General features: G+C 49.0%; 5 protein-coding genes and 1 long non-coding RNA gene across 10 annotated transcripts; 1 reads left to right on the top strand and 5 right to left on the bottom strand.

The window, feature by feature from the left end:
- Positions 1-3,321: 3,321 nt before the first annotated feature.
- Positions 3,322-4,345, bottom strand: LOC117651420. The gene is made up of 2 exons (XM_034395464.1): positions 4,264-4,345; positions 3,322-3,669 (listed from the first exon to the last, which is right to left on the bottom strand). The coding sequence occupies exons 1-2, from the start codon at positions 4,342-4,344 to the stop codon at positions 3,373-3,375; spliced, it is 378 nt and encodes a 125-aa protein (XP_034251355.1). The 5' UTR covers position 4,345; the 3' UTR covers positions 3,322-3,372.
- Positions 4,346-18,032: 13,687 nt separating this feature from the next.
- Positions 18,033-34,353, bottom strand: LOC117650768. Its single transcript, XM_034394369.1, has 12 exons — positions 34,258-34,353; positions 33,684-33,745; positions 32,910-33,201; positions 32,629-32,741; positions 30,847-30,862; positions 30,170-30,382; positions 29,013-29,168; positions 27,838-27,935; positions 21,901-22,000; positions 20,508-20,609; positions 19,794-19,952; positions 18,033-18,104 (listed from the first exon to the last, which is right to left on the bottom strand). The coding sequence occupies exons 1-12, from the start codon at positions 34,351-34,353 to the stop codon at positions 18,033-18,035; spliced, it is 1,479 nt and encodes a 492-aa protein (XP_034250260.1).
- A 16,759-nt stretch (positions 34,354-51,112) lies between these two features.
- On the bottom strand, positions 51,113-52,651 carry LOC117650537 (translin-associated protein X). Its single transcript, XM_034394041.1, has 5 exons — positions 52,492-52,651; positions 52,125-52,356; positions 51,903-52,036; positions 51,587-51,807; positions 51,113-51,503 (listed from the first exon to the last, which is right to left on the bottom strand). Exons 1-5 carry the CDS (start codon positions 52,499-52,501, stop codon positions 51,276-51,278), a joined length of 825 nt encoding a protein of 274 aa, XP_034249932.1. The 5' UTR covers positions 52,502-52,651; the 3' UTR covers positions 51,113-51,275.
- Positions 52,652-52,743: 92 nt separating this feature from the next.
- LOC117650536 (zinc finger protein-like 1 homolog) lies at positions 52,744-55,544 on the top strand. 2 transcript variants are annotated; one of them, XM_034394039.1, is made up of 7 exons: positions 52,744-52,945; positions 53,076-53,250; positions 53,362-53,473; positions 53,558-53,757; positions 53,840-54,056; positions 54,143-54,260; positions 54,347-55,544. In XM_034394039.1, exons 2-7 carry the CDS (start codon positions 53,149-53,151, stop codon positions 54,528-54,530), a joined length of 933 nt encoding a protein of 310 aa, XP_034249930.1. In that variant the 5' UTR covers positions 52,744-52,945; positions 53,076-53,148; the 3' UTR covers positions 54,531-55,544. The 2 variants fall into 2 exon arrangements, with proteins under 2 accessions (XP_034249930.1, XP_034249931.1); XM_034394040.1 differs by having other exon boundaries at positions 52,744-52,978.
- Positions 55,542-61,753, bottom strand: LOC117650767 (D-beta-hydroxybutyrate dehydrogenase, mitochondrial). The gene is made up of 6 exons (XM_034394367.1): positions 61,718-61,753; positions 60,711-60,830; positions 60,569-60,668; positions 58,682-58,839; positions 58,092-58,226; positions 55,542-56,519 (listed from the first exon to the last, which is right to left on the bottom strand). The coding sequence occupies exons 1-6, from the start codon at positions 61,751-61,753 to the stop codon at positions 56,148-56,150; spliced, it is 921 nt and encodes a 306-aa protein (XP_034250258.1). The 3' UTR covers positions 55,542-56,147.
- A 1,549-nt stretch (positions 61,754-63,302) lies between these two features.
- Positions 63,303-65,385, bottom strand: LOC117650541. 4 transcript variants are annotated; one of them, XR_004588043.1, is made up of 4 exons: positions 65,231-65,385; positions 64,365-64,618; positions 63,784-63,927; positions 63,303-63,375 (listed from the first exon to the last, which is right to left on the bottom strand). It is a non-coding gene; the product is annotated as an uncharacterized LOC117650541 (long non-coding RNA). The 4 variants fall into 4 exon arrangements; XR_004588042.1 differs by having other exon boundaries at positions 64,365-64,615; positions 65,231-65,384; XR_004588044.1 differs by having other exon boundaries at positions 64,365-64,533; positions 65,226-65,381.
- Between the last annotated feature and the right edge of the window lie 3,802 nt (positions 65,386-69,187).

Below are 69,187 nucleotides of genomic sequence, written 5' to 3'. Positions count from 1 at the left end.
GCGTGGTGGTGTGGCGTGGTGCGGCAAGGCGTGGTGGTGTGGCGTGGCGCGGCAAGGCGTGGTGGTGTGGCGTGGTGCGGCAAGGCGGGTGGTGTGCGTGGCGCGGCAAGCGTGAGTGGTGTGTTACGTGGCGCGGCAAGGCGTGGTGGTGTGGCGTGGCAAGGCATCGTGGCGTGGCGCGGCAAGGCGTGGTGGTGTGGCGTGGCAAGGCATCGTGGCGTGGCAAGGCGTCGTGGTGTGGCGTGGCAAGGCGTCGTGGCGTGGCGCGGCAAGGCGTGGTGGTGTGGCGTGGCGCGGCAAGGCGTGGTGGTGTGGCGTGGCAAGGCATCGTGGCGTGGCGCGGCAAGGCGTGGTGGTGTGGCGTGGCAAGGCATCGTGGCGTGGCACGGCAAGGCGTCGTGGTGTGGCGTGGCGCGGCAAGGCGTGGTGGTGTGGCGTGGCAAGGCATCGTGGCGTGGCGCGGCAAAGGCGTCGTGGTGTGGCGTGGCCGCAGTGACGAGGCTCCATCCGGGCTTTGAGGTTTGGCCGCGCGAGTGCACTCGGTCCATGAGAGAAGGCGCCACGCTCACGTTCCATATTACGGGGGCGGAGCGTGAAAACTTAAACGAAGTAAGTTTTTAGACATTTTTACTCTCGGTCGGAGGAACGCACACTGTAAATAGCTTACAATGAAATTCGAGCTGACCTATGTAACAGTGAATTCGGCACGATCACACCAAGCCAAATTTCTCCATCGATGAATATTTTCTTGGATTTCCATGAACCTGTGTAGTGTGAATAAAAATGACGCCCGTCATTTTTCATACGCCCGTTCCTCCATTTAATGAGGAGTTTCTTCGGAAGACATAATTAAGAGTGCATCGGCACGCTTCCAACTTCCGCCTTGTTGCGCGCCCCGTGAGGTGCACTGCGTGACGCAGACTGATTCCCCCGCCCACTTTCCCCTTTTCTCCCTTTTTCCCTGTCCCTCTCTCTCTCTCTCTCTCTCTCTCTCTCGCCCATGCGATGCCCCATGAGTGCAAGCGAGACAGTGCACCGTGCACTGTAAAAAATTCCGTACTTTTGTACGGAAATGGTACAGAAAAATATAGTACGGAGGTGCGGAGAAAAGTACGGAACGTTCCGTACTTGCTCCATACGAACCCATGTAAATGGGTACGGGAAAAAGGTACGGAACGTTCCGTAGTTGGCAAGTACGGACGTTCCAGGCAAATAATTTCCCAGACATGTTCCGTACTTTTTCCGTACTTTTTGGCCCGTCCCGTTTATTTTTTGTAAAAAAATGACGGAGGGACGGGCATATAGTATGATGCATGCTGTGCGTCCGTTCGTTCGTTCGTTCGTTCGTCCGTCCGTCCGAGGACTTCCCGTGGTCCGATCTTGACCAAATTTGGTATGCAGCCTCCTTGGGTGACCCTAAGAACCGCCCGGTGGCAGCAAATCCGATCCGAGCCCCGGGGGCGCTGCTGCAGGTGCATCATGGTCTACATGGGGTCGAGGAGGATCTCGGCAACGGATGCAGCTAGCAGGGCATGTAGGGGTATTTTTGGAATCGGTGTGACGAGAAAAAACCAATGGTGCCAGTTTCGAGCGAATCGGAGAAGTTCGGACCCGGGTTCAAATCCCTGCGGGGTATTTTTTGAACATTCTTTTTATTCGATTTTTGGCATTGTTTCTGATGTTTTTGAGGGTGCTGATGACGAAAACGACATTTATTATAACCCCAGACTCAGGTTTAATTCCCGTCAGGGTCAAACATAGGCGAAATTCGTACGTGTCTTAATGTACGGGACGGGCCAAAGTTGCCGATGTATATCGCTACTTTTCCTGTTATTTCTCACAGTGTGAACAGCTCTAAGTGGCGCGGCTCATCCATGTTTCAGGCATCCCGCCCCGCGGCCCCGCGGCCCGAGCGCCGACTCAGGCGTGCGTCCGACACGACCCGACACACCAGTGCATCCGCGCCGCGCCAGGCCGCTAAGCTGATTGCCGGGCGCAGCGCTCTCTGTCGCACTCGCGGTGCGTGGCGAAGGAGTGCGAGAGAGACAGACGCCCCCTCGCCCCGACGAGGCATGCCGGCCCGGCCGACTCGGCCCACGCTCGGCCCGGGCAGCGGTCGGGCAAGCGCACTCTCCTACTACTCCCCCGCGCTGACCGACCCTCCCCGCCCCCGACGCCACCCACCCGCGGGGAGGGGCGAGGCGGCAGGGGGCGGAGGAAGGGGGCGGGGAAGGGGCATTACACGGAATCAATACACAGACGAAGAGGCGTGGGAGGAGGGGCAAAGGATACAACGGCGAGAAAATGGAAACGACGGAGGAGGAGTAAACGGCGACACGGTCCCGCGGACGGGAGGAGGGGTGGGAGGCACCCTAAGGTTCATCACGAGGTGGTCAGGGCTGGACGGAGGGGGGACCATCCCCCATACACGCTCTCTCTCTCTCTCTCTCTCTCTCTCTCTCTCTCTCTCTCTCTCTCTTTCTCCCCTCTCTCGCTCCCGGCTGCATTTTTGTGACACAGATTACTCATTCCCTGCTGGCTTCTATTGAACAAAAATTCCCCTGATAAATCATTTTGAAAAACTAGAAAAGAAACTCTCTCTCTCTCTCACACACACACACACACACACAATCCGTGTCTCAAATGTGTCATTTTACTGTTTCCTAGACTCTTTCAATCTCGCCATTCGCTCTAACAACACAGAGGACCTCCAGAAGTGTAACGAAATATATTGATGGTTTTTGAAGACGAACACGTTTCCCCATGTGTTTTGGGGACGTTAGAGAAATTTATGACCAAAATTTGGCGATCACTTTGATTCTCACCCTAAGACAGAAAAAATGTTTCTTGCCAAAGTTGGGTCACAACTCTCACCGTTCAATTATCAGGATTTTTTTTTCAATATCCTTTGAATCACGTTTCAAAAGAGAGAAGCTCCAGGAAACGAAAACTATAGAAATAGACTTGGTCGGCGACTCGCTCAGAACTGAACTACACTCGGTTTGTGGGTCTCTTGCGAACAGCCCAAAACCCTCCGGAGCGACATCTGAAAAGAACCTGGGTTTGCTAGACGTGCAAAACCCTCCCAAATTTGGCGTTTGTGGGGGTTTGGGACTGGCGAACTCGTCCAGACCCAAAGTGGTGCCATCGGATCAGAAACTTGACCTTTCAAGTGGCCTTTCGACCGAAGGCACAAAGGAAACGCTCCATGTTACGCAGGGGCAGGGGATACGGCTCCATATCACGATTGCACAACACCATTGCACGACACTCTTTGTTGTAAAAAGAGAAACGGTGTTATTTTTCGTCTGAAGACTTATATTTATTTCGCATCGTAGCTCGGAGGACGGCCCCAAAGTCTACCCTACTAGCCTACTTGCCTCCCAAGCCCACGTACGCGTTGACCTTGTTGGCCACGCAGTGGACCATCTCTGCCCCGATCACGGCCACGCCGGGGATCGTGCTGATGAGGGTGCAAGTGATCAAGCTGCGCATGTAGGGGCCCAGGTTGACGCCGTAGGGCGCCGAGGTCGTCACGGACTGCGTGTGGCAGGTGCAGATGCCGGCCCAGGCGGAGGCGCCGAAGCCGGGGTACTTGTTGTAAGCCTCAAGGGTGCACGCCCCGACGTAGTGGCCGAACCGCCAGCCGTGCGTCGCGATAAACGTCTCCTGTAACCCGGAAACGACGCAACGATTTTTAAGTTATTGAGTCAGCTGCACCTCCACACGCTGCAATAACCTTTCATACAACTCCAGGCCTTACAAAGATAATAAGCTTTTCTTAAGCTGACGAAGAAAATTATTCTAATTAACTATTTCGTGGTATGAAAAACTCAAAATTTTTTCACGCTCAGCACGTTATTGACTTTTTGCTCATTTTCTCAGTACTTATGCAAGTAATTTGTGCGACTATAATATGTACTTTTTCTTTTTAAAAGAACTACTTACGAAATTTTAAATAATGTACTGACAATTTGGTTTTGTACATGATTTTACAAATGAAATTTTTCATGCTTACAATTATTAGTATATATATACGAACTTTTTCCTCATTAATAACGTATTCGTATTAGCAACAATAATATTATTGTTGCTAATACGAATACGTTATTAATGAGGAAAAAGTCAGTAACGTGCTGAGAGTGTATGCCTGGCAGATGCTCACAATGCATCGTAAGGTTTTAACCGTCCATAATGTGGAGAATATTCACCACGAGACTTGAATATTTTAGAGTGCTAGGAGATAGGAACTACTCGACGTACGTAAACGGTGTCGCCCATGGACTGCTGCGTGAGAAGCGCAAGGCCCACAAAGGCGGACAGGAGGAAGGTGGCGAACTTCATGGTGAGGTGATTCTTGTCCTGGTCCTCGACGGGCCGAGCTTCTTATAGCCGTCGAAATCGCACCGAGGCAGGGAAGATGCCACGAAATTCGTGACCGGTACCGCCGCTCTTCCCCGTCGTCGTAAAATTAAGGTATGGGGCTTCCCGAAATAATGATGCGAAATATCATCCCGCACGTGACTTATGTAGGCTCGTCACGTTCAGCACTGCACACTGAATTACTACGTAGTTTTTGCATTTTTCTGGGCATACCTTTGGCAAGAATTGAGCGTGCGATAGAAACGCACGAATTGGTACGCCACAACACACACTTTCGTACTTAGTCACGGACAAATTCATGCATTTTGAAATCCGTGCGCAATTTGTGGAAAGCTTGTGCACAAAAACACCAAATTAATTTAGTGTATATAGGTGCCACGCCTTCACTGTAATTCAAACTGCGATTTTGTGGAAAGCTTGTGCACAAAAAACACCAAATTAATTTAGTGTATATAGGTGAAAACGCTCTCCTATCGCAAAAATTAAGAGGTAGTTATTGCAGAAAAATTGCAATAACTAAATTATTGCACTCCAGAGTGTGATAAATCGTGGGAATCGCAAACTCGGTTTTATCGCAAAAAATTGTAGTAAAAGTATCGCAAAATGAATGACGAAACAGGTCGGGGGTAAGAATGAATTGTATGATGGACACTGCACTACGACACACTCTAAATGGTAGCGTTTACTCACGAGTACACTCTCTTTTGCCGTACGAGTGCAATCCCTTTAGCGTGTACTCACGAGTACAATCTCTTTGGCGTGTACTCACGGGTACACTCCCACGAGAGTGTACTCAGCTGCATTGGAAGGCGTTATAAGGCGTGAACTGATCTGAGCACACTCGTTAGAGCTTTTAAATCTGAGCGCACTTTCGTTGGGGTGTACTCATGAGTATACCAAACGCGCTGGAGTGTACTGAGCACTCGAGTTTGCATAATGAACCAGCAGGAGGAAATGCCGAGAGTTATGGCCTGCCATTTATTCCCCACTGGTCACTGGAGCATGGACATAACATCAAAATCTAAATCCCAAAAAATCCGGAGGAACGGTTACCAAACGACGAACCAAAGTCTTCTAGAGTGTTCATTGTGTTAAAAGAAAACATCGCTGGTAAAACAAAGGCATAAAATTTACGCCCTTTAGGGCATAAATACTCTATTACGCCCGGGGCATGAATCGTTTATGCCCTTGGGAAGGGCGTAAATGGTATTGGAATTTTAAGCAAAATTTTTATACCCTTCCAAAAGGCATTAACGATTTACGTCGCTCCAGGGGCGTAAATCATTTACGCTCTTAAAGGGCATAATTTTAATGCCTTTGTTTCGCCAGTGTTTTCACTAACCTCGCTTTCTTAATTTAACGAGTTGTTAACGTGCAAATGCAACACACTTCAAATCCGGCGACAAGTTCACTTGCCACGAAATTCGGGAGCCGTTTAAGCGTAACTTAAACGTTCGCGCCGTGCGGACCGGGTTGCCATCATTGGTGCCACGTCACTGTCAACTGTTGTCCTTCGTCTCCTGCTCGTGTGTAGTCTGGTTTATTTCCCCCTGCACTCGAAAAGAGTGCAGTGGTATCAGTATACCGAATAGTCGTTTTATACCTATTTTAACTTGAACCGAACTATGATGAGGACAAGCCTGGCCCTATAGAATGCTCCTGAGCTTGCGAAATATTGCATTGCAGCAGGCCAGAGCGCCAAATATTGGCAAGCAGATGAAAATTTCAGATCGGGGCTGGCCAAGTTTGAGGCTTTATCAAACTTTATTGCCATCGGATTCGCAGTGTAAAAGAAGCTTTCAAGCGAGTTGGCCAGTCGCCCAAAGGGTCATTGCAGAAAGGATACATCAAGCAGGAGATATTTGGGTTGGTTCGTCAAAATGTGGAAATTTTAAAATCAAAGATGTTTAGCTCAATTACCACTTGCACGGACTTCCTATCAGCAAATACCCCTTATATAACAACAAAACACCTTCAGAGAAAGGCATGTACATGTTTTCAGTCAAAATTTTTGACTTCTTGTACCACATAAAGCGCCGGAAAGGTACAAAAATGGCCGTTTTGTCGGTGTCCGAATCCCCGATTGAAACACAATGTGAAGTCTAATTCCTTATAACGCCGTTAAAACACCCAAAGTTTTGTGTGTTTTCGAGAGTGGACACTCTAATCTACATTTTAACTTAGGTCCCGAAACCTTGAGTCGATTGGTTCGTTCGTAAAGTGGAAGAAAATTTTTGTCCGCAAATTGCGTCACTTGCTACCGGCATTTGTATTTCGCGGCTCTAAGCGTGTTTTGTGCCTGAACCGAACCAAGCGCCAACCCTATTCGGCTTCGAAATTGATATTAAACAAAACTGCAACGGTGGAAATACTTCCACAGGAGTATGGTAGGTTCAAAACAAGGATAATAGGTCGCTTTGCCGTAACTCGCTATCATAAACCTGTAATCGCCAACGCGTAATTTCGACCTCCCCCGGATAAACATTTTCAAATACTGGGACAAGGTCATGTTTGCCGCTTCATTTGACCTATTTACACCATACAGCGTCTGTTACGTACAAGCAAATTTGGTATTTCCTTGCGAAATAGATGGTTTTTATAAAGTGTAATGATGTAATCGGATGTAATCAGCCAGGACCCCGGCGTCGACGCCTGTTACTGCACTTTTGAAGCTTAAATACTTGTTTATTTCGCATCCAAGCCTATTACATATGTTAGGATTTTTTGTTTGTCCTGATCAGACAAATCGATTTCTATAAATAGATGTCAGTTTTGTCCACTTTGAAATTCCACCCAAACCACTTGAATGTAACGAACGTCGACGCGCGTGTAACAAACGTCGACGCAAATGTAACAAACGTCGACACGCGTGTAACAAACATCGACCCAAAGTACGCTTTCAACATTTAAGCCATTTGAAACAAAACTGGAACGAATTAAGCTTTGATATTTCTTGGGGACCATTCTAGAGCCATCTTGAATGAGCCTGCAAAATTTCATCCGAAAAGCCGCACATTAAAATCTTGGAAATCCCGCGCCTCAAATTCCCACATCTCGGCGAACCAACCCATTTCCAAGGGACAGTGAAAAAGCGCTCGCGCCCGGAGCTTAGGTAGCGAAATCGAATCTCGTCGAATCCTCTCGGCAGCGAAACAAAAAAATTCGGTTTCTACTTTGTCTGGGTGGGAACAAAATGGGCCGATTTAATGTTGACCGCTTGGCGGTTAAGCCTGTACTTTTTGAGAGAGAACAATTTTAATTCAGTAATTACAAATGAGTCAGCACATATGATCCCTGAAACAAAAAACTTGTAGTTGTCAAACAAGCGCACTTGTTTTCTCTGAGCAAATGTGCACGAAAGTCGTGCTCAGCGTTATCGTAATATAGATCGCAACTTAAGAACCCATTTCTTCGGAAGTCTTCCGCGCATGACTCGCGGCACGACTTCACAGTCGTCGACGGTTTCTGGTATAAGAAGGCTCGCGTGTGTTGGAGTGCTCAGAGGATCCAACATGATGCTCAAAACATCCACCCTGCTCCTTGCTCTGGCTGTCCTCGTAAGTACTCCAGTTTTAAGGGATGTAACAAACACTGTAGTACCGTTCCACAGCTGTGATTGGAAGGCTCTCAAGACCGTCAAATCAAGCGTGGCAAACTGCACACCTCAAAAGCGGGGGTGTGAAATTTTTAGTCTTTGCACTTGAAAGTTCAGAGTTTGCAGTCTCCATGAGTTCTCCACGATTGCACCGTGCTAAGAGATAGGGTCTGTGAGCTTCTCCACACTTAAAGTGTTGAGGCTGCACGCACCACATGTGTGAGGAATGACCCCACTAAACTGACGTCTGTACTCAATATGCGTCTGTAGACGCATTTGCAAGTTAACACCTACAGATGCATACTTGGATGAGTTAGGTATGCATTTGTAGGTGTGTACCCAGCCGAAAATCCCGGTTACGGTTCCGGAGAAAATCTCCGCTTACGATCGTAAATCGCCCCAAATTTTCCGGTTGCGATCGGAAACCGGACCTAATATACGGTTACGACCGGACTCGTCCCGGTTACGACCGGACTCGTTCCGGTTACGACCGGACTCGTTCCGGTTACGACCGGACCCATTCCGGTTACAATCGGACCAGATCCAGGTCCGAGGCCGGACTCGAAGAAGCATGTCCCATGCGTTTAAGTCTCCAGCGAATTTTCAGAAACACTCCATAAATTGTGAACGGTAACTTACAATAAATTTCTGAAGTCAAAATTGGGCGTAACTTGCAAAGTTTACCCTGTGATCATGCATTCTTATCGCGGATCTCTGCTTGATGGAGCACCACAGAAGACAAACTTGATGTCTTGTGACGCTTTGTACTCAGACCGGAATGGTCAGTTACGGTCGTAAACCCTTCCTGGTTACGATCGTAGTCGTAACCGGAGATGTCCGAAATTACGGTCGTAATCGTATTCCGGCCGGAATCGTATCCCGGTCGGAATCCTTTCCCGGTCGTAACCGTACTCGGAACCGTAACCGGGATTTTCGGCTGGGTACTCAGCCAAGTATGCATCTGAAGACGTGTACTCAGCTGAGTATGCATCTGTAGATGTGTTCTCAGCTAAGTATGCATCTGCAGATGTGTACTTGCAAGTATGCATCTGTAGACGCATACTGAGTACACACTTCAGTTTGTAGAGCACCGGCGGTGTGCATTCACTTTTCTCCACACTTGGTTTTAAATTGTGGGATCAGGATAAAATTTGAAAGCCTGCAGCATCAGCACAGTAGAGTTCACTGAAAAAACGACAGGTTAACATAGTACTATCAAGCGTCCTGACTCTTAGGCGCGTCATCAAGCGTAAGAGGCATCTCGATCCGTCTCTGTACGCACTGTAATTATTTGCTTTTAATTGAACATGTTAATTGTTTTAAATTTCCAACTTCCAGTATAAAGCTGGATTCTGAATGAAATTTGGTAAATCAGAAGACATGAACCACTCCAGTGCACCGATTTCACGGGCATGACAGTTCGATCGGACACAGCTTTTTTGGATTCCTCAGCCACGTCCGCGTCCTGTTGCAGGTGGCCGTGGCTCTGCCAGTGGCCTACGCTGCCTACGCCGCTTCCTGCCGTGCCTCTCCCCAGGCGGCCTACGACTGCACTGCCAAAGACAGGGCCGCGGCCCTCAAGCTGAAGAGGGTGGCCGCAGACTCCCGCGGCGGCCAGCCAACGTGCTACGCTAGAATGTGAAGGAATGCCGGCTTTCTAACGGATGTGCAATAAACGCTCCGATGGAGTCTAACCAGTCACAGTGCCTGACCAGTCTTGTGCCATGTCTGCACTGAGAATCGAAACGCTATGAGTACAGCGTCAATTGAGCATTGCACATGAAGTGCAATGCCCCATGCATTGGCATAGGGCATTTTCGTGACGCATTGCACGTAAGGTGCAATATGGCTATCGCATTGCACGTACGGTGCGATAGCTCAGCTGCATTGCACCATTGCAGGCTCTTTCTATGTCTACATTTGCCAGGCCTTTTGAAAACAACGGCCTAGTTTTCATAATCCTAAAGAAGTGTGGAAAACCCGCACTGCACCAGTATCGCGAGCATGGCTTTCACGATCTCTTTGACCCTTGCCACTAACCTGGTCCGGTGCCTATCGCCACCATCGTTCACCTCTCTGAGTGCTCGCCTTCCGGCATGAGGGACAGCTAAGCTCCGCTTAGTGCCACACACACGAAAGAAGAAAATTTCAGGCCGGGACTTGCTCATTGAACTAAACTAGGTTTGAGGGTTCCTTTCATCAACACGAACTATCAGAAACCCCCGAGAGCGAGATCTGAAAACAAAGCAGGGTTTGATCCAGGTTTGATCTGAAATGTGTGCCAAAATGTTTTTTTCTTTCTTTTGAGAGTTTGGAACAAGATGGGATGGTGGACATGTTCTTCATAAAGGTACCCAAATAAGATGCATCAGGTCAGAAAATGCACTCTTTCCAATGGCATTTCGACCGACTCCGCAAGGCGTTTCATTCAGCTACTGTGAATTGGTGAACTTGGACAGCCTTCATCTCGCAAACCGCCGGAGATAGGGCAAAAGCACAATAAAAACGGTTCAGTTTTTACACGAAGAGACCATCGGCAATCCTCTTTAAGGGGCAAAAGAACTTGTTGGGGGCTTCTTAGATGATTAAATTTTTCATTGGTACAAAGAAATTCCCTTTGATGAAACGTTTTGCTTGCCGTGCTCCCCAGCCGCTACAACGGCAGCAGCAGAGTGCCTTAGGTGCCGAACGTTGTCGGTGTCCGTCTTGGTGAGACAGGTGACGACTGGCTCGAACGTCGCAGCCGAAAGCGTTGGAGAGGCAAACTCACGGCTCTGAAAGTGCTGGAATCCACACAGTAAAAACGAATGTCAGGACTTGTTTGTCGCACTACTTTAATACTACTTAATACTCTATTTCCAATACTCTATTCTAGATTTAAAGATTCTGTACTGCATAATGCTGCGTACGCGAATGGCAGAGCCTGCTGTGCACACATACACTGAGAGTCATGATCATGACTTAAATTTTGGGCGAGGAATTCCTTATCACCCAAATTTGGATGAAGAAGGTTGCTCGCCCAAATTTGGGTCATAATACTATGGAGCCATAGAGGCAGCTAATACACCCTTCCTCACCCAAATTTGGGCGAGGAAACAATCCTCGCCCAAATTTGGGTGATAAAGTAAACCTCGCCCAAAATTGGGTATTGATCATGACTTTTTCATTCTCAGTGTAGGCATTTCGAAGCATGTGCTGTAAACATACATGAGCATACACTGTCAGACCAAGCGTGGGGAAATCCCTTGTAGAACAGATGAGTTCCGAAATCTGGCTAGGACGGTTCCAGAATCTTCCTTTCGCCTCGGACAATTCCTTTTTACCTTCGGACTTGGCCGTACTGAGTCCGAAGTCCGGAGCGGACAGTTCCGGCCTTGGCCGCAGGGCGGCTTTGCGTCTCGGACTGTCCGGCAGAGTCCGATCGGCACCGATCCGGAGTGTCCCTGCCGATGCATTCGAGGAAAGGCCCGCCGGCCGGGCTGGCAAGAGGAGCTCTCTGATTGGTCGTTGACGAGGGGAGCGTTAATCCTTCGGCAACTCGGAAAGTTTTGGCCGCCTCGGCACGCCAAACGTCAGTCTCCAGCCGTCCTCCAAGGTGCACGCATCGCGTTTGGCCTGCGGCGCTCTGTCCTCTCGCCCCGCGCGCTGCGCTGAGTGCATGTTGGTTCCATGCGCTGCAGGCGCGCGCTGCGAACGAGGCAGTTTGACGGAAAATGTGGTTCAGTGGGATGTGTTCGCTGCTGGTCGGAACGCCAGTGACTCTGCGCTTGCTGTAAGCATCACCCAACACTAAAGGGACGGGCCGTGAGAGGGTGAGAGGTGTATTATTTTATTCGCCTCTCCCCGTTCACACTCGTCCCCAAAGTGCTTTCATTGGATATTAGATCGCACTGCTGGTTCAATACTTGTGATACGTGAACTTGGTTACGTTTCTTTTCCCGTGACGAACTTTATCTCGGAACCGCTTCCTTTAGCAATTCTTCAACCAAGTGTGCACGACGTTGTTAGTATGTCAGTTGTTACAACGTTCGGATTTTTTGTAAGTAGCAGGAGACCAATTTCCCAAACAAAGTTTTAGAACACAGGCCTTTCTGTTATTTGTGTATTAGTGTCCTTCATATGTGTAGCTGGTCAGGAAACTTATGTTTTGCTTATCTCAAAACTAACCCAAACCTTGGTTAACAACCACATTTTCCCAAATATACTCTCAGCGCGCTTCAGAGCTTATGCACAAGGAAGATAAGGTGAGGAGGGGAAGGAGAGGGAGGGGGAAGGGGAGTGCCGGGGGTTGAGGGGAAGTGGGGTGGACGGGGGCAGGCTGTATTTGGGGGAAAGGGTGGGGGGGCTGGATCCTGTTCGGACAGTCCGAAATACTACCGCACGATTGTAACGGAGAGTCCGAAATCGCGCGGATTTTCAATATTTCGACCCGATTCTGGAACTGTCCGCTGCCGCTTTCCGGACTGTCCGCCATCCACATTACGGACTGTCCGCTACGGCCGGTTTTCGGACTCAATCTTTTTTACAAGGGATCCACCAAGTGTCTCACAAAGCCCCGACTCTCGGTGTGGTGCAAGCGCGGAGAACTCCACTCTCTCTAAGCGCGGAGTCTGCACGATCTGCACTTGCACTTCCAAATTCCAGGGTCCTGAAAATGACCCACCTCCGCACTTCCCTTCACTTGGTTCCACAGTAGTCACAAAATGAGTGATCGAGATTGGAACTCAACAAAAGTGCATCTGCTAAAAACTACAGGGTGAGTTTTTTCAATGTGTCAATAATTTGTAGGTACACTCTAAATGTAGGGTGTCCAGAAACTGGGCGCCTTTGTCGCCTGCCCCACTTTTTAGGGTGCCAAATGTCGCCCAGTTTCTGGGCACCTTTGTCGCCTAGTCTCGGGGTGGACAAACCATGAAGGAACCTGCCTTCCCCCATGGCCCGGCAGCGACTAAGGTACCAAAGGTGCCCAGAATCTGGGCACCTTAGTCGCCCAGAAACTAGACACCTATGCATGCTCTACCATGGGAGAGAGCCGGTTACTGCATGATTAGTCCACCCCACTGGGCGACAAAGGTGCCCAGACATTGGGCGACATTTGGCACCCTGAAAAGTGGGGCAGGCGACAAAGGCGCCCAGTTTCTGGGCACCCCATATTTAGAGTGTAGCTTAGGCACCCCGAGAGGATCTTTTTTCACCGATGAACTAGTGGGCGCAAACGTCTGGGTACGGAGATAATTGATATTTAGAAATTGGCATTCGCACCTGCTAGATACGCACCTGCGGCCACTGAGGGTCACAGGACCTCACGAGAGGAATTCGTGGGCTGGTCGTGGGTCTAGCGGGGATGCAACGAAGGTCGCAAGGATGCGGCGGACCTTTCAATTGTCTTTTCAGAGGGGTTGCCGAGGGTCTCAAGTGGCTGTCGTGGTGGCCTGCGTAACAGTGTATCTCGCGGCTGTCTTCGCGAGGGTGGCAGGACTCAACGGTTTCTCCGTGAAGTCAGTGGCACTCCCTCGAGTACTGCGAGTCCCATGACACCCACTCGGGAGGTCCCACCACCCTCAGTGGCGGCGGGAGCCAACCTCGTGGGTGCGAAGGTAAATTACAAAACACTTATTATCTCAGTAACTAGACGTTTGCGCCCACTAGTTCATTGGCAAAAATGATCCGCTAGGGGTGCCGAAGCTTCCGACAAATTATTGACAAATCGAAAAAACTCACCCTGTATAAAGCCGCCCTTTTCAGACACTCTGGTCAGTCCACTCCAGCCGTCCTTGTGGCCCTCTTTTGCAGAAACGCGAGAAGAGAGTACGAAGAGCGAATCAACTGCAATTGAATCAGAAAATGGCACATCCGTTAGGGTTTTGTTCACGTTCGTCAAGCAGTCGGTGTGGTTGGTGTGGCCTGGAATGGCATCCTAAGTAGTGTAGTGCAAATTTTGAACGAGACGCTTCAGATGCGCAAATGGACTCGAAGTACGCACGTGGTTGTACTATATTTTAGGCAAAACTGGGTAGAAACTAAAACGTGCTGTTTGATACGATTGTACGGAAAGTTCTGCACAAGAAAAAAAAATGCACTGCAAATGTCTTACGAAACAACTTTCCACGAAGGGAATGGCGCATGCACAATACGGAGAAAGCTGTTCCTAGTCTTAAAAAAGTTAATCTTCGTATCTTACCAAAAATTATCGAATGCTTTAAAAGAGGAATTTTACTTGCGCCAAATTCACTGTAACGTAAATTTTACTGTGAAACATGACTGTGGGCAACTTCTCGTAAAAAAACCAGCACTCAACATTTGATGTGGATGGCCAGCACTGTCAAACAGCACTGGCAAGAAATTTGAGACCAACTTGTGTTAATTCTCCGCACTCAGAACCCAATACCCAATATTTTCCGTACACTGTAAGAAATTTGTTCTGAAATTTTATGGAGGATAACTCTATAATCACGTTCATGGAGACTCCATTCGTTTTCCATCTTTTTTCGGAGCGATTTTCTCAGGGCGTTAACAAATGTTCTTCGGAGCATTACTTGGGTCCTGATGGGAGGTAAAATGTGCGTATTTTCTTAGATATGATAAAGAGGGCTTCGCCGAAGCATTCTTTAGTCTGAAATGGCCAAAGAAGGGACAATCTCCTTCGAGCTCTTTTGAATTATATCCTGTGGGTTTCCCTTAGTATTATGAAAACGGAGCTGAATAAATAGGGGTTCACCTTTCCCTCATTTTTTAATTGGTTGCAAACTTTTTTTGTCGTGATTTCCTGATATTGAAGCATGCATTTTTGAAAAGCACAATAAAAACGGTTCAGTTTTTACACGAAGAGACCATCGGCAATCCTCTTTAAGGGGCAAAAGAACTTGTTGGGGGCTTCTTAGATGATTAAATTTTTCATTGGTACAAAGAAATTCCCTTTGATGAAACGTTTTGCTTGCCGTGCTCCCCAGCCGCTACAACGGCAGCAGCAGAGTGCCTTAGGTGCCGAACGTTGTCGGTGTCCGTCTTGGTGAGACAGGTGACGACTGGCTCGAACGTCGCAGCCGAAAGCGTTGGAGAGGCAAACTCACGGCTCTGAAAGTGCTGGAATCCACACAGTAAAAACGAATGTCAGGACTTGTTTGTCGCACTACTTTAATACTACTTAATACTCTATTTCCAATACTCTATTCTAGATTTAAAGATTCTGTACTGCATAATGCTGCGTACGCGAATGGCAGAGCCTGCTGTGCACACATACACTGAGAGTCATGATCATGACTTAAATTTTGGGCGAGGAATTCCTTATCACCCAAATTTGGATGAAGAAGGTTGCTCGCCCAAATTTGGGTCATAATACTATGGAGCCATAGAGGCAGCTAATACACCCTTCCTCACCCAAATTTGGGCGAGGAAACAATCCTCGCCCAAATTTGGGTGATAAAGTAAACCTCGCCCAAAATTGGGTATTGATCATGACTTTTTCATTCTCAGTGTAGGCATTTCGAAGCATGTGCTGTAAACATACATGAGCATACACTGTCAGACCAAGCGTGGGGAAATCCCTTGTAGAACAGATGAGTTCCGAAATCTGGCTAGGACGGTTCCAGAATCTTCCTTTCGCCTCGGACAATTCCTTTTTACCTTCGGACTTGGCCGTACTGAGTCCGAAGTCCGGAGCGGACAGTTCCGGCCTTGGCCGCAGGGCGGCTTTGCGTCTCGGACTGTCCGGCAGAGTCCGATCGGCACCGATCCGGAGTGTCCCTGCCGATGCATTCGAGGAAAGGCCCGCCGGCCGGGCTGGCAAGAGGAGCTCTCTGATTGGTCGTTGACGAGGGGAGCGTTAATCCTTCGGCAACTCGGAAAGTTTTGGCCGCCTCGGCACGCCAAACGTCAGTCTCCAGCCGTCCTCCAAGGTGCACGCATCGCGTTTGGCCTGCGGCGCTCTGTCCTCTCGCCCCGCGCGCTGCGCTGAGTGCATGTTGGTTCCATGCGCTGCAGGCGCGCGCTGCGAACGAGGCAGTTTGACGGAAAATGTGGTTCAGTGGGATGTGTTCGCTGCTGGTCGGAACGCCAGTGACTCTGCGCTTGCTGTAAGCATCACCCAACACTAAAGGGACGGGCCGTGAGAGGGTGAGAGGTGTATTATTTTATTCGCCTCTCCCCGTTCACACTCGTCCCCAAAGTGCTTTCATTGGATATTAGATCGCACTGCTGGTTCAATACTTGTGATACGTGAACTTGGTTACGTTTCTTTTCCCGTGACGAACTTTATCTCGGAACCGCTTCCTTTAGCAATTCTTCAACCAAGTGTGCACGACGTTGTTAGTATGTCAGTTGTTACAACGTTCGGATTTTTTGTAAGTAGCAGGAGACCAATTTCCCAAACAAAGTTTTAGAACACAGGCCTTTCTGTTATTTGTGTATTAGTGTCCTTCATATGTGTAGCTGGTCAGGAAACTTATGTTTTGCTTATCTCAAAACTAACCCAAACCTTGGTTAACAACCACATTTTCCCAAATATACTCTCAGCGCGCTTCAGAGCTTATGCACAAGGAAGATAAGGTGAGGAGGGGAAGGAGAGGGAGGGGGAAGGGGAGTGCCGGGGGTTGAGGGGAAGTGGGGTGGACGGGGGCAGGCTGTATTTGGGGGAAAGGGTGGGGGGGCTGGATCCTGTTCGGACAGTCCGAAATACTACCGCACGATTGTAACGGAGAGTCCGAAATCGCGCGGATTTTCAATATTTCGACCCGATTCTGGAACTGTCCGCTGCCGCTTTCCGGACTGTCCGCCATCCACATTACGGACTGTCCGCTACGGCCGGTTTTCGGACTCAATCTTTTTTACAAGGGATCCACCAAGTGTCTCACAAAGCCCCGACTCTCGGTGTGGTGCAAGCGCGGAGAACTCCACTCTCTCTAAGCGCGGAGTCTGCACGATCTGCACTTGCACTTCCAAATTCCAGGGTCCTGAAAATGACCCACCTCCGCACTTCCCTTCACTTGGTTCCACAGTAGTCACAAAATGAGTGATCGAGATTGGAACTCAACAAAAGTGCATCTGCTAAAAACTACAGGGTGAGTTTTTTCAATGTGTCAATAATTTGTAGGTACACTCTAAATGTAGGGTGTCCAGAAACTGGGCGCCTTTGTCGCCTGCCCCACTTTTTAGGGTGCCAAATGTCGCCCAGTTTCTGGGCACCTTTGTCGCCTAGTCTCGGGGTGGACAAACCATGAAGGAACCTGCCTTCCCCCATGGCCCGGCAGCGACTAAGGTACCAAAGGTGCCCAGAATCTGGGCACCTTAGTCGCCCAGAAACTAGACACCTATGCATGCTCTACCATGGGAGAGAGCCGGTTACTGCATGATTAGTCCACCCCACTGGGCGACAAAGGTGCCCAGACATTGGGCGACATTTGGCACCCTGAAAAGTGGGGCAGGCGACAAAGGCGCCCAGTTTCTGGGCACCCCATATTTAGAGTGTAGCTTAGGCACCCCGAGAGGATCTTTTTTCACCGATGAACTAGTGGGCGCAAACGTCTGGGTACGGAGATAATTGATATTTAGAAATTGGCATTCGCACCTGCTAGATACGCACCTGCGGCCACTGAGGGTCACAGGACCTCACGAGAGGAATTCGTGGGCTGGTCGTGGGTCTAGCGGGGATGCAACGAAGGTCGCAAGGATGCGGCGGACCTTTCAATTGTCTTTTCAGAGGGGTTGCCGAGGGTCTCAAGTGGCTGTCGTGGTGGCCTGCGTAACAGTGTATCTCGCGGCTGTCTTCGCGAGGGTGGCAGGACTCAACGGTTTCTCCGTGAAGTCAGTGGCACTCCCTCGAGTACTGCGAGTCCCATGACACCCACTCGGGAGGTCCCACCACCCTCAGTGGCGGCGGGAGCCAACCTCGTGGGTGCGAAGGTAAATTACAAAACACTTATTATCTCAGTAACTAGACGTTTGCGCCCACTAGTTCATTGGCAAAAATGATCCGCTAGGGGTGCCGAAGCTTCCGACAAATTATTGACAAATCGAAAAAACTCACCCTGTATAAAGCCGCCCTTTTCAGACACTCTGGTCAGTCCACTCCAGCCGTCCTTGTGGCCCTCTTTTGCAGAAACGCGAGAAGAGAGTACGAAGAGCGAATCAACTGCAATTGAATCAGAAAATGGCACATCCGTTAGGGTTTTGTTCACGTTCGTCAAGCAGTCGGTGTGGTTGGTGTGGCCTGGAATGGCATCCTAAGTAGTGTAGTGCAAATTTTGAACGAGACGCTTCAGATGCGCAAATGGACTCGAAGTACGCACGTGGTTGTACTATATTTTAGGCAAAACTGGGTAGAAACTAAAACGTGCTGTTTGATACGATTGTACGGAAAGTTCTGCACAAGAAAAAAAAATGCACTGCAAATGTCTTACGAAACAACTTTCCACGAAGGGAATGGCGCATGCACAATACGGAGAAAGCTGTTCCTAGTCTTAAAAAAGTTAATCTTCGTATCTTACCAAAAATTATCGAATGCTTTAAAAGAGGAATTTTACTTGCGCCAAATTCACTGTAACGTAAATTTTACTGTGAAACATGACTGTGGGCAACTTCTCGTAAAAAAAACCAGCACTCAACATTTGATGTGGATGGCCAGCACTGTCAAACAGCACTGGCAAGAAATTTGAGACCAACTTGTGTTAATTCTCCGCACTCAGAACCCAATACCCAATATTTTCCGTACACTGTAAGAAATTTGTTCTGAAATTTTATGGAGGATAACTCTATAATCACGTTCATGGAGACTCCATTCGTTTTCCATCTTTTTTCGGAGCGATTTTCTCAGGGCGTTAACAAATGTTCTTCGGAGCATTACTTGGGTCCTGATGGGAGGTAAAATGTGCGTATTTTCTTAGATATGATAAAGAGGGCTTCGCCGAAGCATTCTTTAGTCTGAAATGGCCAAAGAAGGGACAATCTCCTTCGAGCTCTTTTGAATTATATCCTGTGGGTTTCCCTTAGTATTATGAAAACGGAGCTGAATAAATAGGGGTTCACCTTTCCCTCATTTTTTAATTGGTTGCAAACTTTTTTTTGTCGTGATTTCCTGATATTGAAGCATGCATTTTTGTTCAAAATTCCGAAAGTTTTCAGAAAAAAAAACAGAGTTTGCCTTTATGGCGAGCTCCATGCAGAAGTTTCGGAAAAACTCCACGATTTTTCCATTTTTCTCTCGGAAATTTCTGACGGTGTAGCCTTCTTGTCAATTTTCTCCGGAGGGATTACAGACTTCTCCGTGCACCTCATTGGTCTGCGGGCATGCGGAGAATACCGTAAGTCCTATGGAGCAGATTTATGCGAGGCTACGGAAAATGTTGGTTTTTTGGTGCGGAGAATCATGATCAAAAAATTAATTGACTTTTCCGTACTTCTGTGCTTTAGTGTTGCAAAGTGTGACATTGAACCGTTCCAGGCAGCCGAAATAATAGACGCGTTTTTTTGAGCTCCAGAGACCCATTCAGCGACTCTGGAGCTCAACACGGGTTGGCCACCGCCACCAGTCTTCTAGGCCCACTGTGGTTTCACAGCACTGAGAATGAAAGAGTCATGATCATGACTAAAATTTTGGGTGAGGAATTCTTCCTCACCCAAATTTGGGTCATAATACTATGGTGCTATATAGGGAGCTGATACACCCTTCCTTGCCCAAAATTGGGCGAGGAATCTTTCCTCGCCCAAATTGGGCGAGGAAACATTCCTCGCCCAAATTTGGGTGAGAAAGTGAACCTCGCCCAAAATTGGGTATTGATCATGACTTTTTCATTCTCAGTGAGAGGAGGCTCGAGCGACGTGCCTCCAGGAATAGCGGCAGCCCCACGCACGCATTGCTGTTCGCCACCACGACGCTGGGAGGCCTCTGCGCGCGCATCATGGCGAACCTGACGGCGTACCCCACGGCCGTGCCTTGGAGGTGCCAGTCCCCCCGATCCAGCCCCGTCTGCACCTCGGACGCCTGTCAAAGCCCAGCGCAGAGTCAAGAGAAGCGTCTTTTTTTTATTCACGTTTTTTGGCATTGTTTCTCATGTTTCCAAGGGCGTTCATGACGAAAATAACATACTTTCACCCAGACTCTGGTTCAAATCCCGTTTGGGTTAAAATTAGGCCAAATTCACTGTTTTTTTTTTATGTACGGGACGGGCCAAAATTGCAGATGTGTTTCGCTACTTTTCCTGATATTGCGGCCGAGTGGCAGTGGAACGATGAACACATTATGGAAAGGGATGAGGACCGGGGACTCTGTCAAACCAAATGTCGAAAACTCCCTTCCTGGTCCGGAGTGCAGCCTCCACGAGTGTGCACTGAGAAAACCGCTTACAAAGTTAAGCAGCTTGTTATAACAAAGTACTTTGAGCACACATAAGTTTTCTAAGAAAATACTTCGTAATTTACGGACTATTTCTTCGTTTAACAAAGTAAATTACTTTGTGCCATGAATGCTCAAAGCCTGAGTAGTAGGGTTTCAAGCGTGTGTAGCTCTCTGCACTTGGTTTCACAGAGTGTGTTTCACCTCGTCGCTCAGCCCGGAGCCCATCCAGCACAAGACGAAGGCCTGCACGATGACGTTGGCGGCGAGCATGATGAAGCGGATATTGCCCGCGTCGGCCGGGTTCTGCAAACACCAATCCGCCGTGACCAAACACGCAGCACTGTCTTACCGAGACACTTTCGGCATTACGGAGGAAATGACGCGAGGCACGCACTGTAAATCCAAAGGCGATACTTTTAGTTCCTTTTTTGGCCGAGTATCGCCAATAAACGGCCTTACGGAAAAGTATTGCCTTCAAAACGGCGATACACAAAAGTATCGCCAAAATTTGGCGATACTTTGGAGTATTGCCACGATTTGGCAATAAACGTTGAACAAATCAATGGGACAAGTTCTGAGTTTAATGCCGTGGTTTTCGCAGTACTCCAAAGTATCGCCAAACTTTGGCGATACTTCTGTGTATCGCCGTTCTGAAGGCAATACTTTTTCGTAAGGCCGTTTATTGGCGATACTCAATTGTATCACCAAAAAATGTACTCAAGTATTGCCTTTGCATTTGCACTGACGCTGCAGAAATAGTTTTACTTCGTGTTGCCTCAGTTTTTCTTTGTATCTTACACGCTCTTGAAAGCCTACGGAGCATTTGCTTCATAACTTAAAAAAAGAAGGAAGGCATCGTGCTTCGGAATCCTTCATAATACGAAACATTTCTTCGAAGATTTTGCAATGCCTTCATTTTGTTCGTATGCGATTCTTCGTAGAGTTTATAACGTGCAATAAAAAGCCCATAGATACACTCTAAATGTCTTACGAAGAAATTTCCCATAATACGAAGAAAATGGCGCAAGCATAATACGAAGGTGGTTTTTTCTTCGTATTACGAAGGTTTTTCTTTGTATCTTACAATGAAAAAGCTTAAAAGATTCGTATTACGAAGCAATATTGCTTTGTATTATGCTTGCGCTGAATTCACTGTAACATACGAATAACATAGGTCAAATTTCATTGTAAGACATTTAGAGTGTACTCGTACAATGAAGGAATTTTGCTTGGCAGTACGCTGGCGCCGAGTTCTTTGTAACATAGCTTGAATTTCATTGAAAGGCATTCAGTGAAGCTGTCTACGCTAAGACACGCACACGTCATGATGATCGTCATCAGCGCTGCAAGGCCTCGACAGACCTTGCGAGGAAGCAATTACAACAAACACAAGGCGTAACATTTCATCGCGAAGTATTTTGAGCACGTAAGGTACATACTGTTTGGTTCGTAATACGAAGAATTAGTTCGTAAATTGCGAAGTTATTTTCGTTTAGAGCTGAATAGCTGATGTATCCTCAATATACTTACACTTTCAAGCTTGTAAAACCCCAAATAGTTTGTGCGGTTGTGCAGGCAAACAGTGGAAACTTGCCGTGGAGACTTGAAAAAGAGCGACGCAGATCAGGAAGACGATGATGCTGAGCTGCACCGTGAGGAAGGGCACGAGAACGCGGCAGAGCTCCTCGGCGAGGCTGCGGGCAGGGGCACCTCGCACAGTGGGCCAGAAGACCGGAGCAGGCGGCCAAAATTCTCGACGCGTTTTCAGCTCCAGAGTCGCTACACAGGACTCGAACCGAACCTGTGACCACTTATGAGTTGCTCTCCGAATGAGGAATACATTGGTGGGGTCACGGCCCGGGTCCTGTTCAGCAACTCTGAAGCTCAAAACCAGGCCGAGATTCAGTCAGCACCGCCTCCACACTGGTAAGACTACACTGTAAAAATTTTTTGTAGTCAAATTCCTATACATGTATATGAAACAATTCACATATTCATGTATAGGAATATTACCACACACTTGTATGGCAATTTTCCTATACATCGGTATAGCAAAATTGCAATGCATGTATAGAATTTCTCCAATTTAAGAAAAAAATGCAAACTATGCAGGCCGCAAGGCTGTGTTAATCGTGGCAGATATTTTACTCAACGGGCATGGTTCTCGCCGGTTTGCCATGATGCCTCTCGTCCGGTGAGTCAGTTCACCACTTTGGCGAAGTCCGACACCACCAACTGTCCTCCAAGTTAGCAAGGACATGTCCTAGTCAAAATTTGTGGAAAAAGTCGTGTTGACGTCCGACTTCCTTCCGTATCGGGAGAGCGTCTGCCTCGTCACCTAACCAAATTCCCAACCGCAGCACCAACCGAGAAGTAAGTCCGTGAAAACGACACTAGCGCCATCTAGCGGATAATCCGGATTATAAACAAAGAAGCAGCTTCGCGACTTTTGTCACAAGTGAATTAATAATCACACTGATTACCAATATTTGTACAGGCTACAAGAATTTCAATTGTAGTTCTAACAGTTTACAACAAAGTCCCCTTGAGCAGTTAGCCATAATTCTATACACGTATTGGAAAATTCCTATACATGAATAGGATTTCTGGCAGTTGCTATACATGTATAGTAATTTTCCTATACATTTTCGGTCCGTATAGCAAAAAACCTATACAAATCGGAAAATTCCTATGCATGCATCGGAATATCAGTATTTCCTATACATGTATAGGAATTTTGCTAGACCACTGTATGGCAAAATTCCGATCACTTTTTACAGTGTAGAGGCTGACTGGTGCTTTGAGTCAAGCATAATGTTGCGCTTGAATAATCAAACCCAGTCCCCCCGTGCATTAAGATAGGAGAAATCTAGGCAAGAGCCTGATACACTCGACTTCAAGCATAAAGCAGGGGGTAATACGCTTTCGTTTTGCCCGTCTGGCCTTCTCCTCGCTACAGCATCACGTCAACGCCCTCTCTCTCTCTCTCTCTCTCTCCCTCTCTATCCCTCTCTCCCTCTCCTCCCCGACCTCCACACGTGTCAGCAGCACACATACGGCTATTCCCCTAGCCGTACACATGATGTTGCCAAGGCAGAATTGACGGGCGGCGAAATCTGCAGTGTGCCAATCACGCACCCATACAAACCGAGCGATGAAGGCGGTGCACACACTCTCACCGCCCAATACGTCCCCTCTGTCGAGCACGGAAACGGCGGGAAAGCTTCCCGAAAGCGGTACGGACGACTGTGGACGCGAAGTCATTTTTCTGTTCCGCCTTTCTATTGGCAAGGAAACCCGGACACCGCCAGTAATGGGCGTTGTTGGCATTCGACTTGGAGTGAGCACGGAGAAGGACCCTACCACACGGAGTAGTTGCTACGCGTTGCGCGAGATTTTAAAACCTTATTTCTTTACGGGCTGAAACCATAAACAAGGGTGACTACGAAACTTTTTGAGTTTCGAAACGTTACTGCTTTCGCAACGGGTTCATTTCAGCAAAACAGTGTGCATGAAAAGATCAGTCCTGTCGAGTACAACGAATTCGAATGCAGAAAGCAGCTCTTCAACGAATATTACTAAAATCTCGCAATACACTGGTAAAACTAAAGCGTAGTATTGCCCACTGTTTTCAAGCGTAATCAGTTTACGCTTGAGATCAAGCGTAACAGGCTCATCCGCCAAGATTTCCCCTATCTAAATGCATGGGGGAATTTCTAGCCTATGCTTGATTTCAAGCGTAACGTCTTCAAGCGTAACTTTATGCTTGACTCAAGAATAGAGTTACGCTTTAGTTTTACCAGTGAACACAGCATTGGCGAAGTAGCCCAGTCAACCGCACCAGTGAAAATTCTACAAAGCATCGATTTGTGCTTACGAAAAGAAAATTCAACACCGGTAAAGCGTAGTAATACCTTCTGTTTTCAAGCGAAATCAGCTTACTCTTGAAACCAAGCGTAACAGGCTCATCCGCCAAGATTACCCCATTTCTGAATGCATAGAAGAATTTCTTTCGTAAGCTTCATTTCAAGCATAACGCGTTCAAGCATAACTTGATGCTTGACTCAAGCATAGAGTTACGCTACCAGTGACGATTTCGAAAAGAAGAAATGCTTTGCATTGCAAAGTTGATTTCTCCAACACGAAAAGCATATTTGTGCGTAATAAGAAGCCTGCATGATACTTCATACACTGTCAGAAATTTTGTCGTAAATTAGCGACTAATTTTGATAGCGACAGAAATCGCACTCTCATTCCAGGAACGTGACATCACGTTGAAACGAATGTGACATTTTGTCACGTTCGTTGGAGCATTGTGTCACATTCGTTTGGGTGTGAATTGGCCAAAAATAAGCTTGTTCACATTCAAACGAACGTGACACAATGCTCCAACGAATGTGACATTTTGTCACGTTCGTTTCAACGTGATGTCACGTTCCCGGAATGAGAGTGCGTTCTGCAACTACTTCGTCGTAACTGAACGACTAAAAAATCATTTCTCTACGACAATGTCGTAACGACAATTACATATTTAGAAATCTGAAATCCCCGAAAAGTTGATGAAAAGTTGCAACTTTGCTCGCTTGTTTACGATTTGTGTTGTTCATTTACGATTCATTACACAAATTTACGAGAAGATTCGTAAATGTACGACTGAAGTCATAACTGTCGTTTAAAATCGACAGAATTGTTCTGCAAAATGTCGTAAATTTACGATTATTTTTAACAATGTAATTAGCGCATGTGAATTTCTTAATCACCAGAATCAACTCTACAATGAACAAGTAGTTTTATTTTGGAGTTATGGAGCGGAAGTTCGGTAGCGACTGCACTGAAAAACCAAACGTGGTCTACTCACTAAAAAGTTTCTAGCTGATTCGCTCCTAGTGGTGCAAATTTCGCACTTTCGCAGTGCGAAAATGGACCACTCCTGGAGGTGCTAATTTTGCACTACAGAGTGCAAAGTAGTAAGGCGATAGCACTCCCCAGTGCAAAGGTGGAACCAGGGTGTAAAACGCCAAAAGTGCTAACCCTCCCCCTAATAGTGTGATTTTTACTCTTTGAAGTGCAATTGAGTAACTCCACCCCAAGGTGGACCGAGATTTGGGATTGGGTAACGGATTCGGTTCAAACTTTGTGGGTTCAATAGGTACCACTAGGACCTATCAACCCCGAAAAGAAGGTTGGCTAGCTCAAATGGAACCTGAGATATTAGCATTTTTCTAAATTTGACTAATTTAGCGTAAAATTGTCGCTTTCTGATTTTTCTAGGGTAAAAGTTGTTTGCTTAGTTCTGGCTTATGTTTCTTCTTTCTAGTCATAAAAAAAAGAAGAAAAATGGTGGTAGGCCAAGTTTTGTACGTTGCTTGGTTTGGCCTTCACGAGCAATTTTGTCGAATTCATCGAAACTCTCATACCCAAAATACTCCACCTTGGATTTGGCCCTGGTACGTCTCATTTCACTTCTTTTACTCTAATAAACAATTGCTATATAGTCCCTAGCACCAACAATTCCGTAAAAGCCGGAAAAATCAAAAACACAATTTTTCAATTTTCTACTTTGACCTATTTTGGGCACTTTTGTCAAGATTAGGGCTTCTACATGATCTTGGGTGACAGGAAAGATCCTCCCTGCCCTCAATTTAGATAGTATCAACACAAACAAAGAGACCCAAACTCAAGTTGCACTAAAAATTTATAAGGAAATTGTTTCGAGCAAATTTTGCAAGTTTACGAGGGGTGTGAAAAATTCAAATCGGAGGAAAATGTAATGCTTCAGCCAAAAGTGGATTTGTGGTTCATTAGTTAGCTTTCTCAAGTAGGTTTGGTGCCCTTATAACCCTGAGAATGTTCCTCCTTGATAATCAGAGTGAAAACCCTGTTTTGGTATGGGGTTGTTGGACTTACGATTTCAACTCATCAACAAAGTAATGATCCATTTACTAAGGTTGCTTGCAACGTGTAAGTTCAACCGCTTAGTCTTAGTCATCTGGCTGGTCTCAAAAATTTACAAACCAAATGAAACCAGGCTCAGTTATTGAGACTAAGCGGTTGAACTTACATATTGCAAGCAACCTAAATAAATGGATCATTACTTTGTTGATGAGTTGAAATCGTAAGTCCAACAACCCCATACCAAAACAGGGTTTTCACTCTGATTATCAAGTAGGAACGTTCTCAGGGTTAAAAGGGCACCAAACCTACTTGAGAAAGCTAACTAATGAACCACAAATCCACTTTTGGCTGAAGCATTACATTTTCCTCCGATTTAAATTTTTCACACCCCTCGTAAACTTGCAAAATTTGCTCGAAACAATTTCCTTATAAATTTTTAGTGCAACTTGAGTTTGGGTCTCTTTGTTTGTGTTGATACTATCTAAATTGAGGGCAGGGAGGATCTTTCCTGTCACCCAAGATCATGTAGAAGCCCTAATCTTGACAAAAGTGCCCAAAATAGGTCAAAGTAGAAAATTGAAAAATTGTGTTTTTGATTTTTCCGGCTTTTACGGAATTGTTGGTGCTAGGGACTATATAGCAATTGTTTATTAGAGTAAAAGAAGTGAAATGAGACGTACCAGGGCCAAATCCAAGGTGGAGTATTTTGGGTATGAGAGTTTCGATGAATTCGACAAAATTGCTCGTGAAGGCCAAACCAAGCAACGTACAAAACTTGGCCTACCACCATTTTTCTTCTTTTTTTATGACTAGAAAGAAGAAACATAAGCCAGAACTAAGCAAACAACTTTTACCCTAGAAAAATCAGAAAGCGACAATTTTACGCTAAATTAGTCAAATTTAGAAAAATGCTAATATCTCAGGTTCTATTTGAGCTAGCCAACCTTCTTTTCGGGGTTGATAGGTCCTAGTGGTACCTATTGAACCCACAAAGTTTGAACCGAATCCGTGACCCAATCCCAGATCTCGGTCCACCTTGGGGTGGAGTTACTCCTGGGATATTTCGCGATGTTAGGTTCTTCGGTAACTTCGGTAACCGGTCGTTCTCGCCCGCCAAACCCACAACTTTCGTGCCCTTGACGCGCGTAATTTAAACTTACGCGCCGCATGGGAACCAATGAGAGGCGAGAAACTTCGCACTTTTCCCAGGTGAAACATTTTTGCACTTACAAGTGCACTCACTCACCGACTTAGCACTTTTGGGTCCATTTTCGTACTTAGAAGTGCAAACAAGCGCTGATTGCACCGTCGAGAGTGATTTTGGCAGTTCGCACTGGCGAAGTGCGAATTTAGCACTGTCGGGAGTGAAATTTGGAAGGGAACTTTTTAGTGAGTAGACCACACCACTGGTGTGGTCAAATGGGTGCCATTTTGACCGCATCAGTTGGTGTGGTATAGGCCACGTTTGGCCACGTTTGATGTGGTCTAGACCACTTTTGGTGTGGCCTTTCGCACCAAACGTGGTCTAGACCACACCAACTGATGCGGTCAAAATGGCACCCATTTGACCACACCAGTTGGTGTGGTCTAGACCACGTTTGGTTTTTCAGTGTGGTTGGCTGGTGGATGCCCTTACCTCAAGACAGCCTGGTGCAGCTTCACGCCCTTCACGAGGCCCGCCTCTACTCGCGCCCTCTCCCTCGCACTCCACGCTCCGTCGGGAAGAGAATCGGCCTGCCAAACGCGACGCACAACCATAATCATCGTGCCCCATTAAAACGTCATTGCGAAATGTTCTCCGGTATTTGCGTGACGGACATTCATTTGTATACCATTTTCTATGCATTGTGGACTGTTACTTTGCAACAAGCGAAGAAAATTCTTTGCTTGCAACGTTGTCATATAGCATCTCTTCACAACATTACGAAGTTCTTCGCACACTGAAAACTTAAGTGTGTACTGCGGACACACATAGAGGGAACTAAGTGTGGACTGAATACACACATAATTTTTCAACGCAACTGCCAACTCTCTGTTAGGGGTATGCGAAGAAAAAATTTCAGAAAAGTGTTCGTAGCCGGAGAATACTTTGCGCTTTCAAGAGTGAAAAACGGGGAAACAATGGGGTGGCTTGAACCGGAAGAAAGAAAAGTACAAAGCTACCACTGATAATGCTGAACTACCCCTATATAAATGCATGGGGGAATTTCTAGTGTATGCTTGATTTCAAGCGCACAGATCCTACAAAGAACTGCGCGTTGAAATACGAAGAAAACGGAGGCTTCGCAGCCTACGAAGGAAATCGCTGATCGCAAGTAATTCAAATGATTTTGTTTGTAATTCATAGAAAAGTCCTTCGCAGGCTGCGAAGTTCTTCGTAGGCTACAAAGGATTTTTCCTTTGAATTACAAACAATTTCCTTCGTAGGCTACGAAGCCTTCGTTCACTTTGTATTACAACGAGCAGTTCTGCGTGAGATCTTCGAGCGTAACTTTATGCTTGCCCCAAGCATAGAGTATCGGACCCAAGCATTCAGTTACGCTTCAGTTTTACGAGTGATGCACCAAAAGTTAAGAGGAATTTAGGGGACACCCCCTGAATACGTAACGCACGTAGGGGAAAAGGGAGATCTGGCCTGCGTACCGCTAGGGTACGAAGGTGACTGGGGGGGTTTCTCGGGTCGGGAGTCCTTGGGAAAACCAGGAATCGTTTTTGCCACGTGGCTACGAATCCATGCTTCTCGATACTCTTGGTATAAGAGTGATGCACATATGTAGTAATGTTGTGAGTGGAGATGACTGCAGAACCTACCAGGGCGCTGAAGCAATCCTGCACGGCGCGGAAGTGATTGCGCACGAGGACAAAGCAGCTGAGAAACAGAGCGGACAGTGAGCCGGACCCCGCCACCGTGAGCACCACGCCCACCGCTTCCACCAGCAGCAGCGCGACCAGAACGCCGGGGTCATCCTGCAGCAAACATGACAGAAGCTATCTTCACATGCTTCACATGAAGTGTGTGGCACATTCAGATCACTGTAGTCCGACCACTACGGCTCCCGGTCCAGGGTTCACGAAAGTCCTAAGACAATGCCGCAAAAGTGACAACTTTGGTCCGGTCTGCGCGCCGTGCCCTGCACGCTTAAAACCTTACGAAGTTTAACAGTGATTAACTCTGTTATACGAAGAAATAGTTCGTAAATTGCGAAGTATTTTCTTTGTAAGCTTATGTATGCTCAAAATACTTTGTTGTTGACACGTTAAAAACGGTTCTTGGTTTTCCCAGGAACTCCCTGGAAATCGCTTATATCTCTACCATAGGCTTCCTGAGAAAACCAGGTACCGTTTTAACCGTGGAGCGAAGCGAAGCGGAAGCACTCTGTTGGGGAATTTATACGTTCAAATTGTCCCCCCCCCCTCCCGGATACTTTTACTTTACAATAGGTGTCTTATTATTGATCTTAATCTTATATCTATAAATGTATACATAGTCCGAAGTCGATAGTCCGAGGTCGATAGTCCGAGTTCAATAGTCCAAGGTCAATAGTCCGAGGTCAATAATTCTCTAATAAGATCAGTCGAGACTAGCGTAACTTCTTGATTTACTACTTATGGAAATGCATTTCCATATCCAGCAGAATCCAGTTCAGCAGCGAGGCCGAAGGTAGTGTTCCGGATTGGGTGGGCGGTCAAAACCCGATGACTCCAGAGCGATTCTAGAACTCGGCCGGTGTATGCAGTGCCGCCAACAGACACTGTCAGCAGGCTAGCGTAGGACCTGAGCTAGCCCGTCGGCAGTGCCTACGGGCGGCACTGCATTCACCGGCCGAGTTCTAGAGTCGCTCTGGAGTCATCGGGTTTTGACCGCCCACCCAATCCGGAACACTAGCCGAAGGCCTTCACCTCTCTAGGAACAAGCTATGCCTTTCTTTGAAAGGGCTAAAATAGTTAGTATGGGTTTAGCAGCGTGCCTGCGAGAAGGGTGTCCAGATGGCGATGGGCAGCGCGTTCCTCTTCTTGCTGGTGGAGGTGGCGATGATGCCGAAGAAGAAGCCGCAGCCCAGGAAGCAAAGGAAGGTGATACTGGCGATGCGCTGCGACTGCCACCGCACCCGCAGCATGGCGAGCCGGCCCTCCCACGCGCCGTACACCGCGGGGAACACGTGGACGAACTCCTCGTCGATCTGCCGGAAGGAAACGGTCCACTGTGAAACTCAAGGTGAAACTGCACTCTTTACACCCTTCGAAGTAGCTTGAGCATACATAATAAAAACTAATTTACTTTGTTATTACGTTGTTTGTTACTTTTCTTGTGAATATTTTCTTTGTGAGTGTATGCTCAAAGTACTTTTTGTTGTAACAAACTGGTTTTCTTTGTAAGGCCCATAATAGTTCGTTCTCACTGCAAGTGTGGAGAACTCAAGTCCTCTGCAAGAAGAATTGTAAAGAGTTACAAGGAAAAAAACTACGAAAGCTGTGGAAAAGAAGTACGACGAGAATTGTAGAAAGTGCGAGAATTGTACGAATTGGCCTGGAATTGACTGCGCTCTGCGCTCGTCATGCCTTTTCCGTTGTACTTTGTACAACATCTGTTGGACTTAGAGAGTGTAGTTTTTTCCCGATAAAAAATTGCCGGGTATTTTTGTACCTTGTGGTGTTTTTTCCTAGCAGTGCCCACAGTTAAAATGCGGATTAGTGTGATTTTTTTGTTGCCTCTGCACGCGGAAGTGCGAATACTCGATCCAAACTCGAAACGAACAATATTCAGGGATTACTCTGCACCGCTGCATGAGGAAGGTAGTTCCCACTTGGTTTCACAATACGTGATCGGACTGTTTCGTCTATAGGGTACTTTCGTAGATCCTAAACCGGAACCACACAGACGCCATGTTGGCGGAAGTAGCACGGTAAAAACGGAACCTGGTTTTCCCAGGAACTCCCTGGAAATCGCCTATGTCTCCACCATAGGCTTCCTGGGAAAACCAGGTACCGTTTTTACCGTGAGATCAAAACTTGAGATGGGAAAGAGACGGTCAAACGTATCGGCCACACTTGAACATTAACAGTCGTTTGATACTTATTTGCAGTGCTATATGTGTTTCGCGAGCAATATTTGTACAGCTCGGCTATAGTTTTAGATCCGAAGAAAGGTTAGGTTCCGGCCAATATGGCGTCTGCTTGCTTCCGGTTCAGGATCTACGAAAGTACCCTATTACGTAGTGTATAGCCCCGAAATCATCTATAAGTGTAGCGAGAAAATAGGTCAAATTTGGAACGTTTTTGGCTACGACGACACTTACGCTTACTGTTACGGAACGATTGACCCACGTACAAGGTGCGGATGTACGTCAGACCGTGTCTTGTCGTAACAGGCTTCACCTGTCTTCAGACGATTTCGACATGCGACTCCAACTTCTTTGAAATCGACAATCCAACCCAATGAATGTGACATCCTGATATCTTAATTAAACGCCGTGTCACGTTCAAACGAAATCGTATATTTGAACGAACGTGACAAAATTCACATTCCAACTATGTCGTCACAGTCATTTAACAAAAGTATCTAATGCATGCCTGCACCAAACTTTACACTGAGAATGAATGAGTCACCACACTGCGAGAAAAGATCACGGTAAATCCTGTACTGATTACTCCAGGCTTCACCGTACTTTTTTTAACAGGCAATACCGTCGTTTTTTTTTCAGGCAATACCGTACTTATTTTACAGGCAACGCCGTACTTTTTTTACAGGGAATCCCGTACTTTTTTACCCAGCAATCCCGTACTTTTAATACCTATCAAAAACTGCTATAATTTTATCAGCCGGTCGACCCTTGTTTTTCAAGATCCTGATGTACGTAACTGCTGAAGTCGGACTCCTAGGCCTCCCTTCCGACCACTCGTTGAAAAGGTCTTGACGAGACCTATCGAAAGGTGCAATAAAATTTTTCAGTCGTCGACCCCCTTTTTTCAAGATCCTGATGTGGACAATTCTTGGGAGCGGCCTTTGTTGGGACCAGAATTAGTCCTTCCTACGGCATGGACTGTACGAAAGAACGGTAACTTCTGTTAAAAAAACTACGGAATATTTTGTAAAACAAGTACGGTACTGTAGACTGTACGGTGGATACTGGTTTTTGAAGTACGGTAGAGTTTGGCAAAAAAATTATCCAGGATTTACCGTCATTTTTTCTCAGAGTGCACCATCACCCTTTCGTGGGATGATGCAACTTCGTTGCTCATCTTTGGGTAACGATGAATTCATCACCCGAAATTTGGTAACAAATTAGAGTGACGTCGTCGGCCACGTTGTGAGGTTCCCTATGATGTCCTCCGGGATCCACAATGATGATCCCCCCTGTGTCCGTAACTCAAATTTGGGCGATGAATTTTTGACTGCCCAAAATTACGTCACCACTGACTTGTCAACCGAAATTGGGCGACGGGGTGCGTGTCACCAAATGAAAGGGCTATGGTGGTGGCTCTTTCATTCTCAGTGATTGAAGTCACACTTAATGTTTTTGTAGACTGTTGTGCGTGTAGCTTGAAAGATTTTATGCATCCATGGATTTTGCATTATATGCGCAAAGAAGCATAACTTTATGCCAATTTGAGCACAAGTGTATGCTGAGCGGTACACATCTCCACGTTCGAAATTGCACGTTCACATTGAGCGTGTGCCTACACTGTACACCCCCGCCTCTCGCTCACCCTGCGCAGCACGGCCTTGACCTGCTCCTCGGAGTCGACGAGCACGAGGAGCTGCAGCACGCTGAAGGCGATGCACAGCACGTCACTCAGGTTCTCCGTCACGCGGCGGATGCTGCCCGTGTCCAAGGCCGAGTGCATCAGCTTGGCCGACAGGAAGACCACGTTGACGGCCACGTTGAGATTGAAGTAGGTGCGCTGCGCTGTCGCCACGCTGTCAATCAAACCAAGTGTATTGTCACACGTGCTGGGGTTATTCCCCGCACTTGGACGTGTGAAGTTTGCAGTCCCCACACTTCAACACAGGTAAAACTAAAGCGTAGTATTACCCTCTGTTTTCAAGCGTAATCAGGTTACGCTTGAAATCAAACCTAACAGTAGGGCTGGGCGGTTACTGGATTTTAAAACCGGTTAACGGTTACTGAAATTAACCGTTTTTCTACTGGTTATCGGTTATTATTTTTTAACCGGTTATTTCAAACTAACCGGTTATTTTGGAATAACCGGTTATTTGAAAATAACCGGTCATTATCGAATAACCGGTTATTTTTTTCAGATAGAGTTAAGAGTAATAGAATATACATTTTGAAAACACTGCAGTTTTATGGCTGATAAATCGGGCTACAAAATCCACGGTTTTGATGAACTCTTTTCGATTGCAGACACGAAAATGAGCTGTTTTGTATGCTCCCCCGAAAGAAACGCTCGCAAAAGTTTTAAAACTAGTCTATCCTGGCTGAATAGCTGCTCAGATTCAGTTAGGGGCACCCGTTTTACCGGGTACTCTCTGCAAGGGAGGGCGACGTCTGCCCTCCAGTCAACCAGAATAACCGGTTAACCTGATAACCGGTTATGCAGGGAACGGTTAATTGATATTAACCGGTTACACCTATAACCGGTTAATTCAAAAATCTTTAACCGAAAAACCGGTTAGTGAAAATAACCGGAAAATTAACCGGTTAACCGGTTAACCGCACAGCCCTACCTAACAGGCCCAACCGCCAAGATTCCCCCTATCTAAATGCATGGGGGAATTACCAGAGTATGCTTCATTTCAAGCGTAACGTCTTCAAGCGTAACTTTATGCTTGACTCAAGCATAGAGTTACGCTTTAGTTTTACCAGTGAAGTGTGAAGTGGCCTATCTCCAAGGGGAAACCACAGTGAATTTCGGTGTACCAATCCAATGAATTTCAGTCAAATTTCGATGAATTTCAGTCAAACTTTGAAGAATTTCAGTCGAATTTAGAAGAATTTTAGGCGAATTTTGATGAGTTTCAATGGATTTTAGTGAGTTTTACATATTTGATGAATTTTGGTGAACAAATTTGGCTGGAGTTATTTCCCCTTGCCCATCTCTTCTTGGCAGGTGCAAACGTGGAGAACTCCAAAAGTGTGCAGACCGCAAACTCTGCACTTCCAGTGTCAATCAACTGCAAATTCCACATTTCCGCCTTTGAAAGGGAGGGGTTCTCCACGGTTTCCCAGTGGCACGCACGTCGCAGGCTTCTTGGACGTGGGAAAGCGCTCGTCGCCCTCGTACACTGTTGCATGGCGCCAAAACCCGGTCAGCCTCATGAGGCGAATGTTGTTGGCGAAGACGGTGGTGGATCGAGCTGCGGATAACACGCCCTCTGAATTCCTTCACAGTCAAAGCAAGTGTGGAGAACGCAACACTGCGGAGTAATCCTTCACACTTGGTCGTGTGGAGCCTGCAGTCTCCTCTCTGCGAGTGAGGAGTACCTCACAGAGCGAGGGTATGACTCACTAGTGTACTCATGTGTACAAATTAGCCCGTACTCAGTGTACTCACAAGTTAAAAAGGGTCAAAATTCGCCAGTTCTTCGGCCGATTTGGCGTTGAGTGCCGTTTAAAACGCTAAATAAAGCCTTAAAACGTTCACAAATGTGAAATTTATGAGTAAAATATGATGTACTCATCCGTACTCATGTACTCATCGAGGGGGTAACCACTCGCGTAATACCCTGTACACGCCGTGTATTACGCGTAATGCACGTGGTCGTAATACCTTTTTCGGGTCAAATGTGCCAAATTTTTGCATTTTAAGGCCGTAACGTGTAATCGCGTGTAATACATCCGTAATACAGCTTAATACCGAGTAGTCTGTACACGATTTCTTGAAGTGTTTACCCCCTCGGTACTTATGTGTACATCAGAACGCCGAGTGATTCACCCCTCGTCACAGAGCCCCTGTCTCTGTGCGTGGTGCAAACGGGGAGAAATCCACGCTTCAAGTGTGGAGACTGCTAACTCTGCACCTCCACGTGTGGACACTGAAATTTCTACACGTGCACATTTCAAGTGTCGAATTCTCCACACTTGGTTTCACAGCGATTGTACACTTTCCATGTTTTAAGAAGATATTTTCCCTTATATGTAGAAAACGGCGCAAGTACTGTAATACGAATGCAGTTTCCCCTCGTATGACGAATGTTTTTCTTTGTATGTTAAGGGGGCACACCAGTGAAAATCGTCAAATTTTTGCCTTCTTTTTTATTTTCTCTTAATTTTCTGCTATTCATCCCGAGTTGAAGGCCGCAAACCCGACCCCAAAATTCCAATTACTTTGGCTTGTGCACATTTTTAAAGTTGCTAAAAAGGTAATTATTTTTGCATATTTTAGACCAATTGTTAACGTTCAGGTTTTTCACTTGAAGTTCAATTACAAAACCTTTGAACCACCCAAAAGCAGTTGAAAAGAGGAACATTTTGGCGCAAACTGAACTAAAATACGTCAAAAAGCGCATTTATAATCCGAAAAATCACGTCAAATCTATGTTTCTACTTAAAGGGCTTTTTCTCAAAACACCGTTTTTGTATCTTTGTGCCACTCTCACGGGCGCAAAAATGAAGATAATTAAATGCGGTTTGCGGCAAAATGTTTCTTAAACTTGCGGCTATGGTCTGAACCTCGGAAATGGCCATCCCATAAATAGGACGTGAGCTGCAGCCATGAAAGCGCGAAAAAATTGGTTAAAAAATTTGTTTCTATTTTTGCCTTTTGAAAAAACAAATTCAAAATCATTCTTTTTGCACGCCCGTGGTTCAGACCATAGCCACATGTGTCCTGTTGAGAAATTTTCAAATCCCGTGCTCGTGGCTCAATCCAGAGAGGCGGAATCGTGGCAGGAGTGAAGCAAGGTCGCAGAAAAATTTACTGCACTGGCGCTCCGTCTTGCCATCGCCACCCCGCCCTGCCATACTGATTTTCCTTTTCTTTGACATAATTTTGAACCAAGAATAAAATATCAATCGAATACATAGATTACTTTTCTCAGAATGATCGTTTTTCGAAACCTCTGCATTTTCACTGGTGTGCCCCCTTAATGGAAACTTAAAAAATGATTTGTAGCCATTGCGGAGAAATTTTGCTTCGTACTTGCGTCGTATTCACTGCGTAACACGGCTCAAATTTCATATATCTGGGCGTTTCTCCTAGAGAATCTTATCTTTAAATGCAGGCGAATTTCACTCAGTTTGATCATTTGATACAGGTATGAATCAATATAATTTGTGACTTCAATCTGAAGGTGAAAGATCAAAGAAACCAATAATGCATGTAGAAATATATTCCGCTTTCTCTCGTATCCGTCCCCACACGGTTAAAACGGAACCTGGTTTTCCCAGGAAGCCTATGGTGGAGACACAGGCGATTTCCTGGGAGTTCCTGTGAAAACCAGGTTCCTTTTTTATAGGGATGAAAATGCCCGGAAAGTTTCCGGAAACATTGGAAAAAAACAGTGTTTTTTTCCGTTTTTTTCCCTGGCCTCGGAAAAATTGGAAAGATTCAGCCTGAAAAGTAGGCAAAAAGTCGGGCATTTCGCCTGAAAGTAGGCTAAAAGCATACCTTTCACCCTACTGTGAACACGATTCTCAGTGCACTCAAACTACTTATACCCTGTTATAACTCCTTCTCGTGCGTTTTTTGAGCTTGCTGTTGTTAATCTCGGGTTGTCAGTATAGGTAAAGTTGTAAAAAAGCACAAAAGTGGTTGGTTTCATGTTCATAGTGCTTAAAAACTAATTTTTCCTATTTTTCCTTTTTTTCCAAATTTTCTGGGTTTTTTTTCCAACTTTTCCCGGTTTTTTCCGACCCTTTGAAAGTTTCCGGAAAATTTGCATCTCTACTTTTTTACCGTGCAATGGTCAAACGGAAAGAAGTTCGATTGCGTTTAAGATAACATTCTCTTGGGGGGAACGCCCAGATAAGATCTTTTGAACAGGACCCCTCAAGCTAGAGCGTGCGCACCCGCCCCCTTCTCCTCCGTCGCCGTGAGCTTCATGGTGTCCAGAGCGAATGCAACCCGAAAGGGCCTTCTCGACATACTGTGTGGCAACTCCAGGCCCACCTCGAAAAACTGTGGCCGCGTGGCCGCGGAGCCTCCACGCGCCACGTCTTTTCCACGGCCGGGAAGCCATCGAGTCTCTTCTCGGCAAACAGTGATGTCAAATGCATGCCTCCAAATGAGAGGTCGGTCTGTGTCCTTCCTCAAGGAGGCGTGGCTCGTCGTTTTCCGTGACGTGGCAGAGGCTAACTCGTGTCGGCTGCAAGGCAATGTCTTAATGTACGGTCGGTTTGGGTTATGTTGGGACACGGGATGAAACTGGGGCAGCTGTTTCTTGGACAAGGCTTGACATTCAAGAAGTCACGCCATACCAAATGTGATGCCTTGGCATTGTTGGTATGGCATGAGTTCATAAGTATCAATCTTTCCTAAGAAAGAGCTTTTCCATTTTAGCCCCGAGTCCCAAAATTACCCCCAATAGACCCTATCATGGTGCAAAACCTTCGTATGATGGCTGTCGAGTCCTTTGCCGTTATCTGCCCTGAGTTAGGCTAGTATAGGATCTGTCGCGAGTTAGCAGTTCCCCCTTCCCCCCTTTTCCTCCTCCGGGTACACTGACATTTTCACCTCATTAAATTCGTTCAAGCATCGATAGTACGTAGAATTTCCTCAAAAGTTCCCCAGTGTGTTACGAGCGACGTTTGCATCGTCACATGATAGCAAACTGCGCAGCCTGACTTCATAAGAAATTTAGTGTGGCGTGGCTGTTGGCGGGCCAGTCTTGGTATGGGCGGACGACGACGCCGTCAACACAAGGAAAACAAACAATGCAGGCACGTTTTGAATTTTTCATGCATTCCCTGCATTTGCTTTCCGGCCCGCCTTCTCCGTTTCGCCTCCCCTCCCCGGACAAAAATCCCACTGTTATTCTTCTATCAAATTGTTCTGTTTTTTTTTTAATTTTAATTGTGACTATGTGAGCAACTGATGACATTCCATGATGTTTTCATCTGCAAGAATACACTTTTCTAAAAGTCATCGGGCCATTTTGGTCACTGCTTTTGGTCAAAGCTTCGCGTACACTGGGCTGGCCTTCGTTCTATGAAGTGATGCAATTGTCGAGATTCAATGTACTCGCAAATACAACTTTCAGGACGCCAGAAGGAGCATGACAGCCTGCGGGCGTAGTCGAGGGCGTAGTTTCTATGCCTTTTTTTATACCAGTGGGGTAGGACTCATTCCAGGAACGTGACATCACATCAGAACGGTGATAAAATGTCTCGTTCCTTTGAGCATTGTCTTACATTAGGTTGGATGAGAATCAGCAATTAAGCAACTTATTCATTCAAACGATCGTGACATTCTGTCACATTCTTTTGAACGTGATGTCACGTTCCCTGGAATGAAAGTGTTGTGTTTGTTTCTCGACAGTTCTGTCCCATCTTTAACTAGAAGAAAGGCGCAGAAGTACGGTCAGTGAAGCAGCAGCGGGAACATTTTTCAGTTTCGAAAAAGCTTACCTAATAATTAGGATGCAGATTAACATGCAGCGAACGGCAAAAGCCATTTCCGCGTCCATCTCCGGTCTCCCCGTCCTTTTCCCGCCCCTCCCCTCGACGCCCACTGCTGTTGCAATGAAGGGGCTGATTAATCGTCAGGGTGCCGATTTCCGGTCGGAAGCGCGCCGGACTGGAACACAGTGGGGAAATATTATTACCGTGACATCATTCCGGCGTTCCCAGTGTCAATGCAGTGGCGTGCGCGGAAATTTTGAAGGGGGAGTGGGGTGTCGGACCATGCCCCCTTTTTGAGCACGCCACTGTGTGTGCCTTCCTTCGATTCAGCAGCGCTGCGCACCAGTCTCGGATGGATCTATACGTCCTGGCAGCAACACGTCACGACATTCACGGCACTAGTGACTGTGATGACAGTCCATGGCCAGGGCCCTTTGACGAGGGAAGCAAGGCGGTACGTAAAGAGCTCGCCGCCCAATGGGGCGTCCGATTGAGGTGGCGCAGCACACTCCAGGATGGCGCGCCCTCGAGGAAGAACGTGTGTGGCCCTGCTCGCCGCGGCGCTGTTGGTCCCTGCCGGAGCACTGCCTGCAATGTGGGATACCATTTTGAGGAAGTCCACCAAAGCCACGGCCGTGGACGCCGAGGCGCGGTACGTCCACGGCCTGCTGCAGCCAGCCCTGCTGCGCGCCGGGCCGTCCCCGCCCCGCCTGTTCGTCGTGGGGACGCCGCGGTGGCTGCGAGCCTTCCTGCTGCTGCAGGACGCAGCGTCCACCACTCTGCTGCCCAGGCCGACTGGTTCGTGGCCCCAATCGCGATCGCGCGTCGTTATCTCGGCACCGAGTGCCGTCCTCGTCGTCGCCGAGGACAAGCCCTCCGACCTGGTCGCCCTCCTGAAGGGCCTCAAGGGGCCCGTCGGCAGCCGGACGCTGCTGTGGACCGCCTGCGAGGGAGCCAAGACACGGGATAGTTTAGCAGTAATTGGCACAGCCACGGCAGCCTTGCCGTTCTCGCGACTCATGCTCGTGATAAGCGACACAACGGGCAACGCTTCCATCACGTTCTCTCGTTCGGGCTCGCCGTCCGAATGGCGACCCACAACGGAAGGGTTCTTCCCGCCTTGCTACAGTGCAGACAACGCGTCTGCCACCGTCACCATGCTCCGATCTGTCGAAAACCGCAACCTGTACCTAGCCTTGTCAGAAAGGTTCACGCAGACCGTAGCTCAAAAGCATGGAAATGTCAAATTCGTGGAAAATCGTACAAACTGGTTAGATGATTACCTTTCGTGCCGGTTCAACATAATCAGCTTGAGCAGTGCGCTGCGGATTCTGAGCGGAACCGTATACGATTCGTCCCTGTGGGGCATGGACAGCATGGTGGCGCTGGTGCCCGCCGGGATGGGCAAGGGCAGCTGCCTCGCCGACAGTGTCGCAAAAGAGTTCACTGCACCACTGTGGATTGCTGTGGGGATAGCATTCCTTGCAGTGGCCACCGGATTGCTGCTGCTGGGCGGGCGCTCCACGGCCTTCCTGGACGCCCTGGCCCCTCTCGTGGCGCAGGCTGGGTCGCTGGTCGGAGGAGCGCGCCGCCCGGTGCTGGGCAGCTGGATGCTTGTCTGCGTCGTCCTGACGTCCGCCTACACCGGCAAACTCCTGTCCCAGCTCTCCGCTAAGTGCCCCTCTCGTGACATCCAAACCCTGGACGAGCTGGTGCAGTCAAATCTTACCGTTTATGCCCAACGCGGGACAGATTTCAAATTCTACCATATCTATCACACGGATTTTGGGAGGATAGAAGAATATGAGGACTTGAAACTGCCTTTGAAAGCCGTGGCTAACCGAAGCGGCACCATCTTGATGAAAATGTCTGCGCTCCCGCTTCTCGCAGTGGAACTGGAGTCATCGCCTGGCATCCACAAAGTCGCCGCAACGGGGCAGATCCATGTTGCTTCGTTCATGATGCAGAAGGGTTCTGTCGGGAAAGCCTTTGGGAGGACCATGGGCCGGTTTAGGGCCGCTGGCTTGGACCCACTGACCGTGAGCCGGTTCGAGAACGTGAAAGACATCCGGCTGTACACTTCGGAGCGAGTCCGGGCGCAGCGGGCGCACCATAGAGTGGTGCCGCTGGACCTGGCCGCGCTGCGAGTGTGCTTCTTGCTGCTGGGGGCCGGCCTGCTCTTGGCCACCGCCGCCTTCGCCACCGAGCACCTCGTCGCCTGGCTGCAAAAGGCAACAGTCAAATAATGGGTTGGCCAAGACACTCTTAAGACCCTACTGACCTCTTTTTGCGTACACGATCGAAAAGTTTAGAGTAATGAGAGTCCAGCGAAGGCTGTGATTAAGAAGAAGGGTTTCCTGTAACTTTATTCCATTCTTCTGCCCGTGGTTGTTCGAAGTCGAAGGGCCCAGAAACGAGGGGGCAAAAACTCGGGATTTTCGTGTACACATGATTCGGAAAACGCAATGATTCGCATGGTTCGCGTCATTCACGTGATTTTGAATAATTTGCGTGATTTTCTGATTTGAAAATTTCATCTTGATTGCGTGTGATTGTGTGTGATTCTATGTGATTGCGCAGGGTTTTAATTGATTTCATGGCTGATTCTGCCCTACTTCACGACGCACCAGCGTGATGTTGTGCGTGATTGTGTGTGATTGTGTTCGGAAAAAAATGATTTCGGACTGATTTTGCCTGGTTTCGTGTGATTCTGCCTGATTTCGGTCGATTTTAGTGATTTCGGTTGATTTCTGATTGCTTGATTTTGCGTGATTTCGAATGATTCGCGAGCGATTTCGGGGGCCGTGTACACATGATTGCGCGAGTTTTCGCCCCCTCGCCCAGAAACCATGACCCACTACGGCTCGCTTGCTTCGATGTCGAGGGGTGAGCTCTCGTATTTCTTGTAAACTTGTTCAGGGCCTACGCATTCTTAGCGTGTGCTCGACCTAAGAAGTGGTCAACCAACAGATTTTGGTGCAGCATAGCAAGCGCTCCCAGGAAACGGTAACACTGATACGGCGCTTGTTTCTGAAACCAGTGAAAAATGTCGAAGTCTGTCATATTTTTAATCGTCTATGATTTTGTTAGTTTTGTTGATTTTGTTGTCGAAATTGTTATACCACATCGTCCTATAAACTAGTCACCGGCTTATCGACCATCCGCGCGCTACACAAAGCAGACCTCGTGAGGCCCGGGCCCAACCGATTCACAATGACACGAATGTGACGTCCAGACGAACGTGACGCGATCTTCGTGCCGATTGCCGAATTCTCAGCGTCGAATTGAACAGAAAACCTTTCCATTCCGAAGCAGTCGCTCCGTCTTGCTGAATGACGTCAAAACATTCAGTTTTTTACCGCGAATGGACGGCAAGGACGGTCGTTCCCGTCGAGGCAGTTTGACAGGCGAGACAAGGTATTGATGTAGAACTTGCCACCGTCCAGTGGAACACTCCACGATGGCCGTCCGTCGGGGAATGACGTGTTTGGCCGTGCTCGCCGTAGCTCTGCTGGTATCCGCCGAAGGACTCCCTGCCGACACCATTTTGAGCGAAGGTAGCACAGCCACGGCCGTGGAGAGCGAGGCGCGGTACGTCCACGGCCTGCTGCAGCCAGCCCTGCTGCGCGCCGGGCTGTCCCCGCCCTGCCGACCTGGTCGCCCTCCTGAAGACCCTGCAGGACCCCGTCGGCAGCCGGACATTGCTTTGGACTGCCGTCGAGAAAGGCAAGGGCCTGCTCACAATCGCCGCAGCTACCAAGTCCTTGCGATTCTCGCGACTGTTGCTCGTGATCACTCACACCACGGTCAATGCTCCAAACACGTACTCTCGTTCGGACTCGCCCTCTGAATGGCATCCAACGACGGAAGGATTCTTCCCGCCGTGCTACAGTGCAGGCAACGCGTCTGCCACGAGCGCCATTACCGTGCTTCGACCTGCCAGGCAAGCAAGCATGTATGCCACCATGGCAAGAAAGTTCTCAGAGGCCTTCCTTCAAAGGCATGGAAACATCAAGCTTGTGCAAAAGGAAGGAGAATTGACAGCTGATGTCCTTGCGTGCCGATTCAACTTGATTATCTTGAGGAGCCCACTTCGGGTCGTGAGTGCGGGTATTTACGGTTCCTGCCCCTGGGGCATGGACAGCATGGTGGCCCTGGTGCCCTCCGGGATGGGCAATGGCAGCTGCCTCGCTGATAGCGTTACTAAAGAATTCACTGCACCACTGTGGATCGCTTTGGCGCTGTCACTTCTGGCGGTCGCCACCGGGTTGCTGCTGCTGGGCGGGCGCTCCACGGCCTTCCTGAACGCCCTGGCCCCTCTCGTGGCGCAGGCTGGGTCGCTGGTCGGCAGGGACGCGCGCCGCCCGTTGCTGGGCAGCTGGCTGCTTGTCTGCGTCGTCCTGTCGTCCGCCTACACCGGAAAACTCCTGTCCGAGCTCTTCGTCAAATGTACTGCTCGGGACATCCAAACATTGGAGGAACTGGTGGATTCAAAACTCGCCGTATACGTTCTACCCGAATCATTAGTAACACTCTCCCATATTGTTCGTGTGCGTTTTGGAATGTTGAAGGAAGTGGAGGACTTAGTGTCACTGCCTTTAGACGCTGTGGCGAACCGAAGCGCAGCTATTTTAGTCGTGAGGTCCTCTCTCCCGTTTCTCCCACCTCAGCTGGATTCGTTAACTGGCATCCACAAATTCGATGTGCCGGGTCAAATGATTGTTACTTCGTTACTGGCTCAGAAGGGTTCTGTCAGGAAAGCCATTGGGAGGACCCTGGGTCGGTTTAGAGCTGCTGGCTTGGACGCCGTGACCGTGAGCCGATTCGAGAACGTGAAGGACATCCGGCTGTACACTTCGGAGCGAGTCCGGGCGCAGCGGGCGCACCATAGAGTGGTGCCGCTGGACCTGGCCGCGCTGCGAGTGTGCTTCTTGCTGCTGGGGGCCGGCCTGCTCTTGGCCACCACCGCCTTCGCCACCGAGCATCTCGTTTTCTGGCTGCAAAAGGGAAAAGAAAAGTGAGGGGTTTCAATGTTACATGGATGAAATGGTCTGACATGGTCAATTATGGTATGACAAAAAGTCACGCCTAGAAACGGCGTGAGTGAAAATGAACTATTTTAAATTTTGCATTTCTTCTGAATAACGCCAATGTTTTTTTTTTTTTTGCACAACTTTTTTGCCATGCCACGTTTTGAGTGGGATTTTTGTCATAGAACTTAAAACGGTTTAAGTGACACCGCTATGTTTTTGGTGTGTGAATGGTGATGTCACCCACCAAAAAATGTTCCTGTATTGTCCCAGTGTACTCGGCCAAGTATGTATCTGTAGGTGTGCACTTGCAAATGCATCTGTAGATGCCTACTGAGTACACACTTTAGTTTGTAGAGTGTAGGAATGCTCTCATCCTACGAAATAATCTTAGCTTTGCCAAATCCCCAAAAAACTGGCCTTGAAACCTACTCTTGGCTCTGGGAAACGCACTTAGCTCGGGTAAATGCTCTTCGCTTTAGGAAATGCTTAGGGATTTGAAAAATGCTCTTGGCCAAACAATCGACGGCCCCTATTCAAAAGATTTTATCTGGGCGCTCCTATTTAAAGAATCTTATCTGCAACGCACGCGAATTTCACTAAGTTTGACCATTTGGGACGGAGAAGAAGGTAAGCGGAACATATTTCTACACGCACTATTAATTTCTTCGGTCTTTCATCTCCAAGATTGTGCAACTACAATCCCAAATTATTTCCATTTGTAGCTGCCTCAAATGATCAAACTTTATGAAATTCACTTGCTTTGCAGATATTCTTTGAATAGGAGCGCCCAGGTAAGATCTTTTGAATAGGACCCCTCGATATGAGTTACCGTGACGTCAGAGCCGCGTGACGGGAATGGTGCCTCCCTTCAATTCAACTGCGCTGTCCAATATGGATCAACACGTCCACCGAATGTCGAGACATTCAGTATTCGACAGTCGAATTCGCCCGGGTCCTTTGACTTGGGAGGTAAAGGCAGTACTTAGTGATGACCGTCCAAAGGCTCGACCGACAAGAGCGGCGTAGCGTTTCACTCCAAGATGGCCAGCCCACGGGGAACGACGTGTGTGGCGCTGCTCGCCGCGGCCCTGTTGGTCACCGTCGGCACACTCTCTGCGACGAAGACCGCCATTTTGAGCAAAGCGAACGCGGTTGAGGCCGTGGAGAGCGAGGCGCGGTACGTCCACGGCCTGCTGCAGCCGGCCCTGCTGCGCGCCGGGCTGTCCCCGCTCCGCCTGTTCGTCGTGGGGACGCCGCGGTGGCTGCAAGCCTTCCTCCGCCTGCAGGACGCAGCGTCCACCACACTGCTGCCCAGGCCGACAGGGCCGTGGCCGGACCCGCAAACGCTCAACATACTTTCGTCACCGAGCTCCGTCCTGGTGGTTGCTGAGGAAGAGCCTTCCGATCTGGTCGCCCTCCTGAAGAGCCTGCAGGATCCTGTCGGCAGCCGGACGCTACTTTGGACTCTCTTCAAGAGAGGCGCGCGAGATGGCCTCCCCGAAATCGGAAGAGCCACAAGATCCTTGGGTTACTCGCGACTCATGCTCGTCGTAGGAGACGCAACCGACAACGCTTCGGCCACCTTCTCTCGTGGGAGCTCGCTGTTCACATGGAAGCCAACAACGGAAGGGTTCTTCGCGCCGTGCTACAGTGCAGGCAACGCGTCTGCAACGACCACCCTGCTTCGCCATGTCGAGAAAATGGGCGTGTATGACACCATATCAAACACGTTCGCGGAAGCCATCGTTCAAAAGCTTGGAAACATCAGAATTGTGCAAAGGAAAGGATCGTTTAGAGAATATGCCTTATCGTGCCGTTTCAATGTGTTAAACTTTAGGAGTCCACTTCGTGTTGTTAGTGGAAGCATAAACGACGCCTGCCCCTGGGGCATGGACAGCATGGTGGCCCTGGTGCCCTCCGGGATGGGCAAAGGCAGCTGCCTCGCCGACCACCTCACCAAGGAGTTCACTGCGCCACTCTGGATCGCTTTGGCGCTGTCACTTCTGGCGGTCGCCACCGGGTTGCTGCTGCTTGGCGGGCGCTCCACGGCCTTCCTGGACGCCCTGGCCCCTCTCGTGGCGCAGGCTGGGTCGCCGGTCGGCAGGGACGCGCGCCGCCCGTTGCTGGGCAGCTGGCTGCTCGTCTGCGTCGTCCTGTCGTCCGCATACACCGGCAAACTCCTGACCCAGCTCCTCGTCAAATGCACCGCCCGTGATATCAACACTCTACAGGAACTAGAGGAAACGAATCTCACCGTATATGTGCAGCCCGCATCATTGGTACATTTGTCCCAAATTTTTGGTGCGGGATTTAGGGGTTTGAAGGAAATCGATGTTTTAGTGGCACTGCCTTTGAACGCTGTGGCCAACCGAAGCGCAGGTATCGTGCTCACGGAGTCTTTGCTCCCGTTTCTGGAACCTGAGCTGCAGTCGTTAACTGGCATTCACAAATTCGTTGTACCGGGTCAAATGATTGTGAGTATGTTCACGGTCCGGAAAGGATCTGTCGCAAAAACATTTAGAACGGCCCTGAGTCGGTTAAGAGCCGCTGGTTTGGATCTCTTGACCGTGAGCCGGTTCGAGAACGTGAAGGACATCCGGCTGTACACTTCGGAGCGAGTCCGGGCGCAGCGGGCGCACCATAGAGTGGTGCCGCTGGACCTGGCCGCGCTGCGAGTGTGCTTCTTGCTGCTGGGGGCCGGCCTGCTCTTGGCCACCGCCGCCTTCGCCACCGAGCACCTCGTTTTCTGGATGTAAAGAGCCAAAGGAGAGTGAGGTTTCATTGAGATCCCAAACGCTATGAACATGGCACGTGTGGTTCAATGCATAGACACGTTGCACCGTGCAATGCAATATCCAAATAACCTTACGTGCTGTGCGTCCCGAAAATACCCTATGCTAATGCATGGGAAGGCATTGCACTTTACGTGCATCGCAAAAAGATTGCACCAGTTGGTGCAGTGAAAACATCTTCAAACGCATTGCATCAATTGACCCTGCAATAGCGTTTCGAGTCAGAACCGTTAATAGGGGTAGGTTGGGGAAGAAAAGTACAGGGTAAGAAAAGTACAACCCTTGTGGAGCTGATGTCTTGACTTTTAGCCATCCCTTGAAAAGCTGAGTGTGAAAACACTGTTAAATGGATTTCATGCTCTGGAATAGTAGGCCACAAGGGGGGTGTACTTTTCTTACCCTGTACTTTTCTTCCCCAATCTACCCCTACATAGAATAGTCAGACTCATGACAAAATTTCACTCTAAAGATCCTACTGGCCTCGTTCGCGAACAAAAAACTTAGTATCATGACAGCTTGGCGAAGGTAGTAGCCGACAAGGGAGGTTTCGCAGTTACTTAATGCTAGTTTCTTTTATAGAACATATTTCTCACTTGTATTTTGTAAAGGTTTGTATCACAGTGCTAAGAATTAGCTCCCCGACAAAATTGTGCAACAAAGCTTTCTTTTTCACGATGATATTTGTATTGATATTTTTTAGTTGCCGTCACGTATTTGTACTATAAAATGTCCAAACATGTTTTGCATTACGGAGAAAAGTATTGCAATACGAATCAGACAGTTTTGTATTTTTAGATAATAGTTTCGTGTTTACATCGGCACCGTGTTTCATTAAGATAGTTTTGTAGTCAAGGACTTGTTCAGATTTTTTAATCGTAATTTAAGTCTTAGAAGACACTTTAGTGCACAAGAAATGCTTCTTTCGATCACCTTTTTTTATCTTTCAGTCACAAACCTCTGAGTGCTCGCACCAAAAACAATGTTTGTTCGATCATTCTTCTCTATCTTTTAATTTTGTTCGGTTTTGTTCATGTCACAAGTTGGCTTTTTCCGAGGGGTTCAATTTCCGCACGTCCTAGAGTGTAGAACAATTCCGTATCAAGAAGTGACGAGTTTGACTGTGTTGACAGTGCACGTCCGAAGCGCCTGAATTCCTGCAGGTAGGCAACCCATCCAACGCGCCGGTTCGGCGGGCTGGCCTACTCTCTCTCGTCGCAGGCGCTCGCTTCGTCCCCTTTTGAAGGGTTCTACCAGCGCGTCCAAAGGGAGGCACACTGGTGGAGGGATCTCTATAAGCACAGCAAAATCGGCCTCTCCCCTAAAAAAGGGTGGATCCAGAAATGGCCTAAGGGAGAATCAAAGTATCATCTATTTTTCTTTTTTCTTTACCTATTCCAGAGTGTTGCTTTTTACTCTACTGCACGGGCACAGTGTTGATATTTGCATATCCTTTAGGTGGGGGAGGGGGTGGCGAGAATAAAAGGACTGTTACACTGTGGCAAAAAGCTACGGAAAATTCTGTAAACAGCTTGTGGTAATTCTCCGTAGGCCCCTTATCAATATTCTCCGTAGGCTCTTACAGTATTTTCTGTAGGACCGCACAGTATTCTCCGTAGGACCGCACAGTGATCTCCGTAGGACTATACAGTCTTCGAGGTCCTACGGAGAAGACTGTGCGGATTTACAGAGAATACTGTGCGGCCCTACGGAGAATACTGTAAGAGCCTACGGAGAATATTGATAAGAGGGCTACGGAGAATCCTGGCAAAAAAATTAACAGGATTTTCCGTACCTTTTTGCCACAGTGTTGCACCGCTTTCAAAGCCACCCTTGAACCTCCCCTCCCTAGTATAGCCCGTTTTCTCTGTGCTTTTTCGCTGAAAAGGCGTTTCTCACACGTTAAGGGACTTGCTCAACCACTTGAGGTAGTACACAGTTTCGCCTTAGTGGTGACATCTAGGCATATGAATCATGAGTATATTGGAGTCTGTCGTCATGCACGATGTCATCCTCACATCAAATCCAGTTGAGGAGTCATCGTAAGCTTAGACAACCAACTAAATATGTTGTTGGTTGTCTATGTCGTAAGTCAAAATTTCAGCCAAAAGTTTTCCACCATTTAGATCTTTTCTTACGGTGACCAAAATGCCTGATTAACTCTCCCCAGTGCTGATAAAGTGGCGTTTTAGCGGCTTTTGCTCACAGAAAAAGGTGCTCCCGCGGAAATTCCCAACGGAGTTTCGGTAGGCACTTCCCTGACGATATCGAGGGGGCCGCGACTCCCGCAATCATGTGTTCACCGGGTCGCAATCAGGCCGCAATCCTTGCAATCTTCCGAAATCCATGCAATCATCAGAAATCTTTGAAATCCTTTGCAATCTGCGCCGCAATCTCGCGAAATCCTCTGCAATCTCGCGCAATCCTTCCAAAATCTTCCGCAATCCTGCGCAATCTTAGCGAAAACATTGTAATCTTGCAATAGACCCTTTCAGTCATCGCCTGGAGAAGGACAAAAGTAATCAAAAAGACAGAAACCAGTAGCGCGCCACCTAGCGGCCGTTACTGTGCACTGTCAAAAGCTGAACCCTCATTGGTCACAAGCGTAAGTCTGGACGAAGTTCATAGCAGTGGCCGCTAGGTGGCGCGCATCTGGTTCCTAATTAGTGATTACTTATGTTCTTCACTGGGTGACGACTGAAAGGGTCTATCGTCCAATAATTCCTCCACACTCGCTCCTATCCTTCGTTATTAGTTGGCCCGTGCTGACCTCACTAAATAGCCGCCCCTGCCCCACTAAAACGGTTTCCGCTTGCAGGCGCGGGAAGATCGGACAGGATATTAGGTCACAAAAAAAGCAAACAAAAATACGTAAGAAACAGAGCGGTCTCGCAATAATTTTTTTAAGGTTACTGTAAAGTGAAAAAATGTGAAATATCATTTTTCAAAATAATTGTGGCATCATGTTTGTATTTTGGTTTCTAGTTGCTTACTATAAGATGAACTTAAACCCAAAGTTGAGGCGCCCAGCTCCCATTAGTTTCTGAGTTATTGAAGTTTACGTAACAAATTTGGTCGTTTCTCCTAAATTCTCCTTGCGAAGAACCAAAAGTTGTCGAGACTTCATTTTTGTTTTACAAGTTCTTTATGTATTTGCCTATCTCGTGGCAAAGCCGGATTTCCAAAATTCCAACACTGAACAGAAATTTTTCTAAAAAAAAATTACCAAAATTAAATCAATTTTTGTAAAATAAGAAAAATACACTTTTCAAAATAAGATTCCGGCTGCCCTTTGCATATACAGTCAAATCTGGCTTTGCTTGTCTCTTTGCACGTTTTTTGGGCTTTAAAATAAAAAATCACACTTCCGTAAACTTTTTGGTTCTTCGCAAGGAGAATTTTTAATAAACGACTAAATTAACACTAAAACCCTCATAACTTTGGAACTAATGGGAGTTGGGAGTCCAGTCTGTGGCTGTAAAAGTTTGTCATAGTAAGCAATAAAATCACCAAAAACCAAAGCACTGCCACCTTTACTTTAGAAGACCCCCTGTCTTGACAACCCACGTAAATAAACGGTATTTCTCGGGTGTTCCAACAGAATTATCTTGCATTCAGCGCAATCATAGAGCAGTCTTGTGAAATCCATCGCAATCTTATTGCAATCTTGTGAAATCCATCGCAATCTTATTGCAATCTTGTGAAATCCATCGCAATCTTATGAAATCCGACCGCAATCATTGAAATCGCCAGCAATCTAAAGAGATCCGGCGCAATCTACGCAATCCTTGAAATCCGACGCAATCCTGCGAAATCCATGAAATCCAGCGAAATCCCGCGAAATCACGCCTCGTTGCAATCACGTGTTCACCAAAAGGGGGAGTTATTCCCCCCTCGGACGATATGCATGATTTTCCAATTTCATTTTGACAGTGAGATGAACTGTATCGTCAAAGAGGCACGCAAGGAGGCATCTTGATGGCCGAAACCATACTTGCCTCTTGCCTCCGCCCAAGCTCCAATTATAAGGACACCAGAGGGGTATCTGTGGTTGGGCACTAAAAATTGAGTTAGATTTGAGATGGTATGTGCCTCAGACTCGGAGGTGTGGTGTGGGGGGAGTGCCCCTAGAAAAGGGCAGAAAAGTGGGAGGCGGGCCCTGTGCACAGTGTGGGCACAACCCCTCGCATCCCAGCCAAGCGTAGCCTTGAGCGTAGCCAAGCGTCGCTGTCTCTCTCGCACTCATGGGGCGCCCCGTATTGGTGCGAGAGAGACAGAGCGACGGAAACGACTCTCTGAGTCGGTCTGCTGCCTCGAGGAAAGCAACTGGTGGCCGCGGGTTGAGGTAGACACGGATCGCGTGCTGTGGTTACTGCCGAGCCATTCACAAGAGCAGTTTCGTCGCTCTGTCTCTGTCGCACTCCTGGGGCTGTCCGTGAAGGTGCGAGAGAGACAGAGCCTCCTAATAACATGGCTGAGGCATTTGGGCGCGATTGCGCCGTGGCTGGCAATGGCTGGTCGATGCCTGATGATGGGGCTCGGAGAGACAGCAAGCACTTGAGACATTTTTATTTAACATTTGGTTTATTGATGATTTTACCTCTTGTGATACGTTGGTCTCGTTACAATATTTTCACCGGGGGCTTTAACACTGGGGGAGAACTTGTAAAGCAATAGATTTAATTAAATTTTGTACAGTAGCAGGTGAAGTTGTGTCAATTTCAGTGACTAGTCACAGAATCCCTCGTCAGCACCATCATTCACTTCACCAGTGCTGAAGACATCGGCAAGCATGTGCTTGGGCATTTCATTGCCCCGCACAGCCAAAGTGTAGCACGCCATTTCCATCTTGGTGAGGGATTGCTTGAGGACGTTCAACTTGCGCTGGAACTCTCTGTGTCCAGTGTGGCCAACACTCATGAAACCTATGTAAATATCTCTCACAAAAGAGCAGGCCTGTATTAAGAAAGAAAGGGAATTTTTGTGAGTAAAGGCAACAAAAATGCCAATTTATTCCAACAGTGTCTGAAAAATTGTACCTCATAGCAGCTCTTGGTGGATCCTGTTCCAAGACTTTGAATGCAGCATCTCATTAGCTCTCCAGTCAAATCCCCCACTCCGAGGAAAAACTCAATAGGAATTAAATTAATTTGTCCTTCTTCACCGTAAGATAAAGATGGCTGTAATTCGTCCCAATGAGGTAATTTACCATCTCTAATATAAAACATGAAAGTAACAGCTTCAATATATTCCTGAATTCCTGTAATAAGATGAAAAGAAGAGAAACATCAATTATTGTAATTCTTGCACTCAATAAATGGCAAAATAAGATGTTGTGTGTCATTTGTGTCTCACCAGGAGAGACAGCCCGAAGATATTGGTATTGGTCTTGCCCTTGCAGTTCTTTGGCAATTTCCTTAAATATTGTAGTATTAAGAGAAGCAATTCGAGTCTGTGCCTCAGCCAACACTGCTTCCCTTTTGCTCTCCCTGAAATTTAAAGGTGAGAATGTTAGCGAGTCAATGAATTGATAATAATTTAATCACAGTTATAAGTAGTCCACCATTTCGAACTCACTTGTCGATGGAATGCAACAGGAATATGATTCTCTTGCTCTCGATTGTCACATCTCTGCTTTGTTTCACAAGTCTTTCATGCCTGTCATGCTTTGCATCAAGCTCTGAAGCAAACTTTCGAAAGCTTTGAATAACAGGCGAATTTTCATTCAACCCTTCCACAACATTCTTTCCTCTTTCACCAATCTGCGGCCTCCACGGACGATTTCCTCCTCCGCGCCTCCCTCTCTGACCTGGAATACATTGCCATTGTTTTAATGTTTGTGACCATAATTGAGATATTACCAAAATAGAAGATCTTGAGGTAGACATAGCAAGCTAGGGCATCCATCCTAACCCTTTGATTGACGCATATTTCGTGAACCTACCGTGGCTCATTTCACAGGCAAACTCAAGCGAGTGCGTTCAGGAATGAAAACTGTATCGGTCCGTTTTGAAGTCTATCAGAACTGTCGTAAGAATTCATCAGATCAGAAGGTCCGTATGTTTTTGTTTATGTTTTTATACAGATTATTGAGACTGCAAATAGCCGCACTGCCGGCTGCGCTTCCTGCGAATACCACCACTGTCGCCAACAGAACAACAGTCCCTCTCCTCACCGCGAAATGAAATATTTTGCATGATTTCTACGTATTCGTGTCAGTTAACGCAAAAAATAATGTTATCTAAAGATTGAAATTTTTGTACTGTTCGCGACATAGTATGGCTGATGCATTGTCAGCGTACTCTGAAAATAGCACTACAAATGACAGGACTGACTGACAGAATCAGACGTCACTCGTCTAGTGTTGTGACTAAACGTGGCGAAATGTTTCCAACCCGGTAATTTTATTTGTTTTTCTGTTTTCCCAAAAGGTTTATTGCAATTGACAACGCGCTATCATTTTCAGAGTAAATTTCTGTCCCCTTGGACTGCCTTAACATTATCCCTGTTTTTGTGTTTCGTTCGTAGGAATCTCCTCTGTTGACATTCAGTGAGTGGGAGTATTGTGTGAGTCTATCGATAAGACGTTGTTTGTATCATAATGGGTCTCTGCAAGTGCCCCAAAAAACGTGTAACAAATCAGTTTTGCTTTGAACATCGCGTGAATGTTTGCGAATACTGCATGGTCACAAACCATTCAAAGGTTAGTAAAGTGTTACTTTGTTTTTTGGGTGGGGTTATGTCTCTAACTCTTGACCGCCAGGTAATTTATTGGAACTTACTCTAATTTAGGGCCATTTAATTTCATTTCCAGTGTGTGGTTCAGTCCTACTTGCAATGGCTTCAAGATAGTGACTACACCCCAATTTGCGAACTTTGCACGAGAGAACTGTCTACAGAAGATTGTGTCCGCTTAGTGTGTTATCGTAAGTAAAACTACTCATGACTCATTCATCCTCATCTCCTAGCAGGTGATCTAGTTCCAACCATGCTGTTCTTCGCTGTTTCAGACGTATTCCATTGGGGATGTCTTGATGCCCATGCAAGACGCCTTCCAGCCACAACTGCGCCAGCTGGTTACACTTGTCCATTTGCCAACTGCTCCCAGGTTTTGTTTCCTGCTGCAAATCTTGTCTCACCAGTTGCTGATGTCCTGCGGGAAAAACTAGCCGGAGTCAATTGGGCAAGAGCTGGACTTGGATTGCCTCTGGTATGCTACCTCTTAATCCATCTTTCAATTATGTCTTCCTGAGCTTACCCTCTGTGTTCTAACTTGTTTGTTTTATGTTTAGTTGAGTGAAGACCGTGAAATCAAGCCTCCATCAGAGGGACGCAAGTTAGTCACTGATTTCAATGGTCCAAATGGAAGTCAAATTCCTCAGGTGAACCATTCCAACAGCATTTCAAATAATGCGGTCAATAACTCAAGATCTTCAGACCGTGCCCCGTCACCTCACTCAGTTGTGGATGTTGAGGAGTCTTTGTCAAATTACAGTTATCCTGTTTCAGGTAAAATTAGCATCATCTTCCTTGTAACTCAACACCTGAAACAAAGGAAAACTTTGGCTTATCCATCCCTGTTTTCATGTCTTCAGGTCAAGCTCCAAGACGAGTGTTTCAGGCCCTCGATGATTCAAGAGATACTTTGTTTGACCATGATGAAAACAAGTACAAACGCCGCTCTGCTATAGACATGTTCAGGAGATGGTGGAAGTAAGTTCCTGATCACCACAATAAATCCTGATCTTCAAATGTTAGATTTTTAAAACATGCACATTAATAATAATATCTTTTTTTAGACAACAAACAAACCGAGGAGGCTCAAGACAGTCCCAAAGGCGCTGCATGATGGTAGCCTCACTCATATCTTTTACGATTGGTCTTCTAATCTTCTGCTCATGGGCTGGCAGGAGAGCTACTGAAGATGATCCTAACTTGGATCCAATGCACAATCCAAACATTCATGTACAGAACATCGAGTGAGCAGCTCAGCCAATCAATTAATCTATTGCGGCGACAAAATTGGAAGCATCCAATAGCAGTTGGGGTTGTGGATGTATCATACACCTAACGAAGTAGCAGCTTAGTAACTGAAATTTTGTATCTTATGGCACACCTCATACTGTCCTTTTTTATTATTATGGAGAATTGTGAAGGGTTGGATTTAAAGACTGATTTGATCAATTTGTGTATGGGAAATTGTGCAGCATGAGTCTTTATTGTTTGCCAATTATTTTCAGATATCCTTATATGTGCTTTTCCATCACTGGGACTTTTCCACCTCCATTGTTGTTGTGATGGAAAGGTTTGTGCTTTCTTCCAATCAGGTGAATAATAAGCTGGTAACTTTTACTGTGCAGAACTGGGGCACTGTATTGGGGGAGCATTGTAATAATTTTCTGGGTTAGTAAATTTAAAAACAAGCAGTAAAGAGATATTGTAATAATGTTGGCAGGCTTCCTGTGTAGGGTCTATTGACTGGAAATGTAGAAAATTATGCAGTTTATTGTTCAGGTCCTTATGATTTAGCCCGAGGCCATCTAATCTAAACTTTCTGGTCTTGACCATGCAAACTGCTTTCTTTGACTTGTAAATTTGTCGATAAATATCATAGTTGACGGCTTGACACAATTTTATCATTGTTATTACCAGTTCATTGTTTGTTTTCTTGTTTTGGTTTTTTTTCCTGTTAAGAAAAGTAGATAATTTTTATATTATTAGCTACAGACGTGTTAAATGATAAAAAGTTGAAATGGGCTTGATCAGTTTTTCATCAACTCTGTTTTTACTTGTTGTAGTGTCCTGTCATGCAGTACTTTTAATATGAATCTTGCTGAGCATCATCTCTTCCTAACGTCCATAGTGAGTTATGGACAAATGTGAGCACACTTTGGAAACATATGGGCGTGCTCAAATTTGTCCGCATTATCATATGTTTTAAACAAACCTTGTTGTTTGGTCAGGAGGTGAATTCAATTAAAAGACCATTCAAACTGCTGTCTCTTAATTAATTTTATTTAAAGACTGAAAATCCTTCATTGATTTATAAATAGTAGGTACAAAAATTTCTAGTGACGTGCTTCACCTGGACCGTGTTTGAATGCCGCCATCAGGAGAATTCTAAATCCTCTCCTGCTGCCACTATTTTGTCTAGAATGGCAGCGTTGTGAACCTGACGGCCAGCGGACCAAAATTGCTTCAGCAATATAGAAACAGGTACAAAAATTTCTCACAACTCGTTTTATAACGGCCTTTATTTTTTCTTTTTTTTTAAAAAACGCCTCTACCTGTTGAGGAAGGCAGGCAGCGTGGCGAACCGGACCACCAGCCAGTAGTCCTAGAGGGCGGACTAAAATTCCTTTCTCAGTATAAAAGAAATAGGTACAAAAATTTCTTACGACGTTTTTCACAAGGCCCATATTTGATCACCACCGTCAGAGGAGGAGGAGAGGAGAACACTTGAGTCACGGGGAGGTCATTTTGACCTAAATCTAAATCATTTTGACCTCAAAATGGTACCTAGCCGTGACCTTTTCTCTCATTTTGAGCTCATAGTGACATCAAACTGACTTTTCTGTACTCCTTGGGGGTAAGCCGCCGCTACTTGTCGCGGAAGCCGGGCAGCATAGCGAAGCGCACGACGAGCCAGTCCTTGGCGGCGGCGGGGGCCAGCTTGATGAGGGTGTGGTAGAGCGTGTAGCGCCAGGGCTCGTGCACGTAGCGGTGCCGCGGGCGCACGGCCAGCAGGGCCTCCTCGAACACGCGGTGCAGCGCCTCGTCGGGGAGCTTGGAGGGCCGCGCGCTCGCCTCCCTGCCCATGGCGGCCACCTGCCGCAGGTACTCGTGGAAGCGCTGCGGGTAGTCGCCGTAGAAGCGGCGGTCCTCCTCCGACATGGCCGCCGTCATCTCGCGGGCGTGCTCCTCGTGCGCCGCCAGGATGCCGCTCAAGTGCGTGAAGGACCCGGGCACCACCTGCAGCATCGGGTCGGGTTGGCACGGCACACTCGTGCCGAGAGGCGTTTTCGTCGCTGTGCCTCTCTCGCACTCATGGGGCGTGCCTCTGACCAGAAAACGAAGAGCCCTGGTTCCTCGCGGTCGAGGGCCACCTGCAATGCTATCCAAGGCGGCAGAGGCCATAAACCGCGAGAAGTCAGGGCTCTTCGTTTTCTGGTCAGAGTATAGGTGTGAGACAGAGGGACGAAATTCGATAAAGCATACGGGGGGGGGGGGGGGGGGGGGGGGGGGGAGGGAGGTAGAGAGAGAGGAGAGAGGAGAAGAGAGAGAGAGAGAGAGAGAGGAGAGAGAGAGAGAGAGAGAGAGAGAGAGAGAGAGAGAGAGAGAGAGAGAGCTACTACGTAATGCAGGACCTTAGGTGGCGGTTGCTGCTCGTCGATCATTTAGAAACGGTGACGTGTGACAAAAATGAAGGGTTGTTAATGCTAGTCGCGTCGCGGTGAGGGTGAGATCGAACGACGGAAAGAGCTGCACGACGACGCGCTCGAGTTCCGAGTCGGTGACGAAGTGACGCCGGCCGCCCGGTCTGTCCTAGAGCCTGCTTGGCGCCCCGCCGTGCCGTGCCGTGCGTCCTGGGCCACGGCGTGACATCGTGTGTGTCGCGAGGGGTTACCCACTCCGGGAATCATGTGTACACTCAGTCCGGGAATCATTCGTAAATCTTTTAAAATTTGATGGAAAATCCTCATAGTTTCAATTTAAAGTCATGGTAATCATGTGATACACACAAAAACATTCAAATACAAAGCAAATTATTCGAAAGTTTTCTCTTTTTCTCGGGGATATGTTCTGGGAATCGCGGGAATCCGGAATCGTGTGTACACTAAAACAACGAGTGGGTAACCCCTCGGTGTGTCGTCTCGCCTCTCAAGTTCAAGTTCAGGGTGCACTGTGGCAAAAAGGTACGGAAAATTCTGTTAATTTTTTTGCCAGGATTCTCCGTAGCCCTCTTATCAATATTCTCCGTAGGCTCTTACAGTATTCTTCGTAGGGCCCTACAGTATTCTCTGTAAGTCCACACAGTCTTCTCCGTAGGACCTGGAAGATTGTTTAGTCCTACGGAGATCACTGTAAGGTCCTACGGAGAATACTGTGCGATCCTACGGAAAATGCTGTAAGAGCCTACAGAGAATATTGATAAGGGGGCTACGGAGAATTACCACAAGCTGTTTACAGAATTTTCCGTAGCTTTTTGCCACAGTGTGGCGGCGCTGGAGAGCGCCGCTGGGAGCTCAGTGTCTTTGGTGTTGCCTGCGTGCTGGGCGTTGTGGCCTCTGTCGCCGCGAAAGAGAACAGCGCCTCGTAGCTCTGTCCCTCTCGCACCCTTATGGAACGCCACATGAGTGCGAGAGAGACGGTCCGACTCGCACAGCAAACGGTGGCGGATCCAGAGACGCCCTGAGGGGGAGGCCAGCCGGGGGAGGCAATGTGGCTCTTTTTGCCTAGCGTTCAGGAAGTAGGGAGGCTATTTCCCCCCCCCCTTTTTCGCCCGCTGGATCCGCGCCTGGCTACGCCTGGCAGCACACTGACCTGGACGACGGGGACGCCGTACTGGGCCTGCTCGACGCGCACCGCGTCGGCCCACGCCTGCAGCCCCGCCTTGGTGGCGGCGTACACGGACAGCGCGGGGAGGGCGGCCAGCGCGCAGTGCGACGTGACCACGACCTGCAGCGGGGAGAGGAACACATGCTTTATGCACTCAAGGAGACGGCACTAAATACTTCGTGTGGACGGACATCGCAGGGGGCAGATCGATTCTGGGAGTCGTTTTCGAAGCACTGTCTCTCTCGCACTCATGGGCCGTCCTGTTAAGGTGCGAGTGAGGCACAGCGATGAAAACGACCCTCGGAATCAGTCTGCTGCCCGGAGCACAGTGGGTCAGAAGACCGTTGGAGGCGGACAAACCTCTAAACGCGTCTTGAGCGCCAGAGTCGCAGGCCTCGAACCGAACGTGTGACCCCACCAATGGATTCCTCGTTCGGAGAGCAATCCCTTGGTGGGGTCCCACGCTCGGTTCGAGGCCTGTTTAGCGACTCTGGAGCTCAAAACGCGTCTAGAGTTTTGCCCGCCTCCACCGGTCTTCTGGCCCACTGTGCGGGGGGTGGCTCCAGGTGGCTCACCAGGCGGCCCTGGTCGCGCAGCAGCGGCAGGAAGGCCCGGGACACGCGCATGGTGCCGGCCAGGTTCACGTCGAGCTGCAGCGACACTTGGCGCGGCGTCTGCCAGCCGAACTCGCCGAACACCAGCACGCCCGCGTTGTTGACCAGCGCGGCCAGGCCTGGAACAGCGAACCACAATTTTGAGGAAAGGGGGGGGGGGGGGGTCGGGCCATGTTTTTTGCCTACTTACAGGGGGAAAGTGACGCAATTTGCCTACCTTCCAGGTGGCTGTCTAGTGGCCGAAGGGTCATGACCGACCCCCCCCCCCCCACTTCAGAAACCCAAAACGGATTGCGCACTGCCATTTTTAACGTGCAGTCTCCAAGTTTACAGTAACAAGCCAAAGTGCGGAGAGGACAACGCCACACTTCCAGGTGCGGAGAAGTCCTCCACACTTGGACGTGTGGAGCTTTTGCAATCTCCGCACTTCAAGTGTGGAGTCGCTCACAGAGCCCCTGTCTCTGGCATCGCGCGTGGGATCCCCTACACTTTGAACTGTGGGGACGGGGACTGCAGCACTCTGGACGGCAAATTCCGCATTCTCCACACTGGCAAGTGTGGAGTTCCCCATATTCGGTTTCACGGTGAGGGGTGTGTGGTGAGGTGCCAGCGCATTTCGGCAACAGAGATGCGAGCTCGCTTGGGCCCCGTGCCATTTTCAATCTTGCTACGACAAACAGCATCGGTATGTACTTTCAATCAAATGTAACAAGTGCGCCCGCTCGCGGTGTGGGCTCCATACTTGAACGCCTTGGACGTGAGGAATTTCTCACGGATCCCAGAGCTGGGGGGGGGGGGGGGGTTAGGCCGCGCGCGACCACGCGCTTGTTTACATCTGATTGAAAGTAAATATGGACACCTGTTTGTCGTAGCAGGATGGAAAATGGTACAGTGCGAAAGGGCGCTCACATGTCTGTGGCACCTTACCACGCACCACAGCAAAACCACACTGGCGAAAAAAAAAAACTGACTCTTTTCTGTAGTTTTTGGCCACAGAGCCACTGCCTCTTATGGGCACGGCGCAAAACGTGGAGAACTCCACACTTGAAGTGCGGACACTAACTGCACTTCCGGGTGCGGAGACTGAAAATTCCACACCTCCGCACTCCGAGTTGGGTTTCACAGTGGATTTGCCAGAAGACCGGTGGAGACGGCCAACATTCTGGACGCGAGCTCCAGAGTCGGTAAATGGGACTCGAACTGAGCGCGTGACCCCACCAATGGATTCCTCGTTCGGAGCGCAATCCATTGGTGGGGTCACACGTTCGGTTCGAGTCCTGTTTAGCGACTCAGTAGCTCAAAACGCGTCTTGAGCTTCGGCCGCCCTACCCGAGCCCGAGGGGAAGGTTGGGGAAGAAAAGTGCAGGGTAAGAAAAGCACACTCCTTGTGGAGCTGGTCTTGACTTTTAGCCATCCCTCGACCAGTGATTTCAACTTAACATGAAAAAATCTGAGTGTGAAAACACCGAGGGGTGAATCACTAGTGTACTCATGTGTACAAATTTGCCCGTACTCAGTGTACTCACAAGTTTAATAAGGGTGAAATTCAGTACTTTTTCGCTTGATTTGGCGTTGAGTGTCGTTTAAAACGCTAAATAAAGCCTTTAAACGTTTACAAATGCGAAATTTGTGAGCAAAGTAAGGTGTACTCACCCGTACTCATGTACTCATGTGTACACCAGAACGCTGAGACATTCACCCCTCGGAAAACACTGCTAAATGGATGTCATGTACTGGAATAGGATGCCACAAGGGGGGTGTACTTTTCTTACCCTGTACTTTTCTTCCCCACAACCTACCCCTACCGGCCCTCTGGCACCATGCTGGCACACTGTGCGGTGGACTTACGCAGCTGCGGGTCGTCGCGCAGGGCCTGCTTGACGGCGTCCACGGCGCCGCCCACGCTGCCCGCGTCCGTCACGTCCAGCGGCAGCACGCGCACGCCCAGGTCGCCGAGCTGGCGCGCCCCCGGCGAGGCGGCGTCGTGCACGCCGGCGAAGACGGTCAGCCCCAGGGCTTGGCAGTGCACCGCCAGCGAGTAGCCCAGGCCGCGGTCGCAGCCCGTCACCAGCACGGCGCGGTGCGCGCTCACCGGCCAGCGGGCGCGCGCCTGGGGACAGAGGCAGGCGACACAGTTCAAGAATCGAACGCAACACTGCAAATGCTCTACAAATCGAAGAGCGTACTTTGTATGCTATCACTGGGCCTGCAAGCACCGGCAAGCACGCTCTAGATATAGTAGCGCATGCCTGCCAAGCATGCACTTACTAGTGCATACATGCCATGTACACGCTAACTGAAGCATGCATCTAGTGCATAAGGGGTAGGGAGTTGCCTTCATCAGGAGGCGTATGGCATGTATGCACTAGTTAGTGCATGCTTGGCAGGCATGCGCTAGCTAGAGCGTGCTTGGAGGCATGCTCCAGCATACACTGTCAGAAAACTCCGTAAAAATACGGAAATTTAACGGAGATTGTCCATTTTTTTTAACGGAGATCTCCGTTTTTTTAAATTATGGATTTTTTCCGTAAAAGTATGGAAGTTACGTATATAAATGAAATAGAAGCCTTACTTATCAAAAAGAACAGACTAATTCACGTTATCGATGGGTTGGGTGACCAACTGATTAGGTGTTCCAAGAGTACGCCTTCCCTAAAGCGACCTCGCCTTTGGGTTTCCGTCCATTCATCCGATCCTAATAGCATGTGGTCAAGTGGATCTTCAAACAGTTTTGGAGAATATCAATTTCGTCTAAAAGGATACTGTTTGCATTAACATCGAAGGTGGAAGGAGGGATGTAAACCGTTAAAATGCGTTTATTTCTGCAAAAATGCGGTTCATCTCCGTAAAAATATGGAAAATCTCCGTAAAAATATGGAAAATTTACGGAGCCTCCATTCCCAAAATTAGAGTAACTTTCTCCGTAAATTTACGGACTTTTTTTCTGACAGTGTACAATGTACGCTCTTCGATTTGTAGAGTGCATTGATTATGCACTCTAAATGTTGAAGTACTGCAGTGAAGATTCTCCATGGTGAAAATGTTTCATTATGGTGGTGCAGCCTTCATAACATACCATTGAGAATTCACTGTATACCTTATAGATATTTTGACGAATTTCGTTGGTATTATGGAGAAAACCTCCACCATAATGTATGGCTGCAGCCTTTCGCCGTAAGACATTTACAGTGTAGTCTCCTTGCCACTATAGTGGCACTCCATTTTGGTTGACAAAACTTGGCCCACTGGCTCAGGGGTGCCTTCGAGTGGCTCTCCGGCGACCTGGGTCGCTCAAAGTTGTGCCTTCCCGGAGTTGGGTAACTCGAGGGGGGAACAGCTTCCCACATTCATTGTACAAAATTTGACCACATTCCACATTCAGGTGGTAAAAACGCCTGTAAGTAGGCAACATGTGTGGCAAAAACGCCAGAAATCTTGCACATTCTTGCACATTCACACAATCATTGTAACACAAAATTTTACAGTGGGTCACCCCCTTGGGGGCAACTCCTTGACCGAAAGAACACGAAGCGCTCAGCATGACGTCATTTCTTGTCAACATGATTGAATTCAGTCAAAATTTCGACGAAAAAGGCACCATTTTGACTCCCTTAGCCTGCCTCGTCAGTGTCTCGTGTTCTGAGTGGATGCAGCAACTGAATTATTCGCTGTATCGACTCCTCCTGATCGACTCCGACTCAAATAAACATTGACAATGCCGCTTGGCTCGTCATTCGGCCGTCCTTTGGACGTCCTTGGCCTGCTTGGCCAGGGCTTCGTGTCCGTGGGGATGCAGCGAGTAAATAATTGGCTGTATTGACTTCTCCAGATCGACAACGACTGAAGGAAACATCGACAGTGCCGCACGGCTCGAGGCTCGGGACTGTGACAAAGGGAATCTGGAATGTCGTTGCAGGAATCCTCGTATAACTTGGGAAAGGTGGAAAAGTTTTTTTTGCCAATTTGGAAACCCTTTTAAACCAAATTTTAGGCCAAGCTTTGGGCCGGGAATTTCCTTTAACCGCCCCTTTTGGAATAAGCTTTGCCAAATTTTGGCGGTTTGGGAATCCCCGGAAAAATTCCTGGGGAAATAAAAGGCCCCGGAAATTCCGTGGTTTACAAAAATTTTTCCCTACTTTAATTACCAAAAAATTAATTTCGCCCCAAAATTTAACCCGGAAGTTTCCTTTTGACAATTTTTTTACCCCCCCAAAAGGTAACCCAAAAAATTTAAACCTACCTTTTGTCAACTGGGAAAAATTTAACCTTTTTCCCAACAGGTTTTTACCAAGGCCAGAGCACCGGTGGAGGTGGCAATTCTAGACGCGTTTTGAGCTCCCGAGTCGCTAAATGTGAATCGAACCGAACGTGTGGCCCCACCTCAAGCCCCACCTATGGATTCCTCGTTCCGAGAGCAATCTATTTGTGGGGTCACACGTTCGGTTCGAGTCCCAGTGACTGCGGAGCTCAAAACGGGTCTGGAATTCTTGCCGCCTCCGCCGGTTTTCTGACCCACTGTGCATCGGGGCGCGGCACTTGTGCGCGCTACAGTGTACTCACCCTGATGCGGCGCACCGCCAACCCCACCGCGGCCGCGGACACCGCAGCCAGGGAGGCCGCCGTGGCCGGCGTCACGGAAGGCACCGATCCCATCGCTAGTCAAGCAGGAAAAGCAGTCAGTCGTCACGGCGCGTCCACTGTGAAACCAAGTGTGGGGGACGCCACACTGGAATGCGGAGGTGTGGCACTTGCAGACTCCGCACTCGGAAGTGCAGAGTTTGCGGTCTCGGCACTTCAAGTGTGGAGTGCCGGGGGAGCGCCGGCGGAGTTTAAAAAGTCGAAGCAGCTGCCGCGCCTTTTAAACTCCGGCGCTCCCCCGACACCATGTTTGCTCCATGCCATACTCCCTTGCAGTGTGGAGAATGCAAACTCCGCGCGTCCAAAGAGTGGAGTATCCACTCCTGAAGTGGGGAGTTCTCCTCGCTTGGTTTGACAGTGTCGCGGTGAAGGGGCGAAGGGGCGGCGACGACGCGTACTCGTCCGACGACGCCAACGACACTCACCCACTGCGTCTCCGTCACTCCTGGCCTGTGTCTCCACGTGCCGCGTCTTGGTCCGCGTCTGTCGCCTGGCTGATTGCCGGCTCCACTGCCCTGGCGGTTCTGGCGGTTCTGCTCCGCCGCTGGGGACGCCGGGGACCCGCGCAGCTGTGAGGCAGGCACGGTAAGCTGGGCTCGGAAGGACGGCGACGGCGCACAGTGTGCCAGAAAACCGGTGGAGCGGTCAAAATTCTAGACGCGTTTTGAGCTCCAGAGTCGCTAAATGGGACTCGAACCGAACGTGTGACCCCACCAATGGATTGCTCTCCGAACGAGGAATCCATTGGTTGGGTCACACGTTCGGTTCGAGCCCTGTTTAGCGACTCTGGAGCTCAAAACGCGTCTAGAGTTTTGGCCGCCTCCACCGGTCTTCTGGCCCACTGTGCGACGGCGACGCGAAGGGAGCGGCGCGACCGGCGGATGGACACAGACTCCGAGAGTCGCTTTCGTCGCTCTGTCTCTCTCGCACCCGTGCGGGACCCCCCAAGAGTGCGAGAGAGACAGAGCGACGACTCTCGGAATCTGTGGCGACGTGGAGCACCTACCTGCCCTTGCGTGCCCTTGGTGGCCCTTGACCTGGCCGCCGTGGCCACTGTGGAACCGAGAGTCTGTAGTACACTGGTAAGTACTGCCGCAACGCGGGGTCGCCAGGCACACCAACCACGTCGTGGACTTGGAGAGCTTGGACCGCGCCAGGCTACAGGCACCGGCACACTGGAACGCACAGTACTCGACACGCTGCAGCGCGCTGCAGTGCGAGAGAGACAGAGCGACGGAAGCGACTCTCGGAATCGGCCTGCTGACAACGCGACGCAGCCGTCTGATTCCGAGCACTGCTTTCGTCGCTCTGTCTCTCTCGCACGCATGGGGCGGTCCGTGGCGGTGCGAGAGAGACAGAGCGACGAAGCAGTGTTCAGACGGCAGGGCGCAGCCGGCCGCGGCAGCAAAGCGCATCTGCCGGCCGGCAGCACTAAGCGGATTCCGAACAACTAAGTATACGCTGCTTTCTTTGCCGTCTCTCTCGCACTCGTGGGATGTCCCTCGGGACGTCGCGCAGGGACAGAGTGGCGAAACAAGCCTCCGGAATCAGGCACCAGGAGACGGACTTCGAGAGTCGTCGCTCTGTCTCTCTCGCACCCGCACGGGACGCCCCGTGAGTGCGACAGAGACAGAGCGTCGACGGCACTGTTCGGAAGCAGCCTGCCCGCCACGCGGTTTGAAATTCAAGCAGCGCGCCGCGGCCTCCCCTCCACCACCAGTGTGCGCGGCGTGGCTCAGGAACCCACGAAAAGCTCCGTGCCGTATAACCAACCAGTCACAACTGTTGGAGGAAAGTTGAATCCAATCCAAACATGACTTGTAAGTCGACAAATGCATGCCCTCTCCTCTCCTTCTCTCTCGCTCACCTTACCTTGTCTGCCTTGCCTTGCCACTGGAGGTGGTTTCTCTGAACTGCCGGTGGCTGGAGAAGCCGAGAAGCCTACGAGCAAGTCGGTTCTTCGAAACAAAGCACTGCCCCTGCCTGCGCCTACGCCGGGCCTATGCGTTGCCAACCTCGCCACGCGGAGCTAGTGTTGAGTCTGCCCGGGTTTTCCCGCTGTCCCGTTCGTCACGTTGGCCATGGTGCCGCCGCTCGCGCGCCCCTTTCAAACCCGATACCATCCGAGCTGAAGGCTGGACTGGTCCAAAGAACTGCCCGAGAAAAGGTGTCGTCCTCGTCTCCGCCGTCTCAATGCATGCAAGAGCCAATGTGTGCTTCCTAGGGCACTAGGAAAAGAGGCACGCTTTGGACCTTGTAGTAGTGTGGGTTCCGCTGACGCACAGTTGGGCCACACGGTAAAAACGGTTCCTGGTTTTCCCAGGAACTCCCTGGAAATCGCCTATGTCTCTACATAGGCTTCCTTGGTAAAACCAGGTACTGTACCGTTTTTACCGTGCAGAAGACCCGGTGGAGGCGGCCGAAACTCCAGACGCGTTTTGAGCTCCCGAGTCGCTAAATGGGACTCGAACCGAATGTGTGACCCCACCGAACGAGGAGTCCATTGGTGGGGTCACACGCTCGGTTCGAGTCCTGTTTAGCGACTCAGTAGCTCAATACGCGTCTGGAGTTTTGACCGCCTCCACCGGTCTTCTGGCCTACTGTGTGACGGCGCTCCCAAGCCATGCGTCTTTCTGCAATGGGGCCTCCGGCAGCCCGAACTCCAAACACCAATCAATGACCCCCGGGCGTGGATAGCCCACACTGCACCCATGGGATAGCCGCGTGCATTGGTCGTGGCGGGGTGTAGGCACTCCATTCCATGGCTTGCGTCGCGCGCGGAGTCTCTCCATCGCGGCGTAGTGCGGGCTCGGCGCGTCTGCCGCCGCCGGGACAGTGTGGTAGATACCCCGTGCCGCCAGAGGGAATGCCCGGAGGAGCGGAGACGGCACAGCAGCGCACCGAGGACTGCAGTGGTTTCGTTGCACTGAACGTGACTGACTGACTGACTGACTGACTGACCCACTGACTGACCCACTGACTAGCGAACTAGCTGGCTGGCTGTCTGTCTGTCTGTCTGTCTGTCTGTCTGAATGGCTGACTGACTGATTGACTGACTAACCCACTGACTGACCCACTGACTAGCAAACTAGCTGGCTGGCTGACTGGCTGTTGCCTGACTGACTGCCTGTCTGTCTGTCTGTCTGTCTGTCTGTCTGTCTGTCTGTCTGTCTGTCTGTCTGTCTGACTGTCTGCCTGTCTGTCTGACTGACTGACCCACTGACTGACCCACTGACTAGCGAACTACGGTAGCTGGCTGGCTGACTGCCTGTCTGTCTGTCTACTGTCTGACTGACCCACTGACTAGCGGACTCATCTGACTCACAGCCTGACTGACTGATGACTGTGTCCGCGAGTGCCTTTTCGCGTGCGTGCGTGCGCGTGCGCTCCGAGAGTGTTGCGTTTTGCAGTTCCGGACAAATTGAATGTCAGAAGCGAAAGTCCCCGCCGCGTTGCCCCCTCGGCGCCTCAGTCCCTCCATGCCTCGGCCTTTGGTCCGCCAAACAGTCATAATAGAGCGTGGCATAATGCGGGGCAGCTTTGTGCGTTCATCTCGATCCGAGTGGGCGGGGCGGGGCGGGGCGGGGCGGGGCGGGGCGGGGCGGGGCGGGGCGGGATGAGTCATGGCGCTGCAAGTCACTGGGAGTCACTCTGGGAAGCCTGATTCCGCAAACTGCTTCGTCGCTCTGTCTCTCTCGCACCCCTACGGACCACCCCACGAGAGTGTGAGAGAGACAGAACAACGAAAGCACTGGTCGAAAGCTGTCTGCTGCAGGCGTGGCGCGCGGCTTCGGCTGGGGCAGGCCACTGTAATAGCAGCTAACTGGTAACGCAAAGTTGTCCGTATCGTCAATATCTCTAGGATAGCGACAGGAGATGTGTACACCTAAAGTTGTAGTTTCAGTCAGCAAGCACTCCACGTGACTTTCTTGATGTCGTAGCATAGCATCCTACTAGCGTCTATGACATCCTTGTGAAGTCCTTGGCTTCCTTATACGGCGCCTTTTAGCATCCTCATGACGTCCTTGACATTCTAATGACGCCTTGTTGACATCCTTCGCGTCCTTGTGGCGTCCTACACTGCGAAAAATTCCGTACTTTTGTACGGAACTGGCACAGAAAAATATTGTACGGAAGTTCGGAGAAAAGTACGGAACGTCCGTACTTGCTCCATTTGAACCCATGTAAACGGGCACGGAAAAAAAGTACGGAAGTTCCGTGGTTGGCAAGTACGGACGGTCCGGGCAAATTATTGACCAGACATGTTCCGTACCTTTTCCGTACTTTTTTCTCACAGTGTAGTCGTTCTTTTGGCACCCCTCGCGTCGTTGTGGCGTCCTTTAGTCGTTCTTTCGGCATCCTTGGCACCTTCGCGGCGTTGTTAGCTTCCGAACGGCGGGTCCGGCGGGTCCGCCCTCTGGAGGCCGAGTCCGTGCACGTGCACAGTGGGCCAGAAGACCGGTGGAGGCGGCCAAAACTCGAGACGCGTTTTGAGCCCCAGAGCTGCTAAATGGGACTCGAACCGAACGTGTGACCCCACCAATGGATTCCTCGTTCGGAGGGCAATCCATTGGTGGGGTCAGACGTTCGGTTCGAGTCCCATTTAGCGACTCTGGAGCTCAAAACGCGTCTAGAGTTTTGGCCGCCTCCACCGGTCTTCTGGCCCACTGTGCGGTGGAGTGACCGGAGCCCCGAGAGCCCCGCAGCCCGCGGCGCTTTGCCACGCCTGGCCCTCGGCCTGGCCCGGACAGACCGAACCCGTCCCGCGCGCTCCCACACCGTCGGCACCGCCGGTAGCAGAACCGCTCTGACCTCGTTTCGGACGTAGCTTACCGGCCCGGACAGCTGAGCGTCCCGACGGCATCCTTGTCCTGGCGGTGAGACGGGGCGTGGCGTGGCGGGGCGGGGCGGGGTGGGGCGTGGCGGGGCGGGGCGGGGCGTGGTGGGGCGGGGCGGGGCGTGGCGTGGCGGGGTGGGGCGGGGCGGGGCGGGGCGTGGCGGGGCGGGGCGGGGCGGGGCGCGTCGCGCCGCGGGGGCCATTCGGACCGATGATGCATAAAGATTAAGGCCGGACGCGTGCCCGACCACAGCTCGACCACGGCGGTCCGGGAGGAAGGAAGGACACTCCGCACACGCCGACAGGCGCTGTATGCCTTTAGGTCCCCAGGGAGCCTCTGTGCGCGCTGTGAAACCAAGTGTAGAAATGCGGAGGAGTGGAATTTACAGTCTCCGCACATTTCAGTTTGCTGCAACACGACTTCATGTCAAGAGATGGGGGAGGGGTTCCGTGAGCTACTCCACACTTGAGGTATGGAGGGAGACTGCAAACTCCACACGTCCATGTACTCAGTGGCAGATCCAGAGGTGACCTATGGGGGGGGGGGCTAAGTAGCACTTTTTGCCTACCTTTCAGGCGGCTATCTAGGGGCTATGGGGGGGGGGAACCAATTCCCCGGGGAATTGGTTTGACAGTGCAGCGGCCTCTCTCTCTCTCTCTCTCTCTCTCTCTCTCTCTCTCTCTCTCTCTCTCTCTCTCTCTCTCTCTCTCTCTCTCTCTCTCTCTCTCTCTCTCTCTCTCTCTGCCACTCACAGACCGTCCCGTATCGGTGCGAGAGAGACGGGGCCGCACTGCGCGGGATGCTGCAGGATGTCTTTATCGGAGGCCCGCTCCACTTTCAGACTTCAGGGTGGAGTGTCCGCGGCGGGGCGGCATAAATTAGCGGCGACAAGAACAACGGCAGTCGCTCTGTCTCCGTCACACTCGCGGCGCGCTCCGTAGGGCTCCGTAGGGGAGCGAGAGAGACAGAGCGCAGCATCGCACGGGGCAAC

Source organism: Thrips palmi, unplaced genomic scaffold, assembly GCF_012932325.1.
Source record: "Thrips palmi isolate BJ-2018 unplaced genomic scaffold, TpBJ-2018v1 HiC_scaffold_5, whole genome shotgun sequence".
Taxonomy (NCBI): domain Eukaryota; kingdom Metazoa; phylum Arthropoda; class Insecta; order Thysanoptera; family Thripidae; genus Thrips; species Thrips palmi.
The sequence above is the reverse complement of the archived record's forward strand: the minus strand, read 5'-3'. Positions and strand labels throughout refer to the sequence as shown.

Coding starts and splice junctions, on each gene's coding strand:
- LOC117651420 (XM_034395464.1), bottom strand. CDS start 4,344: ATGAAGTTCGCCACCTTCCTCCTGTCCGCCTTTGTGGGCCTTGCGCTT. Junction 3,670..4,263: donor CCATGGGCGACACCGTTTAC/GTACGTCGAGTA, acceptor TCCGGGTTACAG/GAGACGTTTATCGCGACGCA.
- LOC117650768 (XM_034394369.1), bottom strand. CDS start 34,353: ATGTGGAATTTGCAGTTGATTGACACTGGAAGTGCAGAGTTTGCGGTC. Junction 33,202..33,683: donor TCCCTTGCAGAGAGTACCCG/GTAAAACGGGTG, acceptor CCTGTGTTGAAG/TGTGGGGACTGCAAACTTCA. Junction 18,105..19,793: donor GGCTGCCGCTATTCCTGGAG/GCACGTCGCTCG, acceptor ATTCAATTGCAG/TTGATTCGCTCTTCGTACTC.
- LOC117650537 (XM_034394041.1), bottom strand. Junction 52,037..52,124: donor CTGTTGCATTCCATCGACAA/GTGAGTTCGAAA, acceptor TTTAAATTTCAG/GGAGAGCAAAAGGGAAGCAG. Junction 51,504..51,586: donor CCACCAAGAGCTGCTATGAG/GTACAATTTTTC, acceptor TTCTTAATACAG/GCCTGCTCTTTTGTGAGAGA.
- LOC117650536 (XM_034394039.1), top strand. CDS start 53,149: ATGGGTCTCTGCAAGTGCCCCAAAAAACGTGTAACAAATCAGTTTTGC. Junction 53,758..53,839: donor CTGGACTTGGATTGCCTCTG/GTATGCTACCTC, acceptor TTTTATGTTTAG/TTGAGTGAAGACCGTGAAAT. Junction 54,261..54,346: donor ATGTTCAGGAGATGGTGGAA/GTAAGTTCCTGA, acceptor ATCTTTTTTTAG/ACAACAAACAAACCGAGGAG.
- LOC117650767 (XM_034394367.1), bottom strand. CDS start 61,753: ATGGAGAATCTTCACTGCAGTACTTCAACATTTAGA. Junction 60,831..61,717: donor GCAGTACTTCAACATTTAGA/GTGCATAATCAA, acceptor CTCTGTCCCCAG/GCGCGCGCCCGCTGGCCGGT. Junction 58,840..60,568: donor GCGCGACGACCCGCAGCTGC/GTAAGTCCACCG, acceptor TCGCTGTTCCAG/GCCTGGCCGCGCTGGTCAAC.